Here is a 72,089-nt window from a genome sequence, read left to right on the forward strand (position 1 = left end):
CTAACTGAAGGTTTTTAACCAGTGTGCCTCCAGCTGTTGCAAAAGTACAACTCCCAGCATGCACGGTATGTCAGTACATGCTGGGAGTTGTAGTTTTGCAACAGCTGGAGGCACACTGGTTGGAAAATACTGTTAGGTAACATAGCCTAACTGAAGGTTTTCCAACCAGTGTGCCTCCAGCTGTTGCAAAAGTACAACTCCCAGCATGCACTGTCAGTGCATGCTGGGAGTTGTGGTTTTGAAACAGCTGGAGGTTTGTCCCCCCATGTGAACGTACAGGGTACATTCACACGGGCAGGTTTGCAGTAAGTTTCCTGCTTCAAGTTTGGTCTGCGGCAAATTTTTCGCCGCAGCTGAAACTCCTAGCGGGAAACTCACCGTAACACGCCAGTGTGAATGTACCCTAAAAACACTACACTACACTACCACATAATAAAGAAAAACAATACATATACACCCCCTTACACTGTCCCCCCCCAATAAAAATGAAAATCGTATTGTACGGCAGTGTTTCCAAAACGGAGCCTCCAGCTGTTGCAAAACAACAACTCCCAGCATTTCCGGACAGCCACTGACTGTCCACGCATGGTAGGAGTTAAGCAACAGCTGGAGGCACCCTTTTTGGGAATCACTGGCATAGAATACCCCTATGTCCACCCCTATGCAATTCCTAATTTATTCCTCAAATGCGCATGGCGCTCTCTCACTTCAGATCCCTGTCGTATTTCAAGGAAACAGTTTAGGGCCACATATGGGGTATTTCCGTAATTGGGAGAAATTGCACTACAAATTTTGGGGGGCTTTTTCTCCTTTTACCCCTTATGAAAAGGAAAAGTTGGGGGTTACACCAGCCTGTTAGTGTAAAAAAAAAAAATGTTTACACTAACATGCTGGTGTTGCCCCATACTTTTTATTTTCACAAGCAGTAAAAGGAAAAAAAGCCCCCCAAAATTAGTAAAGCAATTTCTCCTGAGTGCGGAAGTATCCCAGATGTGGGCGTAAAACGCTCTGCGGATGCACAACAAGGCTCAGGAGTGAGAGCACACCATGTACATTTGAGGCCTAAATTGGTGATTTGCACAGGGGTGGCTGATTTTACAGTGGTTCTGACATAAATGCAAAAACCTAAATACCCACATATGACCCCATTTTGGAAACTACACCCTCCACGGAACGTAACAAGGGGTATAGTGAGCCTGAACACCCCACAGGTGTTTGACGAATTTTCATTAAATTTGGATGGGAAAATGAAAAAAAAAAATGTTTTCACTAAAATGCTGGTGTTACCCTAAATTTTTCATTTTCACAAGGGAAAATAGGAAAAAAGCCCCCCAAAATTCCTAACCCCATTTCCTCTGAGTAAGAACATACCCCAAATGTGGATGTAAAGTGCTCGGCAGGCGCACTACAATGCTCAGAAGAGAAGGAGCGCCATTGGGATTTTGAAGAGAAAATGTGTCCGGATTTGAAGGCCACATGAGTTTTTACAAAGCCCCCATAGTGCCAGAACAATTGACCCCCCCCCACATGTGACCTCATTTTGGAAACTACACCCCTCGTGTAATGTAATAAGGGGTACAGTGAGCATTTACGCCCCACATTTGTCTGACAGATTTTTGGAACAGTGGTCCGTGAAAATGAAAAATTGTATTTTTCATTTTCACAGTCCACTGTTCCAAAGATCTGTCAAATGCCAGTGGGGTGTAAATACTCACTGCATCCCTTATTACATTCTGTGAGGGGTGTAGTTTCCAAAATGGGGTCACATGTGGGGGGTCCATTGTTCTGGCACCACAGGGGGCTTTGTAAACGCACATGGCCCTTGACTACCATCCCAAATGAATTCTCTTTCCAAAAGCTCAATGGCGCTCCTCCTCTTCTGAGCATTGTATTTCGCATGCAGAGCATTTTACGTCCTAACATGGGGTATTTCCATACTCAGAAGAGATGGGGTTACAAATTTTGGGGGGCATTCTCTCCCATAACCCTTTGTAAAAATTGTAAATTTGGGGAAGAAACAGCACTTTAGTGGAAAAATTTACACATCTGATTTTAACGAAAAGTCGTCAAACACCTGCGTGGTGTTATGGCTCACTGGACCCCTTGTTACGTGCCTTGAGGGGTGTAGTTTCCAAAATGGTGTGCCATGTGGGGTTTTCTGCTGGTGTTCTGGCACCATAGGGCCTTCCTAAATGTGACATGCCCCCCCAAAAACCATTTCAGCAAAATTCACTCTCCAAAATGCCATTGTTGCTCCTTCCTTCTGAGCCCTCTACTGCACCCGCCGAACACTTGACACACACATATGAGGTATTTCCTTACTCGAGAGAAATTGAGTTACAAATTTTTGGAGGCTTTTTCTCCTATTACCAATTGTAAAAAAAAACTGGGTCTACAAGAACATGCTAGTGTAAAAAATTAAGATTTTGAATTTTCTCCTTCACTTTGCTGCTATTCCTGTGAAACACCTAAAGGGTTAACAAACTTACTGAATGTCATTTTGGATACTTTGAGGGGTGCAGTTTTTATAATTGGGTAATTTGTGGGGTATTTCTAATAGGAAGGCCGTTCAAATCCACTTCAAACCTAAACTGGTCCCTGAAAAATTCCGATTTTGAAAATTTTGTGAAAAATTTGAAAATTGCTGCTGAACTTTGAAGCCCTCTGATGTCTTCCAAAAGTAAAAATATGTCAAACTTATGATGCAAATATAAAGTATACATATTGTATTTGTGAATCAATGTATAATTTATTTGGAATGTCTATTTTCCTTACAAGCAGAGAGCTTCAAAGTTTTAAAATTGCAACATTTTCAAATTTTTCATCAAATTTTTGAATTTTTCACCAAGAAATGATGCAAATATCGACAAAAATTTACCACTACCATAAAGTAGAATATGTCATGAAAAAACAGTCTCAAAATCAAATTTCTAAGTAAAAGCATCCCAGAGTAATTAATGCTTAAAGTGACAGTGGTCAGATTTGCAAAAAATGCTCCCTTTTTTAGGGTTATAATGGGCTCCTTCCCCAAGGGGTTAATACTGATCAGTAATATCGACAATCTACTTCTCTGGTCTCAAGATCTCTGGACCGAGCGCACTACAATGCTCAGAAGAGGAGGAGCACCATTGAGCTTTTGGAGAGAGAATTTGTTTGGAATGGAAGTCAGGGGCCATGTGCGTTTACAAAGCCCCCCGTGGTGCCAGAACAGTGGACCCCCCACATGTAACCCCATTTTGGAAACTACACCCCTCACAGAATTTAATAAGGGGTGCAGTGAGTATTTACACCCCACTGATGTTTGACAGGTCTTTGGAACAGTGAGCTGTGTAAATGAAAAATTGCATTTTTCATTTTCACGGACCACTGTTCCAAAAATCTGTCAGACACCTGTGGAGCGTAAATGCTCACTGCACCCCCTATTACAATATGTGAGGGGTGTAGATTCCAAATTGGGGTTACATGTGGGGTTACACTTTACATCCACATATGGGGTATGTTCTTACTCAGAAGTAATGGGGTTACACATTTTTGGGGGCATTTTTTTCCTATTTTCCCTTGTGAAAATGAAAAATTTAGGGTAACGCCATCATTTTAGTCAAAAAATGTTTGTTTTTTCATTTTCCCATCCAACTTTAATGAAAATTCTTGGTTGTTAAGGCTCACTATACCCCTTATGTTCCGTGCGGGTTGTAGTTTCCAAAATGGGGTCACATGTAGGTATTTATTTTTTTGTGATTATGTCAGAACCGCTGTAAAATCAGCCACCCCTGTGCAAATCACCAATTTAGGCCTCAAATGGTCATGGTGCGCTCTCATTCCTGAGAATTGTTGTGCGTCCACAGAGCATTTTACACCCCACATATGGGGTATTTCCGTGCTTTTCCTTTTACCACTTGTGAAAATAAAAAGTATGGGGCAACACCAGCATGTTTATTTTTTTATACTAACAGGCTGGTGTAGCCCCCAACTTTTCCTTTTCATAAGGGGTAAAAGGAGAAAAAGCCCCCCAAAATTTGTAGTGCAATTTCTCCCAAGTACGGAAATACCCCATACGTGGACCTAAACTGTTTCCTTGAAATACAATAGGGCTCCAAAGTGAGAGAGCACCATGTGCATTTGAGGAATTAATTAGGGATTGCATAGGGGTGGACATAGGGGTATTCTACACCAGTGATTCCCAAACAGGGTACCTCCAGCTGTTAATAAACTCCCAGCATGCCTGGACAGTCAATGCTGGGAGTTGTTGTTTTGCAACAGCTGAAGGCTCCGTTTTGGAAACACTGCTGTACGATATATTTTTCATTTTTTTTGTTTATTGGGGGGGGGGGGGGGCAGTGTAAGGGGGTGTATATGTAGTGTTTTACCCTTTATTATGTGTTAGTGTAGTGTAGTGTTTGTAGGGTACATTCACACTGGTGGGCGTTTATGGTGAGTTTCCCCGCTAGGAGTTTGCGCTGCGGCGAAAAATTTGCCGCAGCTCAAACTTGAAGCGGAAAACTCACTGTAAACTCGCCCGTGTGAATGTACCCTGCATTCTGGGCGTTGTACTTTTGCAACAGCTGGAGGCACACTGGTTGGAAAACCTTCAGTTAGGTTCTGTTCCCTAACTCAGTATATTCCAACCAGTATGCCTCCAGCTGTTGAAAAACTACAACTCCCAGCATGTACAGATCGCCAAAGGGCATGCTGGGAGATGTAGTTATGCAACAGCTGGAGGTACGCAACTACAACTCCCAGCATGCCGAGACAGCTGTTTGCTGTTTGGGCATGCTGGGATTTGCAGTTTTGCAACATCTATAGGGCCACAGTTTAGAGACCACTGCACAGTGATCTCCAAACTGTGGCCCTCCAGATGTTGCTAGGCAACTCACTAGCTTCCGTAGGATCCAGAGAGCCACATCGCCATCCTCTTCTGCCGCCGATCGCCACCCGCAGCTGCCGCTGACAGGTGAGTGTACTTCGGTGCCGGTCCCTGTCGGTTTCCCCCGTTCTGCCCTGCCTATTGTGGGTGGGCAGAACGGGGAAACCGAAAGTTAACCCCCCCCCCCTCGCCCCAATCTGCTATTGGTCATTGCTTCTTGATGACCAATACCAGGGATAGGAGGGGTGGCACCTCTTCCCTTCAGGGTGATCGTGGGTGTCTTGGACAACCGCGATCCCCCTTATATTCCAGGTCACCATAGACCCCCCTGGGCATTTGCACGGGATGCCTGCTGAATGATTTCAGCAGGCATCCCGATCCCCGCACGGTGGGGCCTGGAATTCCCAAGGGGCGTATGGATATGCCCTGGGTCCTTAATGATCAGAAACCGAGGGTATATCCATACGCCCTGGGTCCTTAAGGGGTCAAAGGGGTTAAAAATAAATAATTAATTTTTTATGGTCACTGAACTTTTAACCCCTGGACATGTTGTATTCATATAGTAATTGCTTGTATGGGCACTGGTAATCATGGAATATTGTGTGAGATGCTCCGCCAGAATTTTCCATGAAAATTTGGTTCCAAACTCAGCATATTTGACGCAAAAAAAAAAGTGTAGCGAAAATGAACTCTCGTATTTTAACCCCTTAAGGACTGAGCCCTTTTTCACCTTAAAGGGGTACTCCGCCCCTAGACATCTTATCCCCTATCCAAAGGATGGTGGAAAAGATGTCAGATCGCTGGGGTCCCACTGCTGGGGACCCCCGGGATCTTCGCTGCGGCACCACGCTATCATTACTGCACAGAGCGAGTTCGCTCTGCGAGTAATGACGGTCAATACAGGAGCTGGAACATCATGATGTCACGGCTCCGCCCCCTTCTGACGTCACGGCTCCACCCCCTTTGTGATGTCACGGCCCGTCCCCTCAATACAAATCGATGGGAGGGGGCGTGGCGGTTGTCATGCCCCCTGCCATAGACTTGCGTTAAGAGGGCAGGTCGAGATGTCACAAGGGGCGGAGCCATGACGTCACGCTGCTCCGTCCCCTATATTGCCCGTCATTACACAGAGAGCGAATTCGCTCTGTGCATTAATGATAGCGTGGTGCCGCAGTGGCGATCCCGGGGGTTCCCAGCAGTGGGACCCCGGCGATCTGACATCTTATCCCCTATCCTTTGGATAGGGGGTAAGATGTCTATGGGCGGAGTACCCCTTTAAGGACTCAGCCCTTTTTTGCAATTCTGACCACTGTCACTTTAAGCATTAATAACTCTAAGATGCTTTTACCAATTATTCTGATTCCAAGACTGTTTTTTCGTGACATATTCAACTTTAACACAGTGGTAAATTTTCATCGTTACTTGCATCCTTTCTTGGTGAAAAATCCCCAAATTTCATTCAAATTTTGAAAATTTTGCATTTTTCTAACTTTGAAACTCTCCGCTTTTAAGGAAAATGGATATTGCAAATAAATTATATATTGATTCACATATACAGTATGTCTACTTTATATTTGCATCATGAAGTTGACATGTTTTTACTTTTGGAAGACATCAAAGAGCTTCAAAGTTCAGCAGCAATTTTCACATTTTCCACAAAAATTTTCAAAATCTGAATTTTTCAGGGACCAGTTCAGTATTGAAGTGCGTTTGAGGAGTCTTCTTATTAGATATACCCCATAAATGCCCCCCTTATAAAAACTGCACCCCCCCCCCCCCCAAAGTTTCAGTTTCACAGGAATAGCAGCAAAGTAAAGGAGTAAATCTTAATTTTTACACTTGCATATTCTTGTAGACCCAGTTTTTGAAATTTTACTAGGGGTAAAAGGAGAAAAAGCCCCCCAAAATTTGTAACCCAATTTCTCTCGAGTAAGGAAATACATCATATGTGGATGTCAAGTGCTCTGTGGGTGCACTACAAGGCTCAGAAGGGAAGGAGCGACAATGGGATTTTGGAGAGTGTTTGTGAAATGGTTTTTAAGGGGTATGTCACATTTAGGAAGCCCCTATGGTGCCAAAATATCAGAACCCCCCACCCACATGGCATACTATTTTGGAAACTACACCCCCCAAGGAATGTAACAAGGGGTCTGCTGAGCCTAAACACCTCACAGGTGTTTGACGACTTTTCGTTAAAGTCGGATGTGTAAATGCATTTTTTTTTTCACTAAAATGCTGGTTTTCCCCCAAATTTTACATTTTTACAAGGGGTTATAAGAGAAAATGCCCCCCAAAATTTGTAATCCCATCTCTTCTGAATATGGAAAGACCCACTGTGTGGATGTCAAGTGTTCTGCTGGCACACTACAATGTTCAGAAGAGAAGAAGTCACATTTGGCTTTTGGAAAGCAAACTGTGCTAAAATTGTTTTTGGGGGGCATGTTGCATTTAGTAAGCCACTATGGTGCCAGAACAGCAAAAAAAAAAAATAAATAAATAAATAAATAAAACACATTGCATACTATTTTGGAAACTACACCCCTCAAGGAACTTAACAAAGCGTACAGTGAGCTTTAACACCCCACAGGTGCTTTACAAATTTCTGCTAAAGTTGGACGAGAAAATTAAAAATTTGATTTTTTTCCCTAAAATGATGGTGTAAGCCCAAATTTTTCATTTTCACAAGGGGTAATTGGAGAAAAAGCCTCCCAAAATTTGTAACCCCATTTCTTCTGAGTATGGAAATACCCCATATGTGGATGTAAAGTGCTCTGCGGGTGAACTACAATGCTCAGAAGAGAAGGAGCGCCATTGAGCTTTTGGTGAGAGGATTTGGTTGGAATAGAAGTGGGAGGCCATGTGTGTTTACAAAGCCCCCCTGGTGCCAGAACAGTGGGACCCCCCCCCACATGTGACCCCATTTTGGAAACTACACCCCTCTTAGAATTGAATAAAGGGCGCAGTGAACATTTACACCCCACTAGCATTTGATAGATCTTTGGAACAGTGGGCAGTGCAAATAAAAATATAACATTTTAAATTTTCACGGAACACTGTTCCAAAAATCTGTCAGACACCTGTGGGGCGTACATGCTCACTGTACCCATTATTACATTACATGAGGGGTGTAGTTTCCAAAATGGGGGTCACATGTGGGGGGGGGGGGGGGGTCCACTGTTCCGGCACTATGGGGGATTTGTAAACACACATGGCCTTCAATTTCAGACACCTTCTCTTGCCAAAAGCCCAAGGTTACTCCTTCTCTTCTGAACATTGTAGTTCTCCCGCAGAGCACTTTACATCCATATATGGGGTATGTTCTTACTCAGAAGAAATAGGGTTACAAATTTTGGGGGGCTTTTTTCCTATTCTCCCTTGTGAAAATGAAAAATGTAGGGTAACACCAGTATTTTAGTGAATTTTTTTACATTTTTTTATTTTCACATCCAACTTTAACGGAAATTTGTCAAACACCTGTGGGATGTTAAGGCTCACTATGCCGCTTGTTACATTCCGTGAGGGGTTTAGTTTCCAAAATGGGGTCACATGTGGGAATTTATTGTTTCGCGTTTATGTCAGAACCGCTGTAAAATCAGCCACCCCTTTGCAAATCACCAATTTAGACCTCAAATGTACATAGTGCGCTCTCACTCCTGAGCCTTGTTGTGCGCCCACAGAGCATTTTACGTCCACATATGGGGTAGTTCTGTACTCAAGAGAAATTGCGTTACAAATTTTGGGGCTCTTTTTTTCCTTTTACCGCTTGTGAAAATTTAAAGTATGGGGCAACACCAGCATGTTAGTACGCCCCAACTTTACCTTTTCATAAGATGTAAAAGGAAAAAAAGCCCCCCAAAATTTGTAACGCAATTTCTCCCGAGTACGGAAATACCCCATATGTGGCCTTAAACTGTTTCCTTGAAATACCACAGGGCTCTGAAGCAAGAGAGCACCATGCACATTTGAGGCCTAAATTGGGGAATTGAATCCGCCACAAAAATACCCTATGGCAGTATTTCCCAAACAGGGTGTCTCCAGCTGTTGCAAAACTCCCAGCATGCCTTGACAGCCAGTGGCTGTCCGGCAATACTGTGAGTTGTTGTTGTTCAACAGCTGGAGGCTCCGTTTTGCAAACAGTGCCGTACAAGACCTTTTTTTTTTTATTGGGGGGGGGGGGGCACTGTGTAGGCTTATGTAATATTTTACTTTTTATTTTGTGTAGTGTAGTGTTTTTAGGGTACATTCACACAGGCAGAGGTTTACAGTAAGTTTCTCGCTGAGAGTTTGAGCTGCTGCGGAAAATTTGCCACATCTCAAACTTGCAGCAGAACGCGTAGTAAACCTGCCAGTGTGAATGTACCATGTACATTCACATGGGGGGGGACCTCCAGCTGTTGCAAAACTACAACTCCCAGCATGCACTGACAGACCATACATGCTGGGAGTTGTAGTTATGCAACAGCTGGAGGCACATTGGTTGCGAAACACTGAGAGTTTGTTACTTTACTTTAGTGTTTCACAACCATTGTGCCTCCAGCTGTTGCAAAACTAGAACTCCCAGCATGTACAGTCTCTCAGTGCATGCTGGGAGTTGTATTTTTGCAACAGTTGGAGGCACACTGGTTGCAGAACCCTGAGCAAAACTGCAACAATCAGCATGCATTGACAGCCGAAGGGCATACTGAGAGTTGTAGTTTTGCAACAGCTGGTGGCACACTGCTACAAATCCCAGCATACCCTCTGGTAGTCTGTGCATGTTGGGAGTTGTAGTTATGAACAACTGGATGCTCACTTTTTCATAGAAAAAATGTGCCTCCAGCTGTTGCATAACTACAACTCCCAGCATGCACAGACTACCAAAGTGCATGCTCCTGTCGCCGCCACCGATCCTGAGGGGACACCCGCCGGACCAGGGAAAGGTAGGAGACCCCCGCCTGCGCCGATCTCCGCTCTGATCGCTGTCCCCAGCAAGTCCGTGATTGATCGGTCGTTCCGACCCATCAATCACGTGATCGTGAGGTGGCACCAGTGCCACCTCACTCCTGCTGAGTAAGGGTGAATGGGGCTGTCTCGGACAGCCCCAGTCACCCATTTTTTCCGGGTCACCAGAGACCCGATTGACACGGAATAACTGCAAATCGCTCGTCTGAATTGACGAGCGATTTGCGTCGATCGCCGATATGGGGGGGGGGGGACCTCTGCACCCCCCTGGGCGATATGCCGGGATGCCTGCCGAACGATATCAGCAGGCATCCCCGTCCGGTCCCTGCCCAGCCAGCGGCAGGGGCAGGAAGAACGCAGGGTGTACCCATACGCCCTGAGTCCTTAAGGACTCGGAAACGGGGGCATATGGATATGCCCTGCGTCCTTAAGGGGTTAATATTTTCAAAGCAGCACAAGAGACCTTTAAAAATGTGAGGAGAAAAAAAATGGCGTGATTAATATCGCTGGATAAGAAATTACAGTAATTTTTTGATATCTCACCCAATGTGAACTGAACTCAACCCACTTGTAAGTCTGAGTTTACCTGCTACTACATTGAGATGTGTTGACTGGGGTGTTGCAGTATGTAGCAGGGTCTGGTGGTATAAACCCTGGGGGCAAGATATTGTTAACCCCTTAGTGTTCGTGACGCCAGGATGTGGTTATTCCGGTATGGTAACCGCTGTCAACCAACCCAAAAATGGTTTGTAATAAAGAAATGTCCACAGCAAGGATTCTGAATAAACTGGAACTTTTACTTAAAATGTTTAGGGAACAGTCTTTACAATTATGCAGTTCCTTCAGAGGCAACCGGGACACAGGATACCTCGCAGGCTTGCTTGGACTTGCTATTATTGAGATATTGAGGCAGACCACTGTGCTACTAATATATTCCTTAGCTGAGGAGTAGTCACTGGATTTGTAGAGATAATTGTAACTCACGTTTTAGAAGTGGCTGTGTTTCTTTAGGCTTTGGCCTAGATGAGATGAATTTGCAGTATACAGGACTTTGTGCTTCCTAATGAGTCCAAGAGATAAGAGAGAGAGAGAATAGAGACTTCAGACCCTTATATACTAGGGGGCAGGACTAAAGCCCATTGGTTGCTAATGCCTGGGTTTCCTGTGCCCATGGAACTCTGAGCATATCAAATGACAGTAGATCACATGACCAAGGAAGGTACTATACATTTTATACAAACTGTACAACTTTATACATATGAATAATAGATACACATAATGAATATACACTGCATTTATATGAGACAACAAGGGGGGAGCCCTGCAGGAGAGCCCTATGGACCTAAGAGACTCTTCCTGAGGGGACAGTTCCTGTACCAGGACACCACAAACCCCCTTGGTTAATGCGCAAACCCCCTTGCTTAGTGGCCCTCAATGTCTGTCCCTTTAGGGAGAGGAGCGAATTGGGCCATTGGGTCGTATGCAGTCCTGAAGCATTTAATTAGAACGTTCAATTTCAGGCTGATGAACGAGAAAATAATAAAGTGTAGAGTCTCTGTACACATTAAAATGTCCATACATGCGCTGTTACTTGGGAACAGGATGACATTGGTTAACTTTAGTACTTGCTGGATATACAGAACCATTTAATGGTCGAGACAAGGTTCCTTAACCCCTTCAGGACCAAGCCCATTTTGGCCTTAAGGACCGGAGCGTTTTTTGCACATCTGACCACTGTCACTTTAAACATTAATAACTCTGGAATGCTTTTAGTTATAATTCTGATTCCGAGATTGTTTTTTCGTGAAATATTCTACTTTAACATAGTGGTAATTTGTTGTCGATACTTGCATCCTCTCTTGGTGAAAAATCTGTAAATTTGATGAAAAATTAGAAAATGTTGCATTTTTCTAACTTTGAAGCTTTCTGCTTGTAAGGAAAATGGATATTACGAATACATTTTTTTTGGTTCACATATACAATATGTCTACTTTATGTTTGCATCATAAAATTGATGAGTTTTTACTTTTGGAAGACACCAGAGGGCTTCAAAGTTCAGCAGCAATTTTCCGATTTTTCACAAAATTTTCAAACTCGATTTTCAGGTACCAGTTCAGGTTTGAAGTGGATTTGAAGGGTCTTCATATTAGAAATACCCCATAAATGACCCCATTATAAAAACTACACCCCCCAAAGTATTCAAAATGACATTCAGTCAGCATTTTAACCCTTTAGGTGTTTCACACGAATAGCAGCAAAGTGAAGATTTGAAAAAATTCACAATCTTCATTTTTTACATTCACATGTTCTTGTAGACCCAATTTTTGAATTTTTACAAGGGGTAAAAGGAGAAAATTTTTACTTATATTTGTAGCCCAATTTCTCTCGAGTAAGCACATACCTCATATGTCTATGTAAAGTGTTCGGCGGGCGCAGTAGAGGGCTCAGAATGGAAGGGGGACAAGGGGATTTTGGAGAGTACGTTTTTCTGAAATGGTTTTTGGGGGGCATGTTGCATTTAGGAAGCCCTACCATTTTGGAAACTAGACCCCTCGGGGAATGTAACATGGGATAAAGTGAGCCTTTATACCCCACAGGTGTTTCACGACTTTTGCAAATGTAAAAAAAAAAAAAAAAAAAAAATTACCTAAAATGCTTGTTTTCCCAAAAATTTTACATTTTTAAAAAGGGTAATAGCAGAAAATACCCCTAAAAATTTGAAGCCCAATTTCTCCCGATTCAGAAAACATGCCATATGGGGGTGAAAAGTGCTCTGCTGGCGCACTACAGGTCTCGGAAGAGAAGGAGTCACATTTGGCTTTTTGAAAGCAAATTTTGCTCTGGGGGCATGCCGCATTTAGGAAGCCCCTATGGTGTCAGGACAGCAAAAAAAAAAAAACACATGGCATACTGGCACACAATTTCTCCCGAGTACGGCGATACCCCATATGTGACCCTTAACTGTTGCCTCGAAATACGACAGGGCTCCAAAGTGAGAGCGACATGCGCATTTGAGGCCTAAATTAGGGACTTGCATAGGGGTGGACATAGGGGAATTCTACGCCAGTGATTCCCAAACAGGGTGCCTCCAGCTGTTGTAAAACTCCCAGCATGCCTGGACAGTCAACGGCTGTCCGACAATACTGGGAGTTGTTGTTTTGCAACAGCTGGAGGCTCCGTTTTGTAAACAGTGGCGTACCAGACGCTTTCATTTTTATTGGGGAGGGGAGGGGGGCTGTGTAGGGGTATGTGCATATGTAGTGTTTTTTACTTTTTATTTTATTTTGTGTTAGTGTAGTGTAGTGTAGTGTTTTTAGGGTACAGTCGCACGGGCGGGGATTCACAGTAGTTTCTATGCAACCAGCAGATGCATCACTACAACTCCCAGCATGCACTTTAGCTGTGTGTGCAAGCTGGGAGTTGTAGTTATACAACAGCTGAAGGTACACTTTTCCATAGAAAAAATGTGCCTCCAGTTGTTGCAAAACCATAAGTCCCAGCATGCCCATAAGGGAATGCTGGGAATTGTGGTGGTCTGCCTCCTGCTGTTGCATAACTACAGCTCCCAGCATGCCCTTTTTGCATGCTGGGAGCTGTTGCTAAGCAACAGCAGGAGGCTGTCACTCACCTCCAACGATCCACGCCGCACAGGTCAGTCCCTCGTCGTCGCCGCCGCTGCTCCTGGGGCCCCGATCCCAACATTGACACCGGGGATCGGGGTCCCCAGCACCCGGGGTGCACGTCCCGCACTCGCTCACGTCCTCCGGAAGAGGGGCGGAGCGGGTTGCGGGAGTGACACCCGCAGCAGGCGCCCTGATTGGTCGGCCGGTAATCCGGCCGACGAATCAGGGCGATGGTGAGGTGGCACCAGTGCCACCTCACCCCTGCAGGCTCTGGCCCCGATCAGCCAGTAATTCCGGGTCATCGGGTCACTGGAGACCCGATTGACCCGGAATCGCCGCAGATCGCTGGACTGAATTGTCGCCGACATGGGGGGCATAATGACCCCCCTGGGCGATATGCCGGGATGCCTGCTGAACGATTTCAGCAGGCATCCGGCTCCGGTCCCCAACCGGCTAGCGGTGGGGACCGGAATTCCCACGGGCCTATGGATACGCCCTCGGTCCTTATGGACTTGGAATGCAAGTCGTATCCATACGCCCTATGTCCTGAAGAGGTTAAGAACACAACCATGAATATGGTAACATTACTTTTACATTTTCCAACAATACCTTTATTTTAATTTTTTTTAATTTTTATTTTTGTAGAGATATACCTACATATTATTATGCATCTCTAATGACTATGCACATATTATTAGTACTATTACATTTCACTGACTGACAATCTTACTGACATTTCACTGCTATACACTGTATGGTATGCATGATGTCTGCAATGCTTATTCATACTTGACATTATCTCAATGTTGTTGTTGTGTTTTTTATTTTTATTTTTTATAGACATTTAACCCCTTAAGGACCAAGCCCATTTTCACCTTAAGGACCAGAGCGTTTTTTGCACATCTGACAACTGTCACTTTAAGCATTAATAACTCTGGGATGTTTTTTCGTGATATATTCTACTTTAACATAGCGGTAAAATTTTGTCCATACTTGCATCCTTTCTTGGTGAAAAATTCCAAAATTTCATGAAAAATTTGAAAATGTTGCAATTTTCAAACTTTGAAGCTCTCTGCTTGTAAGGAAAATAGGCATTCCAAATAAATTATATATAGATTCACATATACAATATGTCTACTTTATGCTTGCATCATAAAGTTGACATGTTTTTACTTTTGGAAGACATCAGAGGGCAGCAATTTTCAAATTTTTCACAAAATTTTCTAAATCTGAATTTTTCAGGGACCAGTTCAGTTTTGAAGTGGATTTGAAGGGCTTATTAGAAATACCCCATAAATTACCCCATTATAAAAACTGCACCCCTCAGCATATTCAAAATGACAATCAGTAAGGAAGTTAACCCTTTAGGTATTTCACAGGAATAGCAGCAAAGTGAAGGAGAAAATTCAAAATCTGCATTTTTTACACTCGTATGTTCTTGTAGACCCAGTTTTTTTTTATCTTTATAAGGGGTAAAAGTAGAGAAATCCCCCCAAAATGTGTAACCTAATTTCTCTCAAATAAGGAAATGCCTCATGTGTGTATGTCAAGTGTTCGGTGGGCGCAGTAGAGGGCTCAGAAGGGAAGGAGCGTCTATGGTATTTTGGAGAGTGAATTTGTTTGGAATGAAGGTCGGGGGTCATGTGCTTTACAAAGCCCCCCTTGGTGCCAGAACAGTGGACCCCCCCCCCCCACATGTGACCCTATTTTGGAAACTACACCCTTCAAGGAATGTAATAAGGGGTGCAGTGAGCATTTACACCCCACTGGCCTTTGACAGGTCTTTGGAACAGTGGGCTGTGCAAATGAAAAATTAGATTTTTCATTTTTGCGGCCAACTGTTCAAAAAATCTGTCAGACACCTGTGGGGTGTAAATGCTCACTGCACCCCTTATTACATTACATCACCTCAAATGTACATGGCACTCTCACTCCTGAGCCTTGTTGTGCGCCCACAGAGCATTTTATGTCCACATATGGGTTATTTCCAACAGCTGAAGGCACACTGGTTTCAAAACACCTAGTTTGTTACTTAACTCAGTGTTTCCCAAAAAAGGGTTCCTCCAGCTGTTGCAAAACTACAACTACCAGCATGCCCAGACCGCCGAAAGACATGTTGGGAGTTAGTTTTGCAACATCTGGAGGGTCACAGTTTGGTGACCACTGTGCAGTGGTGTCCAAGCTGTAGCCCTCCAAATGTTGCAAAACTTCAACTCCAAGCATGCCCAAACTGTCCAGGCATGCTGGGAGTTGTAGTGCTGCAAAATCTGAAGGGCCACATGTTACAGAATTACAACTCCCAGCATGCCTGGACTGTCTGGGCATGCTGGGAGTTGTAGTTTTTTAACATCTGTAAGAGCACAGTTTGGACACCAATGCACAGTGGTCTCCAAACTGTGGGCCTCCAGATGTTGCAAAACTACAACTCCCAGCATGCCCAGACAGCCTTTGGCTGTCTCGGCTTGCTGGGAGTTGTAGTTTGGCAACTCCTGGAATGCAGCAGTGAAGATCACTTACCGCTGATCTTCACAGCTCCGTCCGCCGGTCCCGCACTGTCTGTCCGGTACCGCCGCGGGTCCCGCTGTGATCGCTGGCCCCGTGACATGATCACTGGTCCCGGGACATGATCGCTGGTCCCGGGACCCTCCGCCATCTTCCCCCCACTCTGCCCCGACATTTAGGGGCGGGGCAGAGCGGGGATTTCACCTTTAACCTCCCGCCCCCCTCCTGCCATTGGTCCCTAGTCCTAACGACCAATGGCAGGGGTTTAGGAGCGAGGTGGCAGCTGCCACCTAGGTCCTATCCCTTCAGGATGATCGGAGCGGTCTCTGACTGCTCCGATCATCGTTATTTTCTGGGCGATCGGGTCACCAGAGACCCGATCAGCCCGGAACCCCACAAGTCCTTGTCATTAGTCAGTCACTAACTGACTGACTAATGACAACGATCTGCAGCCGGGGACCAGTCTGATTGGTCCCCTGCTGCATAGTGTCATCGGTCAGCTTTCCAGGACAGCTGAGATGACGTTTCTATCACCATGCCAACGGACATGGTGATAGAAAATGTATTGGACGTGTATACACGTCCATTTGCGTTAAGTCACAGAAAAAATGGACGTGTATACACGTCAATTTGCGGGAAGGGGTTAATATTATAACACTGGTTATTTCTGCTGTTATACACTGGTTGAGGATTGGGTTGCCTGAGGCTTTCTGCCCAATGCTTTGGCTGCTAGGGTCTATCGGTACTACACACTTACCCCAAGAACACTTTATTCTAGATAACATTTACACATTCTGTTACCTTACTTTTTTGTGTGCACGTGCATTCTCCACAGGAATACATTCTGGCCAGTAAAGTACCCTGGATACGCAGAGACAAGAAGAAATAGCATTAGTTGCATGACATTTAGTGCATAACAGTGGTATGGACTGGCATAAGACAGGTCACAGTCCCTAATAAACCTTAAATTGGATGTGTGAGATACGTGGTTTTGTGTGATTTCTGTGTACTAAACTTGTAGATGTACACTAATGGAGTTCTGTGTGTACTGAATTTTATGTGTACTGAATTTATATGTACTTTTAATGAAGTCAGTCTTGGTATCTGATTTATTAGGCGTTAGTGGAAAGGTGGTTTTCTTGTTTCTCCCAGTGGAGCTGGGACAGCACCTGAGTAGAATCACTATAACACCGCTCTATAATTTTGTAGTCATGTACAGTAAACCATTTGTTACGCCGAGCGCTCCGGGTCCCCGCTCCTCCCCGGAGCGCTCGCATCATCCTCGCATTTGCAGCGCCCCGGTCAGACCTGCTGACCGGGTGCGCTGCAATACCTCTCTCAGCCGGGATGCGATTCGCGTTGCGGGAGGCGCCCGCTCGCGATGCGCATCCCGGCTCCCGTACCTGACTCGCTCTCCGTCGGTCTTGTCCCGGCGCGCGCGGCCCCGCTCCTTAGGGCGCGCGCGCGCCGGGTCTTTGCAATTTAAAGGGCCACTGCTCTTGTCTACTCCCTTGTACCGCGCCTATCTTCAGCAGTCAGAGAGGTTGAGCCGTTGCTGGTGGATACGACCTGGTTGCTACCGCCGCTGCAAGACCATCCCGCTTTGCGGCAGGCTCTGGTGAATACCAGTAGCAACTTAGAACCGGTCCACCAGCACGGTCCACGCCAATCCCTCTCTGGCACAGAGGATCCACCTCCAGCCAGCCGAATCGAGACAGTAGATCCGGCCATGGATCCCGCTGAAGTCCCACTGCCAGTTGTCGCCGACCTCACCACGGTGGTCGCCCAGCAGTCGCAACAGATAGCGCAACAAGGCCACCAGCTGTCTCAACTGACCGTGATGCTACAGCAGCTACTACCACAGCTTCAGCAATCATCTCCTCCGCCAGCTCCTGCACCTCCTCCGCAGCGAGTGGCCGCTTCCGGCCTACGATTATCCTTGCCGGATAAATTTGATGGGGACTCTAAGTTTTGCCGTGGCTTTCTTTCGCAATGTTCCCTGCACTTGGAGATGATGTCGGACCAGTTTCCTATTGAAAGGTCTAAGGTGGCTTTCGTAGTCAGCCTTCTGTCTGGGAAAGCTCTGTCATGGGCCACACCGCTCTGGGACCGCAATGACCCCGTCACTGCCTCTGTACACTCCTTCTTCACGGAGATTCGAAGTGTCTTTGAGGAACCTGCCCGAGCCTCTTCTGCTGAGACTGCCCTGCTGAACCTGGTCCAGGGTAATTCTTCTGTTGGCGAGTACGCCATCCAATTCCGTACTCTTGCCTCCGAATTATCCTGGAATAATGAGGCCCTCTGCGCGACCTTTAAAAAAGGCCTATCCAGCAACATTAAAGATGTGCTGGCCGCACGAGAAATTCCTGCTAACCTGCATGAACTTATTCATCTGGCCACCCGCATTGACATGCGTTTTTCCGAAAGGCGTCAGGAGCTCCGCCAGGATATGGACTTTGTTCGCACGAGGCGTTTTTTCTCCCCGGCTCCTCTCTCCTCTGGTCCTCTGCAATCCGTTCCTGTGCCTCCCGCCGTGGAGGCTATGCAAGTTGACCGGTCTCGCTTGACACCTCAAGAAAGGACACGATGCCGCATGGAGAATCTGTGCCTGTACTGTGCCGGTACCGAACACTTCTTGAAGGATTGTCCTATCCGTCCTCCCCGCCTGGAAAGACGTACGCTGACTCCGCACAAAAGTGAGACAGTTCTTGATGTCAACTCTGCTTCTCCACGCCTTACTGTGCCTGTGCGGATATCTTCCTCTACCTTCTCCTTCTCTACTATGGCCTTCTTGGATTCCGGATCTGCAGGAAATTTTATTTTGGCCTCTCTCATCAACAGGTTCAACATCCCGGTGACCAGTCTCGCCAGACCCCTCTACATCAATTCTGTTAACAATGAAAGATTGGACTGTACCGTGCGTTACCGCACGGAACCTCTCCTAATGTGCATCGGACCTCATCACGAAAAAATTGAATTTTTGGTCCTCTCCAACTGCACTTCCGAAATTCTTCTTGGATTACCGTGGCTTCAACGCCATTCCCCAACCCTTGATTGGTCCACAGGAGAAATCAAGAGCTGGGGTACTTCTTGTTTCAAGGACTGTCTTAAACCGGTTCCCAGTACTCCCTGCCGTGACCCTGTGGTTCCCCCTGTAACCGGTCTTCCTAAGGCTTATATGGACTATGCTGACGTGTTTTGCAAAAAGCAAGCTGAGACTTTACCTCCTCACAGGCCTTATGACTGTCCTATTGACCTCCTCCCGGGTACTACTCCACCCCGGGGCAGAATTTATCCTCTGTCTGCTCCAGAGACTCTTGCCATGTCAGAGTCAGAGGAAAATTTAAAAAAGGGGTTTATCCGCAAATCCTCCTCTCCTGCCGGAGCTGGATTTTTTTTTGTGTCCAAAAAAGATGGCTCCCTACGTCCTTGCATTGATTACCGCGGACTTAATAAAATCACGGTAAAGAACCGCTACCCCCTACCTCTTATCTCGGAACTCTTTGATCGCCTACAAGGTGCCCACATCTTTACCAAACTGGACTTAAGAGGTGCTTATAATCTCATCCGCATCAGGGAGGGGGACGAATGGAAGACTGCATTTAACACCAGAGATGGACACTTTGAGTATCTGGTCATGCCCTTTGGCCTGTGCAACGCCCCTGCCGTCTTCCAAGACTTTGTTAATTAAATTTTTCGTGATCTCTTATATTCCTGTGTTGTGGTTTATCTGGACGATATTCTGATTTTTTCTGCCAACTTAGAAGAACACCGCCAGCATGTCCGCATGGTTCTTCAGAGACTTCGAGACAATCAACTTTATGCCAAAATGGAGAAATGTCTGTTTGAATGTCAATCTCTTCCTTTCCTAGGATACTTGGTCTCTGGCCAGGGACTACAAATGGACCCAGATAAACTCTCTGCCGTCTTAGATTGGCCACGCCCCTCCGGACTCCGTGCTATCCAACGTTTTTTGGGGTTCGCCAATTATTACAGACAATTTATTCCACACTTTTCCACTATTGTGGCTCCTATCGTGGCTTTAACCAAGAAAAATGCCAATCCCAAGTCCTGGTCTCCCCAAGCGGAAGACGCATTTAAACATCTCAAGTCTGCCTTTTCTTCTGCTCCCGTGCTCTCCAGACCTGACCCATCTAAACCCTTCCTATTGGAGGTAGATGCCTCCTCAGTGGGAGCTGGAGCTGTCCTTTTACAAAAAAATTCTTCCGGGCATGCTGTTACTTGTGGTTTTTTTTCTAGGACTTTCTCTCCGGCGGAGAGAAACTACTCCATCGGGGATCGAGAACTACTGGCCATGAAATTGGCGCTTGAGGAATGGAGGCATCTGCTGGAGGGATCAAAATTTCCAGTTATCATATACACTGATCACAAGAATCTCTCCTATCTCCAGTCTGCCCAACGGCTGAACCCTCGCCAGGCCAGGTGGTCGTTGTTCTTTGCCCGTTTTAACTTTGAAATTCATTTTCGCCCTGCCGACAAGAACATTAGGGCCGATGCCCTCTCTCGTTCCTCGGATGCCTCGGAAGTAGAGCTCTCTCCGCAACACATCATTCCTCCTGACTGTCTGATCTCCACTTCTCCAGCCTCCATCAGGCAAACTCCTCCAGGGAAGACCTTCGTTTCTCCACGCCAGCGTCTCGGGATTCTCAAATGGGGACACTCCTCCCACCTCGCAGGCCATGCGGGCATCAAAAAATCCTTGCAACTCATCTCTCGTTAATATTGGTGGCCGACTCTGGAGACGGATGTTGTTGATTTTGTGCGGGCCTGTACTGTCTGTGCCCGGGATAAGACTCCTCGCCAGAAGCCTGCTGGTCTCCTTCATCCTCTGCCTGTCCCCGAACAGCCTTGGTCACTGATTGGTATGGACTTTATTACAGACTTACCCCCATCCAGTGGCAACACTGTTGTTTGGGTGGTCGTTGATCGATTTTCCAAGATGGCACATTTTATTCCTCTTCCTGGTCTTCCTTCAGCGCCTCAGTTGGCAAAACAATTTTTTGTACACATTTTTCGTCTTCACGGTTTGTCCACGCAGATCGTCTCGGATAGAGGCGTCCAATTCGTGTCTAAATTCTGGAGGGCCCTCTGTAAACAGCTCAAGATTAAATTAAACTTCTCTTCTTCTTATCATCCCCAATCCAATGGGCAAGTAGAAAGAATTAACCAGGTCCTGGGTGACTATTTACGGCATTTTGTTTCCTCCCGCCAGGATGACTGGGCAGATCTTCTACCATGGGCCGAATTCTCATACAACTTCAGAGTCTCCGAATCTTCTGCTAAGTCCCCATTTTTCGTGGTGTACGGCCGTCACCCTCTTCCCCCCCTCCCTACTCCCTTGCCCTCTGGTTTGCCCGCTGTGGATGAAGTGACTCGTGATCTTTCCACCATATGGAAAGAGACCCAAAATTCTCTTTTACAGGCTTCATCCCGCATGAAAAGGTTTGCCGATAAGAAAAGAAGAACTCCCCCCATTTTTGCTCCCGGAGACAAGGTATGGCTCTCCGCTAAATATGTCCGCTTTCGTGTCCCCAGTTACAAACTGGGACCACGCTATCTTGGTCCTTTCAAAGTCTTGTGCCAGATTAACCCTGTCTCTTACAAACTCCTTCTTCCTCCTTCTCTTCGTATTCCCAATGCCTTCCATGTCTCTCTCCTTAAACCACTCATCATTAACCGCTTCTCTCCCAAACTTGTTTCTCCCACTCCTGTTTCCGGTTCTTCTGACGTCTTCTCCGTGAAGGAGATTCTGGCCTCCAAGACGGTCAGAGGGAAAAAAAATTTCTTGGTGGATTGGGAAGGCTGTGGTCCAGAAGAGAGATCCTGGGAACCTGAGGACAACATCCTAGACAAAAGTCTTGTCCTCAGGTTCTCAGGCTCCAAGAAGAGGGGGAGACCCAAGGGGGGGGTACTGTTACGCCGAGCGCTCCGGGTCCCCGCTCCTCCCCGGAGCGCTCGCATCATCCTCGCATTTGCAGCACCCCGGTCAGACCTGCTGACCGGGTGCGCTGCAATACCTCTCTCAGCCGGGATGCGATTCGCGTTGCGGGAGGCGCCCGCTCGCGATGCGCATCCCGGCTCCCGTACCTGACTCGCTCTCCGTCGGTCTTGTCCCGGCGCGCGCGGCCCCGCTCCTTAGGGCGCGCGCGCGCCGGGTCTCTGCAATTAAAAGGGCCACTGCGCCACTGATTGGCGCAGCTGGCTTAATTAGTTTGTTCACCTGTGCACTCCCTATTTATACTTCACTTCCCCTGCACTCCCTCGCCGGATCTTGTTGCCATTGTGCCAGTGAAAGCGTTTCCTTGTGTGTTCCTAGCCTGTGTTCCAGACCTCCTGCCGTTGCCCCTGACTACGATCCTTGCTGCCTGCCCTGACCTTCTGCTACGTCCGACCTTGCTCTTGTCTACTCCCTTGTACCGCGCCTATCTTCAGCAGTCAGAGAGGTTGAGCCGTTGCTGGTGGATACGACCTGGTTGCTACCGCCGCTGCAAGACCATCCCGCTTTGTGGCGGGCTCTGGTGAATACCAGTAGCAACTTAGAACCGGTCCACCAGCACGGTCCACGCCAATCCCTCTCTGGCACAGAGGATCCACCTCCAGCCAGCCGAATCGTGATACCATTTACATTTTATTACATTTTAGGTGAACATAACTTTTGTTGCTTGTAGGCACAAAGGTTAAATACCAGCAGCAAATAATTAAGATGGTCAGGTTAAATTTACCTGATATTTTTGAGTGCCAAATAGTGCACAAAATATATATTACTTTTATCACATATACAATAACGTGCATGTAAGGCTCAGCAATCCACCTACATTATGGAGTCTTTGGTTAGGATCATGGCTATAGCTGGGCACAAGACTTAATAGGATCTCCTAGGGCAAGGAGTCTCTCGGCCAGAGCCGGGCACAAACTTACGAAAATGGTTACTTTACAAATGGTGAAACTTCTTTGCACAGTCCTGCCAGGCACTTGACTTGAACTGTTGCGCATAATGATAACCTGAAACAATAAAGAAGGTATTAGTGTACCACACATTTAGTAGAATGCAAAAAATTTGAAATTGGTTCTTCTTGCTTCCCAACCTCGCCTGTCGGTGTGCTTCCTGCTTTGTGATATATATCTGGGAGCACGAGGTTGGGTTTCCCTCCAGGCTACATTGGTCAGCCAGGACTGTGTTATGGTCGGATTAACATTGACCACCACATTGACTTCAGAGGCTGATGCCGCTGGTACAGCTGTAGGTGCCAGCTGGTTCGGCCACACTTCCTTAGGTGGAGTAGGCCACGGCACATCGGTCGGTGCGTGCTGATTAGGCCTCACCTCCGGCGTGGAGTAGGCCTAGGCACATAAGTTGGTGCCCGTTGGTTAGGCCTCACCTCCTCTGGGGGAGTACGCCTGGGCACATTTTCTGTAAGTGAAGATTCAGGACTGGACCTCCTCATAAATTTACACAATAAAAACCAGACTAAATAGCCATAAAGGATGCATACCCAATATCATATAATGCAAGAAAATGTAAACTTTATTATAACACATATGACACAAAGCAAGGAAAACACTCTAAAAACACTTAAAAAGGCTCAGAAGAGCCACACTACAACAGTGGGACGAATTATGGTCACCACAGTACATGGGAAGAAACATGAAAGGGATCCCTCCTGTCACTCACCAAATAAGTAACAATAAAACACAAATGACAAAAAAGTAGTGGACAGTCAACAAACTGTGCATGCCAGTCCCCAAATGGTAAATGGTACAATGCGATGAATGTTACTCAGGGAAGCAGGTGCAAGAATGTAATACTCAGTACACTAATATACAAACACAGTGGACGATCCACAGACGGAGGAAGGAGGGAAAGTGTCCCAGTAAGCCCATGTCCAATAAAGAAGCCCATTTGTCATTGCCCTTTTTTGTCATTTGTGTTTTATTGTTACTTATTTGGTGAGTGACAGGAGGGGTCCCTTTCATTTTTCTTCCCATGTCCTGTGGTGACCACAATTGGTCCCACTGTTGTAGTGCGGCTCTTCTGAGCCTTTTTAAGTGTTTTTAGAGTGTTTTTCCTTACTTTGTGTCATATGTGTTATAATAAAGTTTACATTTTCTTGCATTATATGATATTGGGTATGCATCCTTTATGGCTATTTAGTCTGGTTATTATTGTGCTTATTGTTTTATGAGCCAGATAGCACCCTTTTGTGTTATGCTTTACATTTAGCTTGAGCCTCCCCCCTTTTTTCCTTTTCTCTCTCTCCTCATAAATTTAGGAGCCATGATGGGCGCCTCGGACAAATACATTTCTTCTTCCACCTTATCGGCCGAATTCAATAGGGATCTATGTCCCAGTCGTCCGACGGAAAATACGTAAAGGGTATTTGAGTGGGATTCTTGGGCCTGGTTATGGCTGCCGCCCATTCTCCCCGCAGACTTTTTACCGGGGTATATTCCACTATCTCCCCTGCTTCTAAGGAGTGGAGTGCTGGAGGCAGGCAGTCCCGCTGAACGACTTTCCTATTTACTAGCATGGTTCCTCCATGCTGGCAGTCTTGGAGGGTGCCAAAGCCACGTACTTTATCAAATTTTATAACTGTGGCGAGTCGGCGCTCCAAGGGTGGCTCACCCACTTGTGGATAGTCCAACTTGCTTATATAGAGGGCTTCCAGCCTTTTAGTATCCTGCTGCTGCTCTACTTGTACTTCATAGGGCAACTGCTTAGGCCCATACCTCTCTCTGTGCTGGGCTTTTAATTTCTCAATGATGCTGGCTATTTCGGCCTCTCTGCGGGCTCTCTCAGCCTGTACTGTGGGAACTGGTGGATGGGACTTCCCTGGCAGGGGAAGGACATGGTCCCACAAGTACGGGACAAACTCTGGCTCGTCGCCGAACACCCATTGAAGGAGAAGGGGTGACTGTGAGCGTGCTCTAACTGGAACAGACTTCTGCCCTGGGGGTTCCCTGTCGGGGCTGAAGGCGTAGAAAATGCGGCCTCGGCCGGCGTACTTACATCTGACTCCTCGGTTGCAATCTCCGCCCAGGATCTGTGGCGAGGGAACAATCTCACCGGCGATGCTGCTGCTGAAGACTGTGGTGATCCCCTTTTTGGGGTAGCTTGCCATTCATCGTCCTCTGGAAGCGGGGGCAGCTTGCAGGCCTCCTCGGCCCCAAGGGGCAATTGCTGCAAATGGTCAGCTAGGTCATGGAACAGCTGCGCTGCAGCCACTGTAACTTTCCGCTGCTCCGCAGCCATCTTGTTGCTCTCTTCACGTGCTCTGGTGGGCTGCGCCATGTCTGTACACCTCTCTGCCATTTCCGGACTGAAGAGGGATGGCCGCATGGTGCCTTTTATAAGAGGCTTCAACAAAATGCCGGCCGGCCGGAAGGACGTCATTGGTGCAGCTCTGACTTCCTGTCCCACAGGAAGTCAGACAACAGTTCCACTTCGACATAGACGCTGCTACATGATATCCAGCATGGGACATCTTGGCGCGCTTCTTGGGTTCTTCCTTAACCCCTTCAGGTATTTTTTTTTTTAATTAGATCATTTCATTAAGTTTTACAATACAATAAAACAATTCAAAGGAGCAAGAAACAAAGAAGGTAAGAACAAACCCATCAGGGTAATGGGACCAAATAGTAGGGCACATATTATGAAAACAGGAACATACTCAAATTGGCCACTGAGGAGACTTCAGGTACTTTTGTACTGAAGCACGTAACATGGCTTCGTTCCTAATCTTACCCATGGCCACAATACAATATTCTTCACCTCCCCCTTACTTTTTCTAGCACCCCGGCAAAGCACAATTTCAGCAACAATGTTCTGTACACTTTTGGGCGTAATTTCGGTCGCGGATTGCGACAATCCTGGACAGTTTTCTATACATATTCCTGCACAGGGGGATGACTAGTGGCACTTGCAATCACGGCATACACCCGTTTTTCATTGTGGGTGGCCTGGGTGGCTGAATTATTAAAGGCACACACCCGTATCCTGTTCGTAGGACGCCAAAAGAAATGTGGTGACTGGGGTGTTGCAGTATGTAGCAGGTGGTATAAATCCTGGGGGCAAGATGTTGTTAACCCCTTAGTGTTCGTGACGCGAGTATGTGGTTATTCCGGTATAGTAACCGCCGTCAACCAACCCAAAAATGGTTTGTAATAAAGGAATGTCCACAGCAAGGATTCTGAATAAACTGGAACTTTTACTTGAAATGTTTAGGGAACAGTCTTTACAATTATGCAGTTCCTTCAGAGGCAACCGTGACACAGGACACCTCACATGTTTGCTTGGACTTGTTATTATTGAGATATTTAGGCAGACCATTGTGCTACTGATATATTCCTTAGCTGAGGAGTAGTCACTGGATTTGTAGAGAGAATTGTAACTTACGTTTTAAAAGTGGCTGCATTTCTTTAGGCTTTGGCCTTGATGAGATGAATTTGTAGTATACAGGACTTTGTGCTTCCTTTTGAGTCCAAGAGATAAGAGAGAGTATAGAGACTACAGCCACTTATATACTAGGGGGCTGGACAAAAGCCCATTGGTTGCTAATGCTTGGAGCTCCTGTGCCCATGGAACTCTGGGTATATCACATGACAGTAGATCACATGACCAAGGAAGGTCCTATGCATTTTATACAAACTGTACAACTTTATACATATGAACTATAAAAACACATAATGAATATACACTGCATTTATGAGACAACAAGGGGGGAGCGCTGCAGGAGAGCCCTATGGACCTAAGGGACTCTTCCTGAGGGGACTTAAGGATGGTACAGGACCGGTCCTGTACCGGGAGAGCACAAAGGTTAATGTTAATTATAGAAAACTTTAATTATATAACAACTCTATTAATTTTAAGGTTAAAAATACACACTGCACACCTTGTTAATTGTAGGACACGTACATGCTGGCGTACCCACTAAATTTGAAAATGTTGTGTTAAAATAGAATAAGGCACAAAATAGTTGTGTAAGATTTTTACAGACTACTTAAATAACCCATATGTGGCACTAAAATTTTCCTTTAAAAAAAAAAAAAAAAAGTAATACAGCTTCATCCAATGCAGTACGCCCCAACCCCCCTCCCCCCCCCCCCCCCCTTCCCCGTCACTCTCTAGAAACACTACTGGTAATAAAGGGTAGATAAGGAACTTTATCTACTTTTCTGATTTAAAAAAATGCTTTTGCAAGTGGGTTTCCCGGGTTTTGCTTACGTGCAATTTATTTATCAAGGTCGTATGACTTTTTGATAGGTCGCATGTAAGAAAAAGTAAGTAAAAAAAAAAAAAAAGATAAATCTCCTTCAAAAAGTTTTTTCGGGAACTTCGTTTCTCAGCACAGACGTCTCTACCATGATATCCGTCTTCCAGAGCTTCCAAGGAGACTTCCAATAACAATACTCCAGATCACAAAAACTCTGCAGACGGCATAGATGAGGAAGGCTTCAGCAGCAGCGGAGGAGCAAGATGAGACACACAACTCGTGTTGCTTTTGGCTCCAAAGAAATGGAATCTGCATTAAGTGCAAGTTCCCACTTCAAAGGTTAGGACCATTCCCATATAATCTTACACTAAGAGCTATTCTCATACTGGCCCCACTTCATCTGTACAGCACAGTGTTTCCCAACCAGGGTATCTCCAGCTGTTACATAATTACAACTCCCAGCATGCCCTTTGGCTGTGCATGCTGGGAGTTGTAGTTATGAAACAGTAGGAGGCACACAGGCCTCACCTCCTGCTGCTGCTGCCAGTCATTTCCTGCCACCGCCAGTATGCTATCCCCGCCGCTGCACACTACATGGTCGGTACCCGCTCTCGCCCTCCAGACTAGGGGTGGAACGGGTGCCGTCAGGACAGCCCAGAAGATGCCGTGATTCTTCAGCTGGTCTCAGCCGACCAATCACCATGATCGTGAGGTGGCACCAGTGCCACCTCACTCCTGCTGGGCAATGGTGATTGGTACTGTCTCGGACAGCACCAATCACCCATATTTCCTTGGTCACCAGTGACCCATTTGGCCTGGAAAAGCCGTGATTCACCGGTCAGTATTGACTGACGAATCACAGCGATTGCCGCCAAGGGGGGATTCCCGGGACCCCCCCCTGGGCGATATGCCGAGGTGGCTGCTTTTAGATAACAACAGCCATCCCAGTCCAATCACCGAATCCAGAGACGTGGTGATCCCAGAAGATGGCAATGCAAATGTACATTTACATTGCAGGTCCTTAAGGGGTTAAAAATAATTGTAATAATGATACTGTTTCCACCATATCCACTTATCCAGAGATATTATGCTAGAGATATATTGTCATCCTCCATTCCTGGGAATCCACCTCTCCCCTTCTACATATCTCTGATTCCTTAATCATCCAATAGGGGGGCTTGTTTCCCACTTATGTTTCTAGGTGGTCAATATCTTCTGTCTCCATTACAAGCTGTATGTCCTATATGGGAAATGTGCCTTGAATTATGCAGCTCCTCGCTCACTTGTTAATGTATCAAGTGACCCAGAGCCCACCACGTGGAGGTGGCTGCATTTCGGGCTCCTCCCCACCCCCACCCCAAACCATATGTAGATCTTGTGTGACCCAATCAGCCGTCTTGTTAAATTGGTTCACATTGATCGTCAATGGCCTTTGCTGTAATACTTCTTAGCTGTGTATGTAGGAAGTAAAATGGCATCTTGAATGTGGTCATCATGCCGGTTACTGTCCGCTTGGCCATGGCCCATGCTCCAACCCAAACATTGGATACATAATTGGGCCACTTCAGTTTGCTTTTAGCATATTGCCAAGTCCGCTGCAGCCAAGACACTTTGGGCTCCGAGGCATCTTCAGAGGTTGTTGGTAAATCCATCTGGTTATCCGCCATGGTGACTGTCACATGATCGCTGTGCCTGGATTCATGTGGGTCTGAATTGTCACCTAAAGCCATGTCAATAGCCACATCTGCTCGCTGACCACGGTGCTTAATCTTCTTCCCAGGTATTTTATGGATCTCATAATATGGTGGAGTGACCTTATAATGATATAGGTTAGTATACCGCCAAAGGAAACTCGTCACGTAATGTATGAGACACACGACAGGCACCGAGAGAACTGGGATATCTGCAAAATAGCGACAGGATACAATATATTAGACCTATATTCATTCATTTATTTATGTATATATATATGTAAATACATATGTTCATATATATGTATATACATATATATATATATACATATATATACTTTTTTTGTTAAAACTATAATTTATACGGCAAACTATCAATATTTTATAGGCTATATGCTAGAAGATTAGATGTCATGGGTCACTGTATTGTCACTGTATGAAGCTTTTTTTAAACTTATGTGTGACTAAAACATTGTTATTATAATTATATTACTACTATTATTATATTATTTCACTAATATCAGAGTAGTTTCCCATGTTTTCTTTTAGAAGGCAAAATACTTAAAGCATTGATTCACAAACTGAAATCATTTATCTCACAGGAATAAACATTTGCTCAATTGCTGTAAGAGACTTAAAGGAGTACTCTGCCTCTAGACATCTTATCCCCTATCCAAAGGATAGGGGATAAGATGTCTGATTGCAGGGGTCCCGCAGCTGGTACCCCAGCGATCTCTGTGCAGCACCCAGCGTTCATTCAGCATTCGACAGGGTCGCAACTTCACGGCCACGCCCCTCGTGAGGTAACACCACAACCTTCCCATAGACTTACATTGAGGGGGCGTGGCCGTGATGTCACGACCCCCACCGCCCGCTCCAAGCGTTCAGAACTCTACTATATTAACTTTACACTAATACATTCATGTTAAATCCATTTATAAACTGAAATTTTGGAAGTTTTCATTATTCCTACCTCTTAGCTTCATGGTCACCGTCCTTACAGGATCCTTTTGCCTAAATAGACAAAATTCTCTTCAATTTGCAAAATAAGCGCAGGTCTAGTAGGAGAACGTGTTCACCCGCCGAACCGAGGAAATAAGTGTTAGGGATTGGATTCTACCCTGGAGAAAGTCTCTTTGATGTGTGATGTCACAGCAGATGACATCACGTGTATGTGTATCCATTGTAATGGCTGTACTGTACTTTACTTACACTATGTACAGTTATACTGGGGGTTTACAAAGGATTTGAAGATCACAGTTTTAACCCCTTCAGGGTCACAGCCCTTTTTGGTCTTGAGGACAAAGGACATTTTCATTTTTACATTTTCATTTTTTCCTCCTCCCCTTCTAAGAGCCATAAATCTTTTAATTTTCCACCCAAAGACCAATATGAGTTGTTGTTTATTTTGCGACCAACTGTACTTTGTAATGTACGGTAACATAAAATGTACGGTACTATAAAAAAATATATATATATTATTTACGGCTGGAAATTGAAAAGAAAACCACAATTTGGCAACTTTTGAGGGTTTTCGTTTTTATTCACTGACATGTTCTTTTTATACTGAGGGTCAATGCTTGGGTAAACGCTTTACTCTTTTTGTACTGCTTCAAAAAAAAATCTAACTTTTTGAACAATATAAGTATGTTTTAAACTGTATGAGGGCTAATTGTTTGCTGTATACGGAAAAATAAAAAAAAAGTTATAGAGGTCAGAAGAGGACAATTTTAAACGTACTAATTTTGGTGTAAAAGTAATAATTTTTTTTTAACAGAAGTAAAACAAAATCAAACCTTAATAAGCTGTGTATCAATTTAATCGTATGGATCTACAGAATATATATAAGGTGTCATTTTTACCGAAAAGTGCACTGTGTAGAATCTGAACCCCCTAAAAAAAAAAAATCAGAATGGAGTTTTTTTTCCTCCCTAGTTTTTCCGTAGATTTTGTGGTGAAATGATTGATGTCATTACAAAGTACAATAGGTGGCACAAAAAAACAGCCCTTATAGGACTCTGTATGTAGAAAATTGAAAGTGTTATGATTTTAAGAAGGTAAGGAGGTAAAAACTAAGTGCAAAAATGAAAAAACCTGTCCTGAAGGGGTTAAAAATATATAAATACCGTATATCCCGGCGTATAAGACGACTTTTTAACCCCAAATTTTCTTCTGAAAAGCCGGGGGTCGTCTTATACGCCGGGTATTGAGGTCCGGGATAGGAAAACTTCTGACTATCTGCCCGGGCGGGCTCCTGTGTGTAGCTGCAGGCGGGGGCCGGCCAGAGCAAGTAAAAACTAATACTGTATACTAAAAACCAGGGTGCCTCCAGCTGTTGTGAAACTACAACTCCCAGCACGGCAAAGTTGGGGGTCGTCTTATACGCCAAGTCATCTTATACGCCGGCATGGTCACTGCACCTGCACTCACATTTAAAGAAGATCTGTAGTGCTTATAACTTATCCCCCATCCTAAGGATAGGGTATAAGTTATAGATCACGGGGGGGTACGAGCGATCGGGCCCCCCGCCATCTTCTGTACGGGGCCACAGTTATGTACAGGAAAGGGGGTGTTCCGTCCCCGCTTGACGCGGCAGCGGGCACGCCCCTCCATGTATTTCTATGGGAGTCATGGAAGGGCGTGCCGGCTGCCGCGTCATGCGGGAACAGAATGCCCCCTTTCCTGTTCATTGCCACGGCCCCATACAGGAGATCGCGGGGGGCCCCAGTGCCCGGACCCCCCCGCGATTTATAACTCATCCCCTATCCTTAGGTTGGGGTATAAGTTATAAGCACTAAAGATCTCCTTTAACCTGTTGGGGACGGAGGGCATACCTATACGCCCTCCGCCCACCACCTTTCTATAATGCGGGGCCACGCCGTGGCCCAGCGCCATAGCGGGTCGGGCCAGGCCCCTAACAACAGCCGGGAGCCGAGGCTAATAGCGAGCAGCACTGATCGTGGTTTCGCGCGCTATTAACCCTTTAGATGCAGCGTTCAACTTGATCACTGTCCGAACGCCAAATGACTGCTCAGTGCCTGAAATCCAGGTATGAGCAGTCAAGCGGCAGAATCATTGATCAATGGTTTCCTATGAGAAACCATTGATCAATGTAAAAGATCAGTGTGTGCAGTGTTATAGGTCCCTATGGGAGCTATAACATTGAAAAAAAAAAAGTGAAAAAAGCTTGAATCACCCCCCTTTTTCCGTAAAAAAAAAATCAAAAAACTGTGTAAATAAACATATATGGTATCGCCGCATGCAGAAATGTCAGAATTATAAAAATATATAGTTAATTAAACCGCACAGTCAATGGTATACGTGCAAAAAATAAGCCATCATATGGATTTTGTGGGGTTGTGATCTTTAACCCCTTCAGGACCAAGCCCATTTTGGCCTTAAGGACCAGAGCGTTTTTTGCACATCTGACCACTGTCACTTTAAACATTAATAACTCTGGAATGCTTTTAGTTATCATTCTGATTCCGAGATTGTTTTTTCGTGACATATTCTACTTTAACATGGTGGTAAATTTTTGTGGTAACTTGCATCCTTTCCTTGTGAAAAATCCTAAAATTTGATGAAAAATTTGAAAATTTTGCATTTTTCTAACTTTGAAGCTCTCTGCTTGTAAGGAAAATGTATATTACAAATAAAAAAAAATTTTATTCACATATACAATATGTCTACTTTATGTTTGCATCATAAAAGTGACGAGTTTTTACTTTTGGAAGACACCAGAGGGCTTCAAAGTTCAGCAGCAATTTTCCAATTTTTCACAAAATTTTCAAACTCACTATTTTTCAGGGACCAGTTCAGGTTCGAAGTGGATTTGAAGGGTCTTCATATTAGAAATACCCCACAAAAGACCCCATTATAAAAACTGCACCCCCCAAAGTATTCAAAATGACATTCAGTCATCATTTTAACCCTTTAGGTGTTTCACAGGAATAGAAGCAAAGTGAAGGAGAAAATTCACAATCTTCATTTTTTACACTCGCATGTTCTTGTAGACCCAATTTTTGAATTTTTACAAGGGGTAAAAGGAGAAAATGTATACTTATATTTGTAGCCCAATTTCTCTCGAGTAAGCACATACCTCATATGTCTATGTAAATTGTTCGGCGGGCGCAGTAGAGGGCTCAGAAGGGAAAGAGCGACAAGGGGATTTTGGAGAGTACGTTTTTCTGAAATGGTTTTTGGGGGGCATGTTGCATTTAGGAAGCCCCTATGGTGCCAGAACAGCAAAAAACCCTCACATGGCATACCATTTTGGAAACTAGACCCCTTGAGGAACATAACAAGGAATAAAGTGAGCCTTAATACCCCACAGGTGTTTCACGACTTTGGCATATGTAAAAAAAAAAAAAAAAAAATTCCACTAAAATGTGTGTTTCCCCCAAATTTCACATTTTTGCAAGAGTTAATAGCAGGAAATACTCCCCAATATTTGTAACCCCTTCTCTTCTGAGTATGAAGGTACCCCATAAGTGGACCTGAAGTGCACTATGGGCGAACTACAATGCTCAGAAGAGAAGGAGTCATATTTGGCTTTTTGAGAGCAAATTTTGCTCGGGGGGCATATCGCATTTAGGAAGCCCCTATGGTGCCAGAACAGCAAAATAACCCCACATGGCATACCATTTTGGAAACGAGACCCCTTGAGAAATGTAACAAGGGATACAGTGAGCATTTGCCCCCCACTGGTGTCTGACAGATCTTTGGAACAGTGGGCTGTACAAGTTTTTTCATTTTCACGGACCACTGTTCCAAAGATCCGTCAGACACCTGTGGGGGGTAAATTCTCACTGCACCCCTCATTACATTCCGTGAGGGGTGTCGTTTCCGAAATGGGGTCACATGTGGGTTTTTTTTTTTTTGCGTTTGTCAAAACCGCTGTAACAATCAGCCACCCCTGTGCAAATCACCTCAAATGTACATGGCGCACTCTCCCTTCTGGGTCTTGTTGTGCGCCCCCAGAGCACTTTGCGCTCACATATGGGGTATCTCTGTAGTCGGGAGAAATTGCGTTACAAATTTTGGGGGGCTTTTTTCCCTTTAACTCTTGTGAAAATGTAAAGTATAGGGCAACATCAGCATGTTAGTGTAAAAAATGTAATTTGTTTTACACTAACATTCTGGTGTAGACCCCAACATTTCCTTTTCATGAAGGGTTAAAGAAGAAAAAGCCCCCCAAACCTTGTAACGCAATTTCTCCCGAGTACGGCGATACCCCATATGTCGCCCTAAACTGTTGCCTTGAAATACGACAGGGCTCCAAAGTGAGAGCGCCGTGCGCATTTGAGGCCTAAATTAGGGATTTGCATAGGGGTGGACATAGGGGTATTCTACGCCAGTGATTCCCAAACAGGGTGCCTCCAGCTGTTGCAAAACTCCCAGCATGCGTGGACAGTCAACGGTTGTCCGGCAATACTGGGAGTTGTTGTTTTTCAACAGCTGGAGGCTCTGCTTTGGAAACAGTGGTGTACCGGACGTTCTTATTGGGGGAGGGGGGCTGTGTAGGGGTATGTGTATATGTAGTGTTTTTAACTTTTTATTTTATTTTATTTTGTGTTAGTGTAGTGTAGTGTTTTTAGGGTACAGTCACATGGGCGGGGGATTACAGTGAGTTTCCCAGCGCAAAATTTGCTGCATCTCAAGATGCGAGAAACCCACTGTAAAAGCCTCGCCCATGTGAATGTACCTTGTACATTCACAGGGGGGGGGGGGTGCACCAGCTGTTGCAAAACCACAACTCCCAGCATGCATGGTCTGTTAGTGCATGCTTGGAGTTATAGTTTTGCAACAGCTGGAGGCACACAGGTTAGGAAACACTGAGTTAGAAACAGACAATGTCTCCCAACCAGTGTGTCTCCAGTTGTTGCAAAACTACAACTCCCAGCATGCCCAGACAGCCAAAGGCTGTCTAGGCATGCTGGGAGTTGTAGTTTTCAGACTCCTAGAAGCAGCAGTGAAGATCTTCACTGCTGCCTCTGAGGACCACATACTTACCTGTCGCTGCTCGTCCACGTGGCCGGTCCCGCGCTGCTCCTCGGTCCCGCCGCTGGATCAGGTAAGTCCGCCGGTCCCCACGTGTTCCCCCCGAATGCCGCAGGTCCCCGCGAGCCCCTGCAGCCTTCGTCCCCCGTTCTGCCCGACTTCCAGGGGCGGGCAGTGCGGGGGATCTGAACTTTCACCCCAGATCACTGTGATTGGTCCACAGGGACCAATCACAGTGATCGCTGACCAGGACCATCAATGGATGGTCCTGGGGGTGAAGCAGAAGTTGTCCCCTGCTGGAAACAGCGGGACTTCTGCCAGTTAACCCGTGCAATGCTGCGCATCGCCGGGTTAACTGAATGTCATTTATAAACGCCGGGATGCGCGAACGCACTGCACAACCCGGCGTTTATATATGACATTCTGCGGGAAGGGGTTAAAAGGTAAGGAGGAAAAAACTAAAGTGCAAGAACGGGAAAACCCTCCGTACCCAAGGGGTTAATCCCTGGACATGTTTTATTCATATGGTTATGCTTGTATGGGCACTTAATCTGTGATTTGTTGTTTTCATCGGTACCACATTTGTGTATATGTGATTTTTGATGACTTTTTATTCCTTTTTTTTTTTTTTTTCCGGGATGTGATCACAATTCAGCATTGGACTTTGTTATTTTTATGTTTTATGTCGTTCACCGTATGGAGTCATTAACGTTATATTTTAGTCATTCAGACTATTCTACCAAATATGTTTAAAAAAATGAATTCCCCCTCTTTTCCCATTTTACAAAAAAAAATTTTTTTTTTAAATAAAATAAAATTTTTGCAAATCTGACCACTGTCACTTTATATATGAATAACTCTGAGATGCTTTTACTTTTCATTCTTATTCTGAGATTTTTTTTTCGTGACATATTCTACTTTAACATAGTGGTAATTTTTGTCGTTACTTGAATCTTTTCTTGTTGAAAAATCCCAAAATATAGAAAATTTTGCATTTTTCTGCCTGTAAGGAAAATGGACATTCCAAATTATATATTGATTCACAAATACAATGGGGGACATTTATCAAGGGATTTAGAGCTCTTTTTTTGCTTACAAAAGTCGCAGAAAAAGTCGCATTAGCACTTAAGCAATTTTTTGTGCGACTTTTGGCTGTAAGCAAAAAGCTACAAAAAAGCGTACGAAAGTAAATTTTATTTTTTACTTTGCAATGGTTAGTGATTTATCAAGTGCGAAAGTCGCATAAAAAGTCGCAAGCCCTCAAAAACTGCATAAATATAAGCCAGCTCGGAGCTGGCACACAAAACGGCTTTTGAGAGCAAATTTTATATTTCCCGCTGGCAGCCGTGATCACAGCTCCAGCGGGAAATATATTGCAACTGTACAAAGGAGCCCGGGCTGGCATCACTCTGCAGCCGCCCAGCTCTGTCTGATTCTAACCCCGCTACCCTAACATAATGACATCCCCCCCTTGTTTCCCACCCGCCTGCGCTGCACATCTCCCATCTGTCTGCTACCTGTTGCAAGACTACAACTCCCAGCATGTCCATACAGTGAGGGCATGCTGGGAGTTGTAGTATTGTAGCGGGCGGACAATGTGCGGCGCGGGCGGGTGGAAGACAAGGGGGGTGGGGGTTATATAAAGCAGTGTCCCCATCCCCATCATTGTATTAGGGTAGCGGGGATAGAATCGGAGGAACCCGGGCGGCTGAAGACTGATTCCAGCCTGGGCTCCTTTTAACAAACCTCGGCGCAGTGGAGTTTCTATTTCCCTTAATGTAATTTCATATTTCCCGCTGGGTCCCGTAATTGGCCAGGACCGAGCAGCCAATCACGGGAAATTTGATATTACATTAGGGACTAAAAGCTCCGCGGCTCCGCTAGATGTTAAAAGGAGCCCGGGCTGGCATCAGTCTGCACCCTCCCGGGCTCCTAAGATATCCTGCGGCACCGTGGTAAGGTGCCCGGGCTAACCTCACTTCAGCCGCCCGGGCTCCGTCAACTTTTATTTCCGCAGCGCCTGGTAAGGAGCCCGGGCTGACATAACTCAGCTGCCCCCCACGGGACTCCCACAGCCGTCAGGGAGATGTGTAGGTGCCGTCCCTGTCATCCCTCAGCACTGCGGTACACACCGAGAGATGGCAGGGACGGCTTCTGCACATCTCCCTGCCTGGCTGAGGGAGTCCCGGGCGGCTGCAGTGTTATGTCAGCCCGGGCTCCTTACTACAGCGCCGCAGAGTTTGGTGTAATTTCAAATTTCCCGCTGGGTCCCGTGTCACGTGACGACAGGAAATATGAAATTACAGTGATTCTCTGATCACTGCAGCCAAGGAGCGGAGCGCATTACCACCCTCTTCCCTGGCTGGCACGACTACAACTCCCAGCATGTCCTTACAGGAAGGGCATGCTGGGAGAGTTGTGTGCGTGGGGGGGGGGGGGGGGTGACAAGCTTGTCACCTGCCTCCCTGCCGCACAACTTCAACTCCCAGCATGCCCTTACAGTAAGAGCATGCTGGGAGTTGTAGGGGGGGGGGGGTGACAATCTCCCACACCACATGACTACAACTCCCAACATGCCCTTACTGTAAGGACATGCTGGGAGTTGTAGTTGTGTGGCAGGTGACAGGCTTTTCACCTGCCCCCCTAAAACTCCCAGCATGCCCTTACAGTAAGGATATGCTGGGAGTTTTATTCATGTGGTGCGGGAGATGGCTACCCCCGCCCCCCCCCCCCCCCACACACACACACTACAACTCCCAGCATATCCTTACTGTAAGGGCATGCTGGGAGTTGTAGGGGGGCGGGTGACAAGCCTGTCACCTGCCCTCTGCCGCACAAATACAACTCCCAGCATGTCCTTATAATAATGATATGCTGGGAGTTGTAGTGTGTGCGTGGGGGGGGGGGGTAACAATCTCCCGCACCACATGACTACAACTCCCAGCATATCCTTACTGTAAGGGCATGCTGTGAGTTGTAGTCATGTGGTGCGGGAGATTGTCACCCCCCCTACAACTCCCAGCATGCTCTTACTGTAAGGGCATGCTGGGAGTTGTAGTCAGGCGCGGACGGGTGACAATAAATGTATTAACCTATTTTTCTTTTTTTCTCCTCATTTCAGATCCATGTATCCTGTGGACTACTTCGGATTTGGTGGACTGCTTCAATGACCAGCGTCTTTTTTAACCCCTTCCCGCAGAATGTCATATATATACGCGGGTTGTGCAGTGCGTTCGCGCATCCCGGCGTTTATAAATGACATTCAGTTAACCCGGCGATGCGCAGCATCGCACGGGTTAACTGGCAGAAGTCCCGCTGTTTCCAGCAGGGGACAACTTCTGCTTCACCCCCAGGACCATCCATTGATGGTCCTGGTCAGCGATCACTGTGATTGGTCCCTGTGGACCAATCACAGTGATCTGGGGTGAAAGTTCAGATCCCCCGCACTGCCCGCCCCTGGAAGTCGGGCAGAACGGGGGACGATGGCTGCGGGGGCTCGCAGGGACCTGCGGCATAGGGGGGGAACATCAGGGGACCGGCGGCCTTACCTGGCGGGACCGAGGAGCAGCGGCAGGACCGGCCACATGGACGAGCAGCGACGGGACCGGCAGGTAAGTATATGGTCCTCAGAAGCAGCAGTGAAGATCGTCTGAAAACTATAACTCCCAGCACGCCTAGACAGCCTTTGGCTGTCTGGGGATGCTGGGAGTTGTAGTTTTGCAACATCTGGAGGGCCCCAGTTTGGAGACCATTGTATAATGGTCTCCAATCTGTGCTCTTCCAGCTGTTGCAAAACTACAACTCCCAGTATGCACTGACTGTCCAGGCATGCTGGAAGTTTTAGTTCAGCAACATCTGGCCCTTCAGATGTTGCCGAACTACAACTCCCAGCATTCCCTTCAGCTGTCTGGGCATGCTGGGAGTTGTAGTTTTGCAACAACTGGAGACACACTGGTTGGGAAACAATGTTTCTAACTCAGTGTTTCCTAACCTGTGTGCCTCCAGCTGTTGCAAAACTATAACTCCCAGCATGCACTAACAGACCATGCATGCTGGGAGTTGTAGTTTTGCAACATCTGGAGGGCACCAGTTTGGAGACCATTGTATAATGGTCTCCAATCTGTGCTCTTCCAGCTGTTGCAAAACTACAACTCCCAGTATGCACTGACTGTCCAGGCATGCTGGGAGTTTTAGTTCAGCAAAATCTGGCCCTTCAGATGTTGCCGAACTACAACTCCCAGCATGCCCTTCAGCTGTCTGGGCATGCTGGGAGTTGTAGTTTTGCAACAACTGGAGACACACTGGTTGGGAAACATTGTCTGTTTCTAACTCAGTGTTTCCTAACCTGTGTGCCTCCAGCTGTTGCAAAACTATAACTCCCAGCATGCATGCTGGGAGTTGGGGTTTTGCAACAGCTGGTGACCCCCCCCCCTGTGAATGTACAGGGTACATTCACATGGGCGAGGCTTTTACAGTGGGTTTATCGCATCTTGAGATGCAGCAAATTTTGCGTCGGGAAACTCGCTGTAATCCCCCGCCCATGTGACTGTACCCTAAAAACACTACACTACACTAACACAAAATAAAATAAAAAGTTAAAAACACTACATATACACATACCCCTACACAGCCCCCCTCCCCCAATAAGAACGTCCGGTACGCCACTGTTTCCAAAGCAGAGCCTCCAGCTGTTGAAAAACAACAACTCCCAGTATTGCCGGACAGCCGTTGACTGTCCACGCATGCTGGGAGTTTTGCAACAGCTGGAGGCACCCTGTTTGGGAATCACTGGCGTAGAATACCCCTATGTCCACCCCTATGCAAATCCCTAATTTAGGCCTCAAATGCGCACGGCGCTCTCACTTTGGAGCCCTGTCGTATTTCAAGGCAACAGTTTAGGGCGACATATGGGGTATCGCCGTACACGGGAGAAATTGGGTTACAAGGTTTGGGGGGCTTTTTCTTCTTTAACCCTTCATGAAAAGGAAATGTTGGGGTCTACACCACAATGTTAGTGTAAAAAAATTTCATTTTTTACACTAACATGCTGATGTTGCCCTATACTTTACATTTTCAGAAGAGGTAAAAGGGAAAAAAGCCCCCCAAAATTTGTAATGCAATTTCTCCCGACTACAGAGATACCCCATATGTGAGCGCAAAGTGCTCTGGGGGCGCACAACAAGGCCCAGAAGGGAGAGCGCACCATGTACATTTGAGGTGATTTGCACAGGGGTGGCTGATTGTTACAGCGGTTTTGACAAACGCAAAAAAAAAAAAACCCCACATGTGACCCCATTTCGGAAACGACACCCCTCACGGAATGTAATGAGGGGTGCAGTGAGAATTTACCCCCCACAGGTGTCTGACGGATCTTTGGAACAGTGGTCCGTGAAAATGAAAACTTGTACAGCTCACTGTTCCAAAGATCTGTCAGACACCAGTGGGGGGCAAATGCTCACTGTACCCCTTGTTACGTTCCTCAAGGGGTTTTGTTTCCAAAATGGTATGCCATGTGTTTTTTTTTTGCTGTTCTGGCACCAGAGGGGCTTCCTAAATGCGATATGCCCCCCGAGCAAAATTTGCTCTCAAAAAGCCAAATATGACTCCTTCTCTTCTGAGCATTGTAGTTCGCCCATAGTGCACTTCAGGTCAACTTATGGGGTACCTCCATACTCAGAAGAGAAGGGGTTACAAATATTGGGGGGTATTTCCTGCTATTAACCCTTGCAAAAATGTGAAATTTGGGGGGAAACACACATTTTAGTGGAAAATGTTTTTATTTTTTTTTACATATGCAAAAGTCGTGAAACACCTGTGGGGTAATAAGGCTCACTTTATTCCTTATTACATTCCTCAAGGGGTCTAGTTTCCAAAATGGTATGCCATGTGAGGGTTTTTTGCTGTTCTGGCACCATAGGGGCTTCCTAAATGCAACATGCCCCCCAAAAACCATTATAGAAAAACGTACTCTCCAAAATTCCCTTATCGCTCTTTCCCTTCTGAGCCCTCTACTGTGCCCGCCGAACACTTTACATAGACATTTGAGGTATGTGCTTACTCGAGAGAAATCGGGCTACAAATATAAGTATACATTTTCTCCTTTTACCCCTTGTAAAAATTCAAAAATTGGGTCTACAAGAACATGCGAGTGTAAAAAATGAAGATTGTGAATTTTCTCCTTCACTTTGCTTCTATTCCTGTGAAACACCTAAAGGGTTAAAATGATGACTGAATGTCATTTTGAATACTTTGGGGGGTGCAGTTTTTATAATGGGGTCTTTTGTGGGGTATTTCTAATATGAAGACCCTTCAAATCCACTTCAAACCTGAACTGGTCCCTGAAAAATAGTGAGTTTGAAAATTTTGTGAAAAATTGGAAAATTGCTGCTGAACTTTGAAGCCCTCTGGTGTCTTCCAAAAGTAAAAACTTGTCACTTTTATGATGCAGACATAAAGTAGACATATTGTATATGTGAATAAAAAAAAAATTATTTGTAAAAAAAAGCAGAGAGCTTCAAGCAGAGAGCTTCAAAGTTAGAAAAATGCAAAATTTTCACATTTTTCATCAAATTTTAGGATTTTTCACAAGGAAAGGATGCAAGTTACCACAAAAATTTACCACCATGTTAAAGTAGAATATGTCACGAAAAAACAATCTCGGAATCAGAATGATAACTAAAAGCATTCCAGAGTTATTAATGTTTAAAGTGACAGTGGTCAGATGTGCAAAAAACGGTCTGGTCCTTAAGGCCAAACTGTTTAATGTTAATGAGAGTGTTTTTTGGAATACATTTTTTTTTAAACGTGTTTTTTTTTAATTACTTGAAAGGCTTAGTAGTGGAAGCTGTCTAATAGACGGAATCCATTACTAAGCCTATGCTTAGTGTTAGCCCCCAACACAGCTAGCGCTAACCTCCAATTATTACCCCGGTACCCACCGCCACAGGGGTGCCGGGAAGAGCCGGTACCAATAGGCCCGGAGGATCAAATATGGCGCTCCTGGGCCTAGGTGGTAACGGGCTGGCGTTAATTAGGCTGGGGAGGGCCAGTAACAATGGTCCTCGCCCACCCTGGTAACATCAGGCTGTTGCTGCTTGGTTGGTATTTGGCTGAAAATAAAAATAGGGGGAACCCTATAGTTACATAGTTACATAGTTAGTATGGTCGAAAAAAGACATATGTCCATCAAGTTCAACCAGGGAATTAAGGGGTAGGGGTGTGGCGCGATATTGGGGAAGGGATGAGATTTTATATTTCTTCATAAGCATTAATGTTATTTTGTTCCAGGAATGTATCTAATCCTGTTTTAAAGCTGTTAATTGTTCCAGCTGTGACCAGTTCCTGAGGTAGACCGTTCCATAAATTCACAGTCCTCACGGTAAAGAAGGCGTGTCGCCCCTTTAGACTAAACCTTTTCTTCTCCAGACGGAGGGAGTGCCCCCTCGTCCTTTGGGGGGGTTTAACCTGGAACAGTTTTTCTCCATATTTTTTGTATGGGCCATTAATATACTTATATATGTTTATCATATCCCCCCTTAAACGTCTCTTCTCAAGACTAAACAATTGTAACTCCTTTAATCGCTCCTCATAGCTAAGATGTTCCATGCCCCATATTAGTTTAGTCGCGCGTCTCTGCACCCTTTCCAACTCCGCAGTGTCCCTTTTATGGACAGGTGCCCAAAACTGAACAGCATATTCCAGGTGAGGCCGTACCAATGCTTTATAAAGGGGGAGTATTATGTCCCTGTCCCTTGAGTCCATGCCTCTTTTTATACATGACAATATCCTGCCGACTTTGGAAGCAGCAGCCTGACATTGCATGCTATTCTGTAGTCTGTGATCTACAAGTACACCCAGATCCTTCTCTACCAGTGACTCTGACAGTTTAATCCCCCCTAAGACATACGACGCATGCAGGTTATTAGTACCCAGATGCATAACTTTACATTTATCCACATTGAACCTCATTTGCCAAGTGGATGCCCAGACACTTAGTCTATCCAAGTCATCTTGTAACTTATGCACATCCTCTATAGACTGTACTGTGCTACAAAGCTTGGTGTCATCTGCAAAGATAGAAACAGAGCTGTTAATACCATCCTCTATATCATTGATAAATAAATTAAACAACAGCGGGCCCAGTACTGAACCTTGGGGTACACCACTAATAACCGGGGACCAATCAGAGTACGAATCATTGACCACCACTCTCTGGGTACGATCCATGAGCCAGTGTTCAATCCAGTTACAAACTAAAATTTCCAAACCCAAAGACCTTAACTTACCTGTCAGACGTCTATGAGGGACAGTATCAAATGCTTTAGCAAAATCCAGAAACACTATATCCACAGCCATTCCTCTGTCAAGGCTTCTACTCACCTCTTCATAAAAGCAAATTAGATTGGTTTGACAACTTCTATCCTTAGTAAACCCATGCTGGCTATCACTTATAATACAATTATCCCCTATGTATTCCTGTATGTAATCCCTTATAAGTCCTTCAAACAATTTACCCACAATGCACGTTAAACTTACCGGTCTATAGTTTCCTGGGGAAGACCTAGAGCCCTTTTTGAAGATTGGCACCACATTCGCCTTGCGCCAGTCCCTTGGCACAATACCAGACACCAGAGAATCTCTAAATATCATGAACAGGGGTACAGATATTACTGAACTTACCTCTCTAAGAACTCTTGGGTGTAGTCCATCCGGTCCTGGGGATTTGCTTACATTTATATCACTTAACTTACCTTGTACCATCTCTACATTAAGCCAGTTCAGTACATTACATGATGTGTTACCAGCACTGACCTGGCCAATGTCAGCTCCTTCTTCCATAGTGTATACAGAACTAAAGAACCTATTCAGTAGCTCCGCCTTCTCTTGATCGCCTGTGACAACCTCCCCATTATCATTATTAAGGGGTCCTACATGCTCTGTCCTTGGTTTTTTTGCATTTATATATCTAAAAAAATATTTAGGATTAGTTTTGCTTTCTTTGGCCACCTGTCTCTCATTTTGAATTTTTGCTGTTTTTATTACATATGCGTTTTTTTTTTTTTTTTTAATAATTATTCATGCAAAACAAAGATAAGGTTCCCCCTATTTTTATCCAAATACCAACCAAGCAGCAACAGCCTGATGTTACCAGGGTGGGCAAAGACCATTGTTACTGGCCCTCCCAAGCCTAAATAACACCAGCCTGTTACCGCCTAGGCTCAGGAGCGCCATATTTGAGGCTTTGGGCCTGGTGGTACCGGCTCCTCCCAGCACCCCTGTGGTGGTGGGTACCGGGGAAATAATTGGGGTTTAGCACTAGCTGTTTTGGGGGCTAATGCTAAGCCTCAGCTTAATAATGGACTCTGTCTATAATACTGCTTCCACTACTAAGCATGCCAAGTAAATAAAAAAAAAACATCACATTTAAAAAAAATGTATTCCAAAAAAACACTCCCCCAAAAGTCCTCATTAACCATTTTATTAACATTAAACCAAAAAAATGCTAATCACTGCACTCCCCTGAATCTAAAGTAATCCACAAGATACACGGATCTGAAATGAGAAGACAAAAAATGAGTTAGTACATTTAGAGGAAAAAAACAAAGTGGTAAAAAGGGAAAAAAAAACATACATACCGTATATACTCGAGTATAAGCCGAGTTTTTCAGCACGATTTTTCGTGCTGAAAACACCCCCCTCGGCTTATACTCGAGTGACCTATCCGCCCTCAGTGGTCTTCAACCTGCGGACCTCCAGATGTTTCAAAACTACAACTCCCAGTAAGCCAGGGCAGCCATCGGCTGTCCGGGCGTGCTGGGAGTTGTAGTTTTGAAACCTCTGGAGGTCCGCAGGTTGAAGACCACTGCGGCCTTTGACATCATCCAGCCCCCCCTCTCACCCCCTTTAGTTCTGTACTCACCTCCGCTCGGCGGGACGGTGCTCTACTGGTCCGGTGCTGCAGGACTGTGCGGTGGGAGGTCGTCCGGTGGGATAGTGGTTCCGGGCTGCCATCTTCACCGTGGGGGCCTCTTCTCCGCTCTTCGGGCCCGGAATAGTCACATTGCCTTGAGGACAACGCAGGGGGACGTTCATTACCAACGTCCGTCTGCGTTGTCGTCAAGGCAACGCCTCTATTTCGGGCCCGAAGCGCGGAGAAGAGGCCCCCCCGGTGAAGATGGCAGCCCGGAACCACTATCCCACCGGACGACCTCCCCACTGGACAGTACTGCAGCACCGGACCAGCGGAGCACCGTCCCGCCGAGCGGATGTGAGTACAGAACTAAAGGGGGTGAGAGGGGGGGCTAGATGATATTGAAGGCCGCAGTGGTCTTCAACCTGCGGACCTCCAGAGGTTTCAAAACTACAACTCCCAGCAAGCCCGATGGCTGCCCGGGCTTGCTGGGAGTTGTAGTTTTGAAACCTCTGGAGGTCCGCAGAAGACCACTGTATCAGACATTGACAAGCGGTGATGATGAAGGTGGGGGGGGGGGCTGATGACAAGGGGATGATGACAAGGGGATGATAAAGGGGGGGTGTGTGGGATGATGACAAGGGGATGATGAAGGGGGGGTATGGGATTATGACAAGGGGATGATGAAGGGAGTGGGGATGATGACAAGGGGATGATGAAGGGGGGGTGTGGGATTATGACACGGGGATGATGAAGGGGTGGGGATGATGACAAGGGGATGATGACAAGGGGATGATGAAGGGGGGGTGGGATTATGACAAGGGGATGATGAAGGGAGTGGGGATGACGACAAGGGGATGATGAAGGGGGTGTGGGATTATGAAAAGGGGATGATGACAAGGGGATGATGAAGGGGGTGGAGATGATGACAAGGGGATGATGACAAGGGGATCGGCTGTCCGGGCTTGCTGGGAGTTGTAGTTTTGAAACCTCTGGAGGTCCGCAGGTTGAAGACCACTGCGGCCTTCGACATCATCCAGCCCCCCCTCTCACCCCCTTTAGTTCTGTACTCACCTCCGCTCGGCGGGACGGTGCTCCGCTGGTCCGGTGCTGCAGGACTTCCCCACCGGACAGTTCTGCAGCACCGGACCAGCGGAGCACCGTCCCGCCGAGCGGATGTGAGTACAGAACTAAAGGGGGTGAGAGGGGGGGCTAGATGATATTAAAGGCCGCAGTGGTCTTCAACCTGCGGACCTCCAGAGGTTTCAAAACTACAACTCCCAGCAAGCCCGGACAGCCGATGGCTGCCCGGGCTTGCTGGGAGTTGTAGTTTTGAAACCTCTGGAGGTCCGCAGAAGACCACTGTATCAGACATTGACAAGCGGTGATGATGAAGGTGGGGGGGGGGGGGCTGATGACAAGGGGATGATGACAAGGGGATGATGAAGGGGGGGTGTGGGATGATGACAAGGGGATGATGAAGGGGGGGGATTATGACAAGGGGATGATCAATTGGGGGTGTGGGATTATGACAAGGGGATGATGAAGGGGGTGGGGATGATGACAAGGGGATGATGACAAGGGGATGATGAAGGGAGTGGGGATGACGACAAGGGGATGAGGACAAGGGGATGATGAAGGGGGGGTGTGGGATTATGACAAGGGGATGATGAAGGGGGGTGGGGATTATGAAAAGGGGATGATGACAAGGGGATAATGAAGGGGGTGGGGATGATGACAAGGGGATGATGAAGGGGGGTGTGTGGGATGATGACAAGGGGATGATGAAGGGGGGGTGTGGGATGATGACAAGGGGATGATGAAGGGGGGGTGATGACAGGCGGTGATGATGAAGGGGGGGATGATGACAGGCGGTGATGATGAAGGGGGAATGATGACAGGCGGTGATGATGAAGGGGGGATGATGACAGGCGGTGATGATGAAGGGGGGATGATGACAGGGTGATGATGAAGGGGGGATGATGACAGGCGGTAATGATGAAGGGGGGATGATGACAGGGTGATGATGAAGGGGGTGTTAATGACGGGGGTCTGGATGATGACAGGGGGGATGATGTATTTCCCACCCTAGGCTTATACTTGAGTCAATAACTTTTCCTGGGATTTTGGGGTGAAATTAGGGGCCTCGGCTTATATTCGGGTCGGCTTATACTCGAGTATATACGGTGTATGTATATATATATATATATATATATATATATATATAAAAATTCAAAGCTGCAAAATTGTGTTCTGTAGTCATTTATTAGTTTTTGCTTATGTGTGCAAAAAAAAAAAAAAAAAATGGTATTCAAAAGTGATTTATTGGTTTTTGCTTATGTAAGCCAAATTTATCAACCCCCTGTGGTAGTTTAATAATGTGTCACACAAAAGCAAAACCAAAAGCAAGAAAAAAATGCCAACAGAACTCGATTACCAAAGCAACAATGATAAATGTCCCCGAATATGTCTACTTTATGTTTGCATCGTAAAGTTTTCATGTTTTTATTTTTTTAAGACATTAGAGGGCTTCAAAGTATAGCAGCATTTTTTCAAACTTTTCACGAAAAATAAAAAATCTGTATTTTTCAGGGACCAGTTAAGTCTGAAGTGGATTTGAGGGGCCTTTCTGTGAGAAATATACCACAAATGACCCCATTGTAGAAACTGCACCCCTCAAAGTATTCAAATGCCATTAAGAAAGTTTGTTAACCCTTTAGGTGTTTTACAGGAACAGCAGCAAAGTGGAGGAGAAAAATTAAGATTTCCATTTTTTATACTAACATGTTCATGTGGCCCAATTTTTTTTTACATTTTTGTAAGGGTTCTTAGGAGAAAAAGTCCCACAAAATTTGTAGCCCAACTTCTCTGAAGTATGGAAATACCTCATATATTGACGCAAAGTGCTCTGTGGGCTCACAACATGGCTCAAAAGGGAAAGAGCAACTGTGGGATTTTAGAGGGTGAATATTGCTGAAATGGATTTTGGGGGGCATGTTGCATTTAGCAAGCCCCCATGGTGTCAGAACAGCAAAAAAAAAAAACACATGGCACACTATTTGGGAAACGACACCCCTCCAGGAACGTAACAAGGGGTACAGCGAACCTTAACACCTCACAGGTGTTTGACAGGTTTGCATTTAAGTTGGATGTGAAAGTGAAAAATTAGATTTTTATACCCCTTGTTATGTTCCATGAGGGATGCAGTTTCCAAAATGGGGTCACATGTGGGTATTTTTTTTGTGTGTTTATGTCAGAACCGTTGCAACTTTCAGCCACCTCTGTGCAAATCACCAATTTAGGCCTCAAATGTACATAGTGCGCTCTCACTCCTGAGCCTTGTTGTGCATCCGCAGAGCATTGTACGCCCACATATGGGGTATTTCCGTACAAATTTTGGGGGTCTTTTTTGAAAATAAAAAGTATGGGACAACACCAGCATGTTAGTGTAAAAAAACATACTGGTGTAGACCCCAACTTTTCCATTTCATAAGGGGTAAAATTAGAAAAAGCCCCCAAAATTTGTAACACAATTTCTCCCGAGTACGGAAATACCCCATATGTGTCCCTAAACCGTTTCCTTGAAATATGACAGGGCTCCAAAGTGAGAGAGCACCATGCGCATTTGAGGACTAAATTAGAGATTTGCATAGGGGAGGACCCAGATGCAAGCATTACAATTGACTCTGCTACCATAAATACCCTACAGCAGTGTTTCCCAAACAGGGTACCTCCAGCTGTGGCAAAACTCCCAGCATGCCTGGACAGTCAATGGCTGTCCGGCAATGCTGGAAGTTGTTGTTTTGCAACAGCCGGAGGCTCCTTTTTGCAAACAGTGCCGTACCAGACGTTTTAAATTTTTATGGGGGAGGGTGTACACTGTGTAAGGGTATATGTATATGTAGTGTATTACTCTTTATTTTGTGGTAGCGTAGTGTAGGGTTTTTAGGGTATATTCCCACGGGCGGGGGTTCATAGTGAGTTTCCCGCTGGGAGTTTGAGCTGCGGTGGAAAATTTTCTGCAGCTCAAATTTGTAGTGGGAAACTTACTGTAAACCCCAGCTTGTGTGAATATACCCTGTACGTTCACATCATTGGGGGGGGGGGGGGGGTCAAACCTCCAGCTGTTGCAAAACTTCAACTCTCAGCATGGACTCACAGACCGTGCATGCTGGGAGTTGTAGTTTTGCCACAGCTGGAGGCCCACTGGTGAGGAAAACCGTGTTAGGGAACAGACAAACTCAGTGCTTCCCCACCAGGGTGCCTCCAGCTGTTACAAAACGAACACTCCCAGCATAAACGGTCTGTCAGTGCATGCTGGGAGTTGTAGTTTTGCAACAGCTGGAGGCACACTGGTGGGGAAACACTGAGTTAGGTTCTGTTACCTTACTGTGTTTCGTCACCAGTGTGCTTCTTGCTGTGGCAAAACTACAACTCCCAGCATGCACTGATGGCCAAAGGGCATGCTGGGAGTTGTAGTTATGCAACAGCTTGAGGCACGTGTGGTGTCCCGGTACCGCATCCTATACGGTACCTGTTTATAGGTCCCCATAGCCAGAGTCCCTAGGACGTCGGGGTCCTTTTGTATAGTCCGGGCTTGCTGGGAGTTGTAATTTTGAAACCTCTGGAGGTCCGAAGGGTTGAAGACCACTGCGGCCTTCAACATCATCCAGCCCCCCCTCTCACCCCCTTTAGTTCTGTACTCACCTCCGCTCGGCGGGACAGTACTCCGCTGGTCCGGTGCTGCATGACTGTCCGGTGTGGAGGTCGTCCGGTGGGATAGTGGTTCCGGGCTGCCATCTTTTCTTGCTTTTGGTTTTGCTTTGTGTGACACATTATTAAAATACTACAGGGGGTTGATAAATTTGGCTTACATAAGCAAAAACCAATAAATCACTTTTGAATACCATTTTTTTTTTTGCACACATAAGCAAAAACCAATAAATGACTAAAGAACACAATTTTGCAGCTTTGAAAAAAATGTGATATATATACACACACCGTATATACTCGAGTATAAGCCGACCCGAATATAGGCAGAGGCCCCTAATTTCACCCCAAAATCCCAGGAAATACATCATCACCGCCTGTCATCATCCCCCCTTCATCATCACCGCCTGTCATCATCCCCCCTTCATCATCACCGCCTGTCATCATCCCCCCTTCATCATCACCGCCTGTCATCATTCCCCCTTCATCATCACCGCCTGTCATCATCCCCCCCCTTCATCATCACCGCCTGTCATCACCCCCCCCTTCATCATCCCCTTGTCATCATCCCACACCCCCCCTTCATCACCCCCTTGTCATCATCCCCTTTTCATCATCCCCACCCCCCTTCATCATCCCCTTGTAATCATCCCACACCCCCCCCCTTCATCATCCCCTTATCATCATCCCCTTGTCATCACCCCCACCCCCCTTCATCATCCCCTTGTCATCATCCCCTTTTCATCATCCCCACCCCCTTCATCATCCCCTTGTCATAATCCCCCCCCCTTCATCATCCCCTTGTCATCATCCCACACCCCCCCCCCTTCATCATCCCCTTGTCATTATCCCCTTGTCATCAGTCCCTCCCCCCCCCCACCTTCATCATCACCGCTTGTCAATGTCTGATACAGTGGTCTTCTGCGGACCTCCAGAGGTTTCAAAACTACAACTCCCAGCAAGCCCGGGCAGCCATCGGCTGTCCGGGCTTGCTGGGAGTTGTAGTTTTGAAACCTCTGGAGGTCCGCAGGTTGAAGACCACTGCGGCCTTCGACATCATCCAGCCCCCCCCTCTCACCCCCTTTAGTTCTGTACTCACCTCCGTTCGGCGGGACGGTGCTCCACTGGTCCGGTGCTGCAATACTGTCCGGTGGGGAGGTCGTCCGGTGGGATAGTGGTTCCGGGCTGCCATCTTCACCGGGGGGCCTCTTCTCCGCGCTTCGAGCCCGAAATAGAGGCGTTGCCTTGACGACGACGCAGACTGACGTTGGTAATGAACATCCCCCTGCGTTGTCGTCAAGGCAACGTGACTATTCTGGGCCCGAAGCGCCCACCCCTAGTCCACCCCTAGTCACCTCTCACCCCTATAGTTATTACTCTAGTCATATGCTCCTTATTTGTGGAAGTTTAACTGTATAAAATGTACATAAATAGTTAATTACCTTTGAGAAGCGTAGCAGGACCTGCGGGTCACGTGATCAGGTAAACTCAATGGTATTTTTGCTTGAGGACCTTTGGAGGTCCCTGTGACATAATGCACTCATTTCCTTTGTGACGGTGAGGGACAGATGGCTGGACCAATCAAAACGGCCCCGCCCCTGCCCATATAAGGGCGCGGTGGCCATTAATCTCTCTTGGTTTCTGGCTGTTGACGAGAAAGGATCTGCGCTGCTGTCATCAGTGTGTCTAGGCCTTAGCCTTGCGGCGACGGCTGTTCTATTCCAAATTGCGAGTGTATCAATCACTAAACACTCTGCAAGACCACCGGACCTTATCTATCCCCTAAATCCGGACGGATCTTCGCAATATACCCTGAATTCAGAGACTATTATCTAAAGTCAAGGTCCGCAACATCTGTCAGTCATTTAAGTATAGAGAGACTGTTTAATTGAGACTGTTACTACTCTGTGGATGTACCGCAAGCCTTTAAGTAAAGTTTATGCAAGTTCAAATTCAACTATCTTGTGGACCTTCAGTCTTTATTCTTATGCACCTATCGTTACTGGGAAGGGCGGCGATAGGCCGGAGAGTCATCTCAACATACAAGCCCTCAGCCTGGCGTCACGAACTATAGGGTTAACATTAACCCCTGATATACCAAAGCAAATCTCTGACTGTACTACCCCTACCCCTGAGACTTACCACACACGCAACTCTAACTTCCAGCATGGCAAGTCAGCAGTTTGCTGTTCGTGCATGCTGGGAGTTGTAGTTTTGCAACATCTGGAGGGCCACAGTTTAGAGATCACTGCACAGTGATCTCCAAACTGTGGCTCTCCAGATGTTGCAAAACTACAAATCCCAGCATGCCCTGACAGCCAACAGCTGTCTGGGCATGCTGGGAGTTGTAGTTTAGCAACATAAGGAGGCTTACAGTTTACAGAAATCACTGCATGGTGACAATCAGATGTCCAAGACAGCTGATGTCCCCTAGACAGGAGCACTAGGATGGGTATGGGGGGGTTATAGGGGTCTGTTTGATGTTTTATTTCACACAGAGCTCACACAGCTCCAATCTCCTCACAGATCTCCCTACACTGAGGAGATCGGAGCTGTGAAAGACAGTTTTTTTCAACTGCCTCTGCTGTGATTGGTCAATCTGGATTGATTGACCAATCACAACAATCAGGGGGCCAGGCTAGCCATGGGGAGACCCGCGGACGATGTCTGTGATGATCAGCTGTCTATGAAAGCTGAAGTCACTTCAATGTCACAGCATGTTTCCATGTTTACATGCTGTGACAGTTTAGCTTCAGGACGAGCCGGCTCATCTAACGCGGCAAGTACTCGCTGATTAGGACGATCAATTAATACTGATCGGTAATATCGACAATCTACTTCTCTGGTCTGACAACGTCACAAAATGTGGGCTCAAAATTGAGCAAAAAAGCCCCCAGAGTACGGATATTCATGGTGCGGCATAGTATGTTTTTAATACTTTTTTTATTTCTGAGGACGGTGGATGGGTTTTTGCGGGATAGTTGGAGTGCAGCTATTTAGTGCCAGGCAGGCTAGTTAGGGTGTCACCAGATGCGGTACCCCCCCCCCCCCCCCTGTCACTCTCTAGCAATGCTACTGGTAATAAAGGGTAGATAAAGAACTTCAGCTATTTACATAAGGGAAAACTTTTCTGCTTTAACCCCTTAAGGATCGAGGTCATTTTGGCCTTAAGGACCAGAGCATTTTTTGCACATCTGACCACTGTCACTTTAAGCATTACTAACTCTGGGATGCTTTTACTTATGAAGTTGATTCCGAGATAGTTTTTTCGTGACATATTCTACTTTATCATAGTGGTAAGTTTTCGTCAATACTTGCATCATTTCTTGGTAAAAAATTCCAAAATTTTAAAATTTTGCTTTTTTTTTTTTAACCTTGAAGCTCTCTGCTTGTGAGGAAAATAGACATACCAAATAAATTATATGTTGATTCACATATACAATCTCTTCATGTTTGCATCATAAAGTTGACATGTTTTTTTTTTTACTTTTGGAAGACATCAGTGGGCTTCAAAGTTCAGCAGCAATTTTCAAATTTTTCTCAAAATTTTCAAAATCTGAATTTTTCAGGGACCAGTTCAGATTTGAAGTGGATTTGAGGGGTCTTCATATTAGAAATACCCCATAAATTACCCCATTATAAAAACTGCACCCATCAAAGTATACAAAATTATATTCAGAATGTTTGTTAACCCTTTAGGTGTTTAACAGGAATAGCAGTAAGTTTAAGGAGAAAATTGAAGACCCAGTATTTACACCCCACTGGCGTTTGACAGCTCTTTGGAACTGTAAGCTGTGCAAATGAAAAATTACATTTTTCATTTTCAAGGACCACTGTTCCAAAAATCTGTCAGACACCTGTGGGGCGTAAATGCTCACTGTACCCCTTATTACATTACTTGAGGGGTGTAGTTTCCAAAATGGGGTCACATGTGGGAGGGGTCCATTGTTCTGGCTCTATGGGGGCTTTGTAAACACACGTGGCCTTCAATTCCGGACAAAATTTATCTTCAAAAGCCCAATGGTGCTCCTTCTCTTCTGAGCATTGTAGTTCACCCGCAGAGCACTTTACATCCACATATGGGGTATGTTCTTACTCAGAAGAAATGGGGTTACAAATTTTGGGGGGCTTTTTCATATTTTCCCTTGTGAAAATGAAAAATTTAGGTTAACACCAGCATATTATGTTTAGTTTTTTTTTTCTCATTTTCCCATCCAAATTTAATGAAAAATTTTCAAACACCTGTGGGGTGTTAAGGCTCACTGTACCCCTTGTTACGTTCCGTGAGGGGTGTAGTTTCCAAAATGAGCCGCTGTAAAATCAGCCACCCCTGTGCAAATCACCAAATTAGTCCTCAAATGTACATAGTGCGCTCTCACTCCTGAGCCCTGCTGTGCGTCCGCAGAGAATTTTACGCCCACATATGGGGTATTTCCGTGCTCAGGAGAAATTGCGTTGCAAATTTTGGGGGTCTTTTTTTCCTTTACTTGCTTGTGAAAATAAAAAGTAGGGGGCAACGCCAGCATGCTAGTGTAAACATTTTTATTTTTTTACATTAACAGGCTGGTGTAACCCCCAACTTTTCCTGTTCATAAGGGGTAAAAGGAGAAAAAGCCCCCCAAAATTTGTAGTGCAATTTCTCCAGAGTACGGAAATACCCCTTATGTGGCCCTAAACTGTTTCCTTGAAATACGACTGGGCCCCGAAATGAGACAGCGCCTTGCGCATTTGAGGACTACATTAGGGATTGCATAGGAGTGGACATAGTGGTATTCTACGCCAGTGATTCCAAACAGGGTGCCTCCAGCTGTTGCTAAACTCCCAGCATGCCTGGACAGTGAGCGGCTGTCCGGAAATGCTGGGAGTTGTTGTTTTGCAGCAGCTGGAGGATCTGTTTTGGAAACACGGCCATACGATACGTTTCTCATTTTTATTGGGGGGGGGGGAGACAGTGTAAGGGGGTGTATATGTAGTGTTTTACCCTTTATTATGTAGTGTAGTGTTTTTAGGGTACATTCGCACTGGCGGAGGTTTACGTTGAGTTGCCCACTAGGAGTTTGGGCTGTGGCGAAAAATTTGCCGCAGCTCAAACTTGAAGCAGAAAACTCACTGTAAACTCGCCCATGTGAATGTACCCTGTACATTCACATGGGGAGTTAAACCTCCAGCTGTTTCAAAACTACAACTCCCAGCATGCACTGACAGACCATGCATGCTGGTAGATGTACTTTAGCAATAGCTGGAGTCACACTGGTTGGAAAACCTTCAGTTAGGTTCTGTGACCTGACTCAGTACTTTCCAAACAGTGTGCCTCCAGCTTTTGCAAGACTACAATTCCCAGCATGTACTGATCGCAGAAGGGCATGCTGGGAGACGTAGTTATGCAACAGCTGGAGGTACGCAACTACAACTCCCAGCTTGCCGAGACAGCTGTTTGCTGTTTGGGCATGCTGGGATTTGTAGTTTTGCAACAGCTGGAGGGTCACAGTTTAAGAGATCGCTGTACAGTGATCTCCAAACTGTGGCCCTCCAGATGTTGCAAAACTACATATCCCAGCATGCCCAGACAGCAAACTGCTGTGTAGGCATGCTAGGAGTTGTAGTTTTGCAACTTCTGGAGGGCTCCAGTTTAGAGACCACTGTATAGTGGTCTCAGACTGTAGACCTCCAGATGTTGCCAGGCAACTCACCAGCTTCCGTAGGATCCAAGGAGCCGCATCGTCGTTCTCCTCTTCTGCCGCCGATCACCCCCATTGATCACCGCCTGCTACCGCCGCCCATGAGTAATTAAACTTCTGCGGCAGTCCCTGTCAGTTTCCCCATTCTGCCCTGCCTACTGTGGGTGGGCAGAACAGGGAAACCGAAAGTTAACCCCCCCCGCCCCCAATTTGCTATTGGTCGTCGCTTCTTGATGACCAATAGTAGGGATAGGAGGGGTGGCACCCCTGCCACCTCACTCCTATCCCTTCAGGGGGATCGTGGGTGTCTCGGACAACCGATATCCCCCTTATATTCCGGGTCACCATAGACCCATATGACCCGGAATTGGCGACATGTTGCACGGGATGCCTGCTGAATGATTTCAGGAGGCATCCCAGTCCAGTCCCCAACCGGTGTGCGGCGGGGACCTGAATTCCCACGGGCGTATGTATACGCCCTGGGTACTTAACAATAAAAAAACCAGGGTGTATCCATACGCCCTGGGTCCTTAAGGAGTTAAGGGGTTAATAATAATAATAGTAATAAAAATTATGATACTGTTTCTACCATATCCACTTATCCAGAGATATTATGCTAAAGTTATATTGTCATCCTCCATTCCTGGGAATCCACCTCTCCCCTTATACAGATCTCTGATTCCTTAATCATCCAATAGGGGGGCTTGTTTTCCCACTTATGTGCAAAATTTGTTTCCATGTGGACAATATCTTCTGTCTCTATTACAAGCTGTATGTCCAATATGGGAAATGTGCCTTGAATTATGCAGCTCCTCGCTCACTTGTTAATGTATCAAGTGACCCAGAGCCCACCACGTGGAGGTGGCTGCATTTCGGGCTCCTCCCCACCCCCACCCCCAACCATATGCAGACCTTGTGTGACCCAATCAGCATCTTGTTAAACTGGTTCACATTGATCGTCAATGGCCTTTGCTGTAATACTTCTTAGCTTTGTATGTAGGAAGTAAAATGGCATCTTGAATGTGGTCATCATGCCGGTTAGTGTGCGGTTGGCCATGGCCCATGCTCCAACCCACACATTGGATACATAATTGGACCACTTCAGTTTGCTTTTAGCATATTGCCAAGTCCGCTGCAGCCAAGACACTTTGGGCTCCGAGGCATCTTCAGAGGTTGTTGGTAAATCCATCTGGTTATCCGCCATGGTGACTGTCACATGATCGCTGTGCCTGGATTCATGTGGGTCTGAATTGTCACCTAAAGCCATGTCAATAGCCACATCTGCTCGCTGACCACGGTGCTTAATCTTCTTCCCAGGTATTTTATGGATCTCATAATATGGTGGAGTGACCTTATAATGATATAGGTTAGTATACCGCCAAAGGAAACTCGTCACGTAATGTATGAGACACACGACAGGCACCGATAGAACTGGGATATCTGCAAAATAGCGACAGGATACAATATATTAGACCTATATTCATTCATGTATTTATGTATATATATATATATATATATATATATATATATATATATATATGTCTGTGTGTATGTTCACACAAAATCATTTATCTCACAGGAGTAAACCTTTACCCAATTGCTGTAAGAGACTTAAAGGGGTACTCTGCCCCTAGACATCTTATCCCCTATGTAAAGGATAGGGGATAAGATGTCTGATCGCCGGGGTCCCGCAGCTGGGACCCCAGTGATCTCTGTGCAGCACCTAGCCTTTATTCAGAACACTGGGTGACAGGGTCGTAACGTCACAGCCACGCCCCTCGTGACATCACACCACACCCCCTCCCATAGACTTACATTGAGGGGGCGTGGCTGTGATGTCACGACCCCCACCGCCCGCTCCAAGCATTCAGAACTCTACTATATTAACTTTACACTAATACATTCATGTAAAATCCATTTTTAAACAGAAATTTTGGAAGTTTTCATTATTCCTACCTCTTAGCTTCATGGTCGCCGTCCCTACAGGATCCTTTTGCCTAAATAGACAAAATTCTCTTCAATTTGCAAAATAAGCGCAGGTCTAGTAGGAGAACGTGTTCACCCGCCGAACCGAGGAAATAAGTGTTAGGGATTGGATTCTACCCTGGAGAAAGTCTCTTTGATGTGTGATGTCACAGCAGATGACATCACGTGTATGTGTATCCATTGTAATGGCTGTACTGTACTTTACTTACACTATGTACAGTTATATACTGGGGGTTTACAAAGGATTTGAAGATTACAGCTTTAACCCCTTTAGAAGTCACAGCCCTTTTTGGTCTTGAGGACAAAGGACAGTTTCATTTTTATGTTTAAAATTTTTCCTCCTCCCCTTCTAAGAGCCATAAATCTTAAAATGTTCAACCTAAAGACCCATATGAGGGTTTGTTTCTTTTGCGACCAACTGTACTTTGTAATGAAACCTTTAATTTTAACATAAAATATATGGTACTATAAAAATGTATATATATTATTTGCGGCAGGAAATTGAGAAGTAAACCGCAATTTTGCAACTTTTTTATTTTTACACAGTGAAGTGTATGATAACACTGACATGTTCTTTTTATACTGTGGGTCAATGTTTGGGTACACGCTTTACTCTTTTTGTACTGTTTAAAAAAAAAAAATCAAACTTTTTGAACATTGTAAGTACGTTTTAAATTGTACGAGGGCTAATTTTTTTCCGAATACATCCCTGCATACGGAAAAAGTTATAGAGGTCAGAAGAGGACAATTTTAAAGGTACTAATTTTGGTGCAAAAAGTTATAACTTTTAATGTTAAACAAAATCAAACCTTAATGAGCTGGATATCAATTTAATTGTATGGATCTAAAGAACAAGGTGTCATTTTTACCGAAAAGTGCACTGTGTAGAATCGGAAGTCCCTAAAAAAAAATTCTAAATGGTGTTTGTTTTTTTTCCAATTTTGCCCCACTAATATTTTTTTTCTCGTTTTGCTGTAGATTTTGTGGTGAAATGATTGATGTCATTACAAAGTACAATATGTGGCGCAAAAAAACAGCCCTTATAGGAGTCTGTGTTATGATTTTAAGAAGGTGAGGAGGAAAAAACTTAAGCGCAAAAATGAAAACCTGTTGTCCTGAATTTTTCATGTTCACTGCACCTGCACTCACATTTAACCCCTGGACATGTTTTATTCATATGGTTATGCTTGTATTGGCACTTAATCTGTGATTTGTTGTTTTTATCGGTACCACATTTGCGTACATGTGATTTTTGATGACTTTTTTTTATTTTATTTTTTTCTGGGATGTGATCACAATTCAGCATTGGACTTTTTTTATTTTTACGTTTTATGCCGTTCACCATATGGAATCATTAACACTATATTTTAATAATTCTGACTTTTCTGGACATTGTTATGCCAAATATGTTGATTAATTTTTTTTTTTTTTTACAAATTTTTATTTGTAAAATGGGAAGAGGGGGAATTAATTTTTTTATTGGAGGAGATACTTATTCCCATTATTAAATTATAACAGTTAATAGCTATCTTTTGATTTTTAATACTGATCAGTAATATCGACAATCTACTTCTCTGGTCTCAAGATCTCTGGAGATGGCGCACTACAATGCTCAGAAGAGGAGGAGCGCCATTGAGCTTTTGGAGAGAGAATTTGTTTGGAATGGGAGTCAGGGACCATGTGCGTTTACAAAGGCCCCCGTGGTGCCAGAACAGTGGACCCCCCACATGTGAACCGATTTTGGAAACTACACCCCTCACAGAATTAAATAAGGGGTGCAGTGAACATTTACACCCCACTGGCGTTTGACAGGTCTTTGGAACAGTGGGCTGTGCAAATGAAAAAATGCATTTTTCATTTTCAAGGGCCACTGTTCCAAAATTCTGTCAGACACCTGTGGGGTGTAAATGCTCACTGTACCCCCTTATTACATTACATGAGGGGTGTAGTGTCCAAAATGGGATTACATGTGGGGGAGGGGGTCCATTGTTCTGGTACTATGGGGGCTTTGTAAACACACGTGGCCTTCAATTCCGGACAAAATTTATCTTCAAAAGCCCTATGGCACTCCTTCTCTTCTCAGCATTGTAGTGCACCCGCAGAGCACTTCACATCCACATATGGGGTATGTTCTTAATCTGAAGAACAAATTTTGGGGGGCTTTTTTTCCTATTTTCCCTTATGAAAATGAAAAATTTAGGGTAATGCCAGCATTTTAGTGATTTTTTTTTTTTTTTCATTTTCCCATCCTACTTTAATGAAAATTATTTAGTGTTAAGGCTCACTATACCCCTTATGTTCTGTGCGGGTTGTAGTTTCCAAAATGGGGTCACATGTGGGTATTTATTTTTTTGCGTTTATGTCAAAACCACTGTAAAATCAGCCACCCCTGTGCAAATCACCAATTTAGGCCTCAAATGGTCATGGTGGGCTCTCACTCCTGAGCCTTGTTGTGCGTCTGAGAGCATTTTACACCCACATATGTTGTATTTACGTGCTTTTCCTTTTACTGCTTGTGAAAATAAAAAGTATGGGGAAACATCAGCATGTTAGTGTAAAAATTGTAATTTTTTTACACTAACAGGCTGGTGTAGCCCCCAACTTTTCCTTTTCATAAGGGGTAAAAGGAGAAAAAGCCCCCCAAAATTTGTAGTGCAATTTCTCCCGAGAACGGAAATACCCCATATGTGTCCCTAAACTGTTTCCTTGAAATACGACTGGGCCATGTGCATTTGAGGACTAAATTATTGATTGCATAGGGGTATTCTTCGCCAGTGATTCCCAAACAGGGTGCCTCCAGCTGTTGCTAAACTCCCAGCATGCCTGGACAGTCTTTGGCTGTCTGGAAATGCTGGGAGTCGTTGCTTTGCAACAGGTGGAGGCTCCGTTTTGGAAACACTGCCATACGATACATTTTTCTTTATTGAAGCGGAAAACTCACTGTAAACTCGCCCGTGTGAATGTACCCTGTACAGACCGTGCCTGCTGGGAGTTGAACTTTTGCAACAGCTGGAGGCACACTGGTTGGAAAACCTTCAGTTAGGTTCTGTTACCTAACTCAGTATTTTCCAACCATTGTGCCTCCAGCTGTTGCAAAACTACAACTCCCAGCATGTACTGATCGCCAAAGGGCATGCTGGGAGATGTACAGGGTGGGCCATTTATATGGATACACCTTAATAAAATGGGAATGGTTGGTGATATTAACTTCCTGTTTGTGGCGCATTAGTATATGTGAGGGGGGAAACTTTTCAAGATGGGTGGTGACCATGGCGGCCATTTTGAAGTTGGCCATTTTGAATCCAACTTTTGTTTTTTCAATAGAAAGAGGGTCATGTGACACATCAAACTTTTTGCGAATTTCAAAAGAAAAACAATGATTTGCTTGGTTTTAATGTTCATGAGTTATTTAGAAGTTTCTGACCACTTCTAAAATGTGTTCAATGTGCTGCCCATTGTGTTGGATTGTCAATGCAACCCTCTTCTCCCACTCGTCACACACTGATAGCAAAACCGCAGGAGAAATACGAGCACAGGCTTCCAGTATCCGTAGTTTCAGGTGCTGCAGAATGGGCAAAAGAAATATTAGAACAGGACCCTCAGTTTACGCAGAAGATTTGTTCAGTGATGAGGCAAACTTTTATGTGAATGGTGAAGTTAAAGGGGTACTCCACCCCTAGACATCTTATCCCCTATCCAAAGGATAGGGGATAAGATGCCTGATAGCCTCACGCCCCTTCCCATAGACTTGCATTGAGGGGACGGGGCGTGACGTCACATGAGGGAGGAGTCATAACATCACAAACTTCTGTTCCCATGGTCGGGACTCAGACCCTCCAGCGCTTCCCGAGCAGAAAAAAAGGTGGGTGCCGCATGCTATATTGCGGGGGTCCCCAGCGACGGGACCCCCGCGATCAGACATCTCGCTATAAGATGTCTAGGGGTGGAGTACCCCTTTAACAATCAAAACCACCGCTATTGGTCTGACACTAACCCACATTGCATAGATCCCTGCAAGACTGTTGGAACACAAAAATTGATGGTATGGTGTAGTATATGGGGTACAAAGATAGTGGGGCCATTCTTCATCAATGGAAACCTCAAGGCCACTGGATATGCGAAATTGCTACATGATGATGTGTTTCCCTCTTTATGCACTGAAGCTGGCACGTTCCCTGAGTTTTTTCTAGCAAGATGGTGCACCACCACATTATGGGTGTCAGGTCCGAGCATTCCTAGATGAAAAGTTTCCTGGAAAGTGGATTGGTCGTCGTGGGCCAGTTGAATGGCCCCCAAGGTCTCCCGATCTGACCCCCTTAGACTTTTATCTTTGGGGTCATCTTAAGGCAATTGTCTATTCTGTGAAGATACGAGATGTGCAGCACCTGAAACTACGGATACTGGAAGCCTGTGCTAGCATTTCTCCTGCGGTGTATATAGTAGTATATAGCAGTGTATACGGATACTGGAAGCCTGTGCTAGCATTTCTCCTGCGGTGTATATAGTAGTATATAGCAGTGTATACGGATACTGGAAGCCTGTGCTAGCATTTCTCCTGCGGTGTTGCTATCAGTGTGTGAAGAGTGGGAGAAGAGGGTTACATTGACAATCCAACACAATGGGCAGCACATTGAACACTATGTAAGTGGTCAGAAATTTGTAAATAACTCATGAAAGAATAAAGTTACGTTAAAACCAAGCACATCATTGTTTTTCTTGTGAAATTCCCAATAAGTTTGATGTGTCATATAACCCTCTTCTTATTGAAAAAACTAAAGTTGGATTCAAAATGGCCAACTTCAAAACGACCGCCATGGTCACCACCCATCTTGAAAAGTTTCCCCCCTCACATATACTAATGTGCCACAAACAGGAAGTTAATATCACCAACCATTCCCATTTTATTAAGGTGTATCCATATAAATGGCCCACCCTACAGTTATGCAACAGTTGGAGGTACGCAACTACAACTCCCAGCATGCCAAGACAGCTGTTTGGGCACGCTGGGATTTGCAGTTTTGCAACATCTGGAGGGCTACAGTTTAGAGACCACTGCACAGTGATCTCCAAATTGTGGCCCTCCAGATATTGCTAGGCAACTCACCAGCTTCCGTAGGATCCAGGGAGCCGTACCGCCATCCTCTTCTGCCGCCGATCGCCGCCCGCTGCTGCCACCGATGGGTAAGTGGACTTCGGTGACGGTCCCTGACGGTTTCCCCGTTCTGACCCACCTATTGTGGGTGGGCAGAATGGGGAAACCGAAAGTTAACCCCCCCCCCTGTCCCCAAACTGCTAAAAATAAATAAATAAATGTTTTATGGTCACTGCACTTGCACTCACATTTAACCCCACGACATGTTGTATTCCTATAGTAATTGCTTATATGGGCACTGGTAATCATGGAATATTATATGAGATGCTCCGCCAGAATTTTCCATGATTCAAAATTTGGTGACAAACTCAGCAATTTTGACGGAAAAAAAAGGGTTGCGAAAAAGAACTCTCACATATTTTAGTCCCTTAAGGACAGAGCCCTTTTTCACCTAAAAGGGGTTCTCTGCCCCTAGACATCTTATCCCTTATCCAAAGGATAGTGGATAAGATGGAAGATTGCCGGGGTCCCGCTGCTGGGGACCCCAAGGATCTCTGCTGCGCCACACCTCTATTGTTACTGCACAGAGCGTGTTTGCTCTGCGCGTAATGACGGGTGATACAGGGGACGGAGCATCGTGATGTCACGGCTCCGCCCCCTCGTGACGTCACGACCCGCCCCCTCAATACAAGTCTATGGGAGGGGGCATGGCGGTTGCCACACCCCCTGCCACAGACTTGCATTAAGGGGGTGGGCCGTGATGTCACAAGGGGCGGAGCTGTGACGTCACGCTGCTCCGTCCCTTGTATCACCCGTCATTACGCAGAGAGTGAACTCGCTCTGTGCAGTAATAATAGTGCGGTGCCGCAGCGGCGATCCCGGGGGTCCCCAGCAGAGGGACCCCGGCGATCGGACATCTTATACCCTATCCTTTGGATAGGGGATAAGATGTGTAGGGGCGGAGTACCCATTTAAGGATTCAGCCCTTTTTTGCAATTCTGACCACTGTCACTTTATACATTAATAACTCTAAGATGCTTTTACTGATTATTCTGATTCCGAGATTGTTTATTCGCGACATATTCAACTTTAACACAGTGGTAAATTTTCATCGTTACTTGCATCCATTCTTGGTGAAAAATCCCCAAATTTCATGAAAATTTTGCATTTTTCTAACTTTGAAACTCTCTGCTTTTAAGGAAAATGGATATTGCTAATAAATGATATATTGATTCCCATATACAATATGTCTACTTTATATTTGCATCATGAAGTTGATATGTTTTTGCTTTTGGAAGACATCAGAGGGCTTCAAAGTTCAGCAGCAATTTTCCAATTTTCCACAAAATTTTTTCAGGGACCAGTTCAGTTTTGAAGTGCGTTTGAGGGGTCTTCTTATTAGATATACCCCATATATGACCCCATTATAAAAACTGCACCCCCCAAAGTATTCAAACTGACATTCAGAAAGTGTGTTAACCCTTTAGGTGTTTCACAAGAATAGCAGCAACGTTAAGGAGAAAATTCAAAATCTTCATTTTTTACACTCGTATGTTCTTGTAGAACCATAGAAACATAGAATGTGTCGGCAGATAAGAACCATTTGGCCCATCTAGTCTGCCCAATAATCTGAATACTATGAATAGTCCCTGGCCCTATCTTATATGAAGGATAGCCTTATGCTTATCCCATGCATGTTTAAACTCCTTCACTGTATTTGCAGCGACCACTTCTGCAGGAAGGCTATTCCATGTATCCACTACTCTCTCAGTAAAGTAATACTTCCTGATATTACTGCAAAGACCTTTGCCCCTCTAATTTAAAACTATGTCCTCTTGTGGTAGTTTTTCTTCTTTAAAATATGCTCTCCTCCTTTACCTTGTTGATTCCCTTTATGTATTTAAAAGTCTCTATCATATCCCCTCTGTCTCTTCTTTCTTCCAAACTATACATGTTAAGGTCCTTTAACCCCTTAAGGACCGGGTTTTTTTTTCCATTTTTGCATTTTCGTTTTTTGCTCCTTGCCTTTAAAAAATCATAACTCTTTCAATTTTGCACCTAAAAATCCATATGATGGCTTATTTTTTGCGCCACCAATTCTACTTTGTAATGACATCAGTCATTTTGCCCAAAAATCTACGGTGAAACGGAAAAAAAAATCATTGTGCGACAAAATTGAAAAAAAAACGCAGTTTTGTAACTTTTGGGGGCTTCCGTTTCTACGTAGTACATTTTTCGGTAAAAATGACACCTTATCTTTATTTTGTAGGTCCATACGATTAAAATGATACCCTACTTATATAGGTTTGATTTTGTCGGACTTCTGGAAAAAATCATAACTACATGAAGGAAAATTAATACGTTTAAAATTGTCATCTTCTGACCCCTATAACTTTTTTATTTTTCTGTGTATGGGTAGTATGAGGGCTAATTTTTTACGCCCTGATCTGAAGTTTTTAACGATACCATTTTTTGCATTGATAGGACTTATTGATCGCTTTTTATTCATTTTTAAATGATATAAAAAGTGACCAAAAATGCACTATTTTGGACTTTGGAATTTTTTTGCGCGCACGCCATTGACCGAGTGGTTTAATTAATTATATATTTTTATAATTCGGACATTTCCGCACGCAGTGATACCATATATGTTTATTTTTATTTACACTGTGTTTTTTTTTTTTTTATTGGAAAAGGGGGGTGATTCAAACTTTTAATAGGGGAGGAGTTAAATGATCTTTATTCACTTTTTTTTTTGCAGTGTTATAGGTCCCATAGGGACCTATAACACTGCACAAACTGATCTTCATCATTGATCACTGGTTTCTCATAAGAAACCAGTGATCAACGATTCTGCCGCATGACTGCTCAGGCCTGGATCTCAGGCGCTGAGCAGTCATTCGGCGATCGGACAGCGAGGAGGCAGGTAGGGGCCCTCCCGCTGTCCTGTCAGCTGTTCGGGATGCCGCGATGCAGCTCTGAGCGCGCGGCTAAAGGGTTAATAGCGCGCGGCGCCGCGATCGGCGCTGCGCGCTATTAGAGGCGGGTCCTGGCTTCACTATGACGCTGGGCCCGCCGTGATATGACGCGGGGTTACTGTGTAAACCCGCGTTATATCAGGAGAGCAGGACCAAGGGCGTACCTGTACGCCCTTGGTCCTTAAGGGGTTAACCTTTCCTTGTAAGTTTTATTCTGCAATCCATGTACTAGTTTAGTAGCTCTTCTCTGAACTCTCTCTAGAGTATCTATATCCTTCTGGAGATACGGCCTCCAGTACTGCGCACAATACTCCAATTGAGGTCTCACCAGTGTTCTGTACAGCGGCATGAGCACTTCTCTCTTTCTACTGCTTATACCTCTCCCTATACAGCCAAACATTCTGCTAGCGTTTCCTGCTGCTCTTTTACATTGTCTACCTACCTTTAAGTCTTCTGAAATAATTACCCCTAAATCAATTTCCTCAGATACTCAGGTCAGGGCAGTGTCAAATAATCTATATTCTGCCTGAGGGTTTTTACGCCCCAGGTGCATTATCTTGCACTTATCCACATTTAATTTCAGTTGCCAGAGTTCTGACCATTCTTCTAGTTTGCCTTAATCCTTTTCCAATTGGCGGATCCCTCAGGGAACATCAACCCTGTTACATATCTTTGTGTCATCAGCAAAAAGACATACCTTACCATCGAGACCTTCTGTAATATCGCTAATGAAGATATTAAACAATATTGGTCCCAGTACAGATCCCTGAGGTCCCCACTGGTGACAAGACCTTGCTCTGAATATTCTCCATTGACTACAACCCTCTGTTGTCTGTTACTCAGCCACTGCCTAATCCACTCAACAATATTGGAGTCCAAGCTCTATGACTGTAGTTTATTGATAAGTCTTCTATGTGGGACAGTGTCAAAAACCTTACTAAAATTTAGATATGCAATGTCTACTGCCCCTCCGCCATCTATTAGTTTAGTCACCCAGTCAAAAAAATCTATAAGATTTGTTTGAAATGATCTCTCTGAAGTCAACCCATGTTGTTTTTCATCTTGCAATCCATGGGATTTTAGATGTTCCACAATCTTATCCTTTAGTAGGGTTTCCATTAATTTCCCCACTATTGATGTCAGACTTACTGGCCTATAGTTGCTTGATTCCTCCTTACTACCTTTCTTGTGAATGGGCACAACATTTGCTAATTTCCAATCTTCCGGGACGGCTCCTTTAACCATTGATTGGTTAAATAAATCTGCTAACGGTTTTGCTAGCTCACCACTAAACTCTTTTAATAATTTTGGGTGTATCCCATCAGGCCCCTGTGATTTATTTGTCTTCACTTAAGGCAGTCGGCTAGCCCCTTATTCTCTTCTACATGCCTTCCTTCCTTTGTTTTTAATTTAGTTATTCCTTTTTTTGATTTCCTTTTTTCATTTATATATCTGAAGAATGTCTTATCCCCTTTATTCACAGACTGAGCTAGTTTTTCTTCTGCCTGTGCTTTAGAAGTTCTTATAACTTGCTTGGTCTCTTTCTGCCTATCTTCATTGCTCTGGTTGTTTTATAATTACTAAATGCTAGTTTTTTGTTTTTTATGATTTTGGCCACTTCTGCTGAGTACCACAGTGGTCTCTTCCTTTTTCTGCTTTTACTGACAAGTCTTGTGCAATTTTCTGTTGCCTTCAATAAAGCGTCTTTTAAGTAGTCCCATTTCTCCTGAACTCCATGTAATTTGTTCCAGTCTGATAGGGACTCATTTATGACTAATTTCATTTTTGAAAATTCTGTTTTTCTAAAATCTAAAACTTTTGTTTTTGTGTGGTGTGACTCCTTCACTGTTCTTATATTAAACCACACTGACTGGTGATCACTAGATCCAGAGCTTTCGCCTACAATAACATCATATACCAAATCCCCATATGTGAATACCAAATCCAAAATGGCCTCCTTCCGCGTTGGCTCCTCAACCACTTGTTGTAGAGATAATCCCAGTAGGGAATTTAGAATATTTGTACTCCTGGCCGAATCAGCTATTTTGGTTTTCCAGTTTATATCCGGAAGATTGAAGTCTCCCATAATGATAACTTCTCCTTTCATTGTCATTTTAGATATTTTTTCAACTAGTAGATCATCTACTTCTTTAACTTGGCCAGGTGGTCTGTATATCACACCTACACGAGTTACTGCATGGTTACCAAACTGCAACGTAACCCAAACTGACTCTGTGGTTTCCTCACTAACTTGTATTAGGTTAGATTTTATGCTATCTTTCACATACAGGGCCACTCCTCCTCCTTTCTTGCCTTCTCTTTCTCTTCTGTATAAAGAGTACCCTGGTATGGATATGTCCCAGTTATTCCATTCATTAAACCATGTCTCAGTAACGGCATTGGTTGTGTAGTGTTTTTATGGTACATTCACATGGGCGGAGATTTACAGTAAGTTTGAGCTGCGATGGAAAATTTGGAAAAACTCCCAGCATGCACTGGCAGACCATATATGCTGGGAGTTGTAGTTATGCAACAGCTGGAGGCACATTGGTTGGGAAACACAGAGTTTGTTACTTTACTCAGTGTTTCGCAACCATTGTGCCTTCAGCTGTTGCAAAACTAGAACACCCAGCATGTACAGTCTCAGTGCATGCTGGGAGTTGTATTTTTGCAACAGCTGGAGGCACACTGGTTGCAAAACACTGAGGTAGGTAACAAACTCTGTTTCACAACCAATGTGTCTCCAGCTGTTGCAAAACTGCAACAATCAGCATGCATTGACAGCCGAAGGGCATGCTGAGAGTTGTAGTTTTGCAACAGCTGGAGGCACACTGCTACAACTCCCAGCATACCCTTTGGTAGTCTGTGCATGTTGGGAGGTGTAGTTATGAAAAACTAGATGCACACTTTTTCATAGAAAAAATGTGCCTCCAGCTGTTGCATTACCACAACTCCCAGCATGCACAGACTACCAAAGGGCATGCTGGGAGTTGTAGTTGGAACTCCAGCTGTTGCAAAACTACAACTCCCAGCATTCCCTTTGGCTTTGCATGCCGAGAGTTGAAAAAAAATGGTGTGATTAATATCGCTGGAACAGAAATGACAGTAATTTTTTAATATCTCACCCAATGTGAACTGAACTCAACCCACTTGTAAGTCTGAGTTTACCTGCTACTACATTGAGATGTGGTGACTGGGGTGTTGCAGTATGTAACAGGGTCTGGTTGTATAAACCCTGGGGGCAAGATGTTGTTAACCCCTTAGTGTTCGTGACGCCAGGATGTGTTTATTCCGGTATGGTAACCGCCGTCAACCAATCCAGAAATGGTTTGTAATAAAGGAATGTCCACAGCAAGGATTCTGAATAAACTGGAACTTTTACTTGAAATGTTTAGGGAACAGTCTTTACAATTATGCAGTTCCTTCAGAGGCAACCGGGACACAGGATACCTTGCAGGCTTGCTGGGACTTGTAGTTTTGAGGATATTTATGCAGGCCACTGTGCTACTAATATATTCCTTAGCTGAGGAGTAGTCACTGGATTTGTAGAGATAATTGTAACTCACGTTTTAGAAGTGGTTGTGTTTCTTTAGGCTTTGGCCTAGATGAGATGAATTTGCAGTATACAGGACTTTGTGCTTCCTTTTAAGTCCAAGAGATAAGAGAGAGAGAATAGAGACTTCAGCACCTTATATACTAGGGGGCTGGACTAAAGCCCATTGGTTGCTAATGCCTGGGGTTCCTGTGCCCATGGAACTCTGGGTATATCACATGACAGTAGATCACATGACCAAGGAAGGTCCTATACATTTTATACAAACTGTACAACTTTATACATATGAATAATAGATGCACATAATGAATATACACTGCATTTATATGAGACAACAAGGGGGGAGCCCTGCAGGAGAGCCCTATGGACCTAAGAGACTCTTCCTGAAGGGACAGGTCCTGTACCGGGACACCTCAAATCCCCTTGTTTAATGAAAGTCGCCCTCAACGTCTGTCCCCTTAGGGAGAGGAGCGAAATGGCCATTGGGCCGAATGTAGTTCTGAAGCATTTAACTATAACGTCCAATTTCAGTACACATTAAAATGTCCATACATGCTCTGTAACTTGGGAACAGGAGGATATTGGTTAACTTTAGTACTTGCTGGATATAATTTACCATTTAATGGTTGAGACAAGGTTCCTTAAAGGGGTACTCCGCTGCCCTGTGTCGGAAGCTCCGCTCCCCAGCGTCCGGAAGTTTATTGTTCCTGACGCTGTGTGCGGGCTTCCGTGTTCAGGGCTGCCCCTCGTGACGTCACGCCCGCCCCCTTCATGATGTTATGCCCGCCCCCTCAATGAAAGTCTATGGGAAGGGGGCATGATGGCCATCGTGCCCCCCTTCTCATAGTCTTTCGCTGAGGGGGAGGGCGTGACATCACGAAGGGGGCGGGCGTGACGTCACGAGGGGCAGCCCTGAACACGGAAGCCCGCACACAGCGTCCGGAACAATAAACTTCCGGACGCTGGGAAGCGGAGCATCGGACACAGGGCAGCGGAGTACCCCTTTAAGAACACAGCCATGAATATGGTAACAATACTTTTACATTTTACAACAATACCTTTATTTATTTTTATTATTGTTTTTTTTATAGAGATATACCTACATATTATTATGCATCTCTAATGACTATGCACATATTATTAGTACTATCACATTTGACTGACTGACAATCTTACTGACATTTGACTGCTATATAGAGTGGGGATCAAAAGTTTGGGCACCCCATGTAAAAATTTGTATTAAAGAAGCCAAGGAAAGATTGAAAAATCTCCAAAAGGCATCAAATTACAGATTTGACATTCTTATAATACGTCAACAAAAGTTAGATTTTATTTCCATCATTTACACTTTCAAAATAACAGAAAACAAAAAGATGGCGTCTGCAATAGTTTGGGTACCCTGCAGAATTTATAGCATGCACTGCCCCCTTTGCACAGCTGAGACCTGCCAGTGTCATGGATTGTTCTCAATCATCATCTGGGAAGACCAGGTGATGTGAATCTCAAAGGTTTTAAATGCCCAGACTGATCTGACCTTGCCCCAACAATCAGCACCATGGGTTCTTCTAAGCAGTTGTCTAGAAATCTGAAACTGAAAATAGTTGGTGCTCACAAAGCTGGAGACGGCTATGAGAAGATAGCAAAACATTTTCAGGTGTCAATATCCTCTGTTCGGAATATAATTAAGAAATGGCAGTCATCAGGAACAGTGGAAGTTAAAACAAGATCTGGAAGACCAAAAAAATATCAAACAGAACAGCTCGCAGGATTGTGAGAAAAACAATTCAAAACCCAGAAAGATCTGGCAGACACTGGAGTTGTGGTACACTATTCCACTATAAAAACATACTTGTACAAATATGGTCTTCATGGAAGAGTCATCAGAAGAAAACCTCTTTTACATCCTCACCACAAAAATTAGCGTTTGACCGTTTTGGAAACAAGTTCTGTGGATCGATGAGGTTAAAATTGAACTTTTTGGCCGGAATGAGCAAAGGTACGTTTGGAGAAGAAGGGGAACAGAATTTAATGAAAAGCACCTCTGTCCAACTGTTAAGCATGGGTGAGAGGATCAATCATGCTTTGGGGTTGTATTGCAGCCAATGGCACAGGGAACATCTCACGAGTAGAAGGAAAAATGGATTCAATAAAACTTCAGCAAATTTTGGATGATAACTTGATGCCATCTGTGAAAAAGCTGAAGTTAAATAGAGGATGGCTTCTACAAATGGATAATGATCCTAAACACACCTCGAAATCCACGGGGGATTACATCAAGAGGCGTAAACTGAAGGTTTTGCCATGGCCTTCACAATTTCCCAACCTCAACATAATTGAAAATGTATGGATAGATGTTGAAAGAACAGTGCGTGACAGACAGCCCAGAAATCTCAAAGAACTGGAAAACTTTAGTAAGAAAGAATGGGCAAAGATACCTCAAACAAGAATTGAAAGACTCTTGGCTGGCTACAAAAAGTGTTTACAAGCTGTGATACTTGACAAAGGGGGCAGTACAAGATATTAACTCTGCAGGGTGCCCAAACTTTTGCAGACACCATTTTTTTGTTTTCTGTTATTTTGAAAGTGTAATTGATGGAAATAAAATCTAAATTTTGTTGACATATTATAAGAATGTCTAATCTGTAATGTGATGCTTCTTGGAGATTTTTCAATCTTTCCTTGGCTTCTTTATGCACATTAATACAAATTTTTACCTGGGGTGCCCAAACTTTTGATCCCCACTGTATGGTATGCATGATGTCTGCAATGGTTATACATACTCGACATTATCTCACTGTTGCTGCTACTACATTGAGATGTGGTGACTGGGGTGTAGCAGTATGTAACAGGGTCTGGTTGTATAAACCCTGGGGGCAAGATGTTGTTAACCCCTTAGTGTTCGTGACGCCAGGATGTGGTTATTCTGGTATGGTAACCGCCATCAATCAACCCAAGAACGGTTTGTAATAAAGGAATGTCCACAGCAAGGATTCTAAATAAACTGGAACGTTTACTTGTTTAGGGAACAGTCTTTACAATTATGCAGTTCCTTCAGAGGCAACCGGGACACAGGATACCTCACAGGTTTGCTTGGACTTGTTATTATTGAGATATTTAGGTAGACCACTGTGCTACTGATATATTCCTTAGCTGAGGAGTAGTCACTGGATTTGTAGAGAGAATTGTAACTCATGTTTTAGAAGTGGTTGTGTTTCTTTTGGCTTTGGTCTAGATGAGATGAATTTGCAGTATACAGGACTTTGTGCTTCCTTTTGAGTCCAAGAAATAAGAGAGTATAGAGACTACAGCCACTTATATACTAGGGGGCTG

The sequence above is a fragment of the Hyla sarda genome, chromosome 2 (assembly GCF_029499605.1).
Source record: "Hyla sarda isolate aHylSar1 chromosome 2, aHylSar1.hap1, whole genome shotgun sequence".
NCBI lineage: Eukaryota > Metazoa > Chordata > Amphibia > Anura > Hylidae > Hyla > Hyla sarda.